Source organism: Brassica napus, chromosome A7, assembly GCF_020379485.1.
Source record: "Brassica napus cultivar Da-Ae chromosome A7, Da-Ae, whole genome shotgun sequence".
In the NCBI taxonomy this organism is placed as follows: domain Eukaryota; kingdom Viridiplantae; phylum Streptophyta; class Magnoliopsida; order Brassicales; family Brassicaceae; genus Brassica; species Brassica napus.
The window spans coordinates 5,596,557-5,668,645 of NC_063440.1; the positions used below are offsets into that span (position 1 = coordinate 5,596,557).

General features: G+C 41.5%; 3 protein-coding genes and 1 non-coding gene across 4 annotated transcripts; 2 read left to right on the forward strand and 2 right to left on the reverse strand.

Moving 5' to 3' along the window:
- Positions 1 to 10,971: 10,971 nt before the first annotated feature.
- On the reverse strand, positions 10,972 to 11,805 carry LOC106405396. The gene has a single exon (XM_013845956.3). The coding sequence runs from the start codon at positions 11,684 to 11,686 to the stop codon at positions 11,102 to 11,104; it is 585 nt and encodes a 194-aa protein (XP_013701410.1). The 5' UTR covers positions 11,687 to 11,805; the 3' UTR covers positions 10,972 to 11,101.
- Positions 11,806 to 23,978: 12,173 nt separating this feature from the next.
- On the forward strand, positions 23,979 to 24,533 carry LOC125576098. Its single transcript, XM_048735455.1, has one exon. The coding sequence runs from the start codon at positions 23,979 to 23,981 to the stop codon at positions 24,531 to 24,533; it is 555 nt and encodes a 184-aa protein (XP_048591412.1).
- Positions 24,534 to 25,791: 1,258 nt separating this feature from the next.
- On the forward strand, positions 25,792 to 27,607 carry LOC125576099. Its single transcript, XM_048735456.1, has 3 exons — positions 25,792 to 25,834; positions 25,904 to 26,835; positions 27,056 to 27,607. The coding sequence occupies exons 1-3, from the start codon at positions 25,792 to 25,794 to the stop codon at positions 27,605 to 27,607; spliced, it is 1,527 nt and encodes a 508-aa protein (XP_048591413.1).
- Positions 27,608 to 45,811: 18,204 nt separating this feature from the next.
- LOC125576782 lies at positions 45,812 to 45,917 on the reverse strand. Its single transcript, XR_007315208.1, has one exon. It is a non-coding gene; the product is annotated as a small nucleolar RNA R71 (small nucleolar RNA).
- Between the last annotated feature and the right edge of the window lie 26,172 nt (positions 45,918 to 72,089).

Here is a 72,089-nt window from a genome sequence, read left to right on the forward strand (position 1 = left end):
TTTCTAAATGAATGATTATGCAAACATTGATTACGGTTTTCTAACACCTGATGAATTTGGTATTTTCAGGGACCCAGATGGCAACGCACGTGCAATGGATGGAAGGATTTTACAAGTGTCCAGAGAGGACATAGCAGACATCCTTCAAGTAGCCAATGGACCTGACAACCTATTCTCACAGCAACGTGGCACTCCAGACGTCATTCAAACAGATCCTAACAACCACGCAGGAGTCGCCACAACAGAGATCAACCCAGATCTATCACGCCAACCAAAAGGGCAAGCATCGATCGACGGTACAACGGAGACATCGATCGACAGGGTAACACCAACGTCGATCGATAGGGATGAACCGACGTCGATCGACAGACGGTATGAATGTGGGAACCGCGCTTTCGACATGTACGGAGCCAGAAAGTTCACTTGGGAACAAAGGGACGAGTATGGAGTCTACAGAGATGAGCGTGGACACGCACGAGGCGTAGCTGGTGAGATGATACCTGTCACAAAGGACAACATCAGGAAAATACTGGAAAGAGCATCTCTTTTTGAGGAGAGCCACATCTGTCTTCCAGAACATGCCACTTCCTTCACACTCACAAGACTGGCACCAGAACTCTACACCAAAGAAGAAATCGATGAGATGGTGTTTGGTATTTGTGGAGCTCAGGAGAAACTGGGAGAGGAGCTCAAAACATTGGTAGAAGATACACATCAGCCTTTGGATAGAGGCTACAATGAGCTTTTCAGATGTATGGCAGAAATGAGGACAGAAATTGAGAGTTTACGTCAGCAACTTGAGAAGGAAGCTACGACTTCAGCATCGATCGACGCACCCCGTGCAACATCGATCGACGCCAGTCTTCCTACAGCTCAGATCCCTGCAGAACCGCAATGTTCAACACAACACAGGGATGAATGGGAAGTCTCATACATCGACACAAGGATAAACGACGTTTACTGCCCTCTCAACAACAACATGGACTGGCTAAGCACTAAAATCGAGCTACTACAGCAAGATCTGGACACCATTCGCAAGAAGGACCAACAACCAGCCACATCGATCGACATGTGTACCTTCACATCGCTCGACGCCAAAGTCTCAGCCATGAATGAGAGGCTGAGGACTTACGAGGATATGCATGACCGCTTTATATCACCAGTCATGATAGATTTAAACAAATTGTCTAGTCAATTACTTCATGCCCAAAAGGATATTGAGAACATTACTAATCAAAGTTTTTTGCAGGCAAAATCAGCATCGATCGACAGGCTACGAGGGCCTTGGATCGATGGCAAGAAACCTGTGGAGTTACTTCCTTACACAGCAGCAGAGGTTGACAAGATCACATCCAAGATCTACACTGCTCTAGACACCATGGAGGAACGACTTGACAAACGCTGCGATGACATCTACTTTCCATTCGACAACAAAATCAGTGGACTAGACAACCACGCAGAATGGCTACAGAAAGAAGTCAAAGCCATTCAGAGGCAACTGGCAGCTCAACATCAGATATCAGCATCGATCGACAGGACGCTAGCGAAATCGATCGATGGCAACTCGCCGAGATCGACCAACGAACACATAATCGCATCGATCGACGCCGAGTCTACACCAATCGGCGAGCAGCTGATACACAAGACGGTAGAGTCAATGCAAAAGGAACTGACAGATCTTTCAGCATACGCCTATGACAACATAGGCTGGCACCAGGTCAGCATTGACAACATTCAAGAAAGGCTACAGAACATCTCCAAAGTACTTGAGAAGATGAATGACAAATGGATAAGAAATGATGAGGCCACAAGAAGTTTCATTGCATCTTGGTCCAGAATGCGCAGAGATGACGTGGATGCTTGCTTTCCAACAAGCAGCTGCTTCTCCACCCAATAGCCAATCACTACCACAATCAAGCTAAATGACTATAACCAAGCGCTGAGTGGGAGGCAACCCACTATTAGGTATTTTACTTTGGTTTTATTAGCTAGCATTTAATTTCTTTCGTTTTATTTCTTTCAGATTTAGGAGACCCAAGTAGGAGGACCTGAATATCGACCGACAACGAGACGTCGACATTGTTCGACACATGCAACCACACGACGATCGATGTAATACTTACACATCGATCGATATCTAATCCGGTCAGATGTATCTTCCCTACTTGTTACATTTCGTACATCATAAACTATTCATCATAACTCCTGCTGAGTTACACTGGGACAGTGTAATTTAAGTCTGGGGGGAGATTTACTGATATAATTTATTTTATTCTTATGTAAAAAGGAATTTCAAATAAATTATGCTTAGCTATTGAAAATAAGGACTATAATCCTATATTGATTTAAACATGAATATCTAACCAATCTTTAGCACCATTTTAGATTTACTGATTGCAGATAGCACTAAAGATGCTAAAGCGGATCAACCTATCAACTACACACTTACCTTGAACCGTATGAAGTAACCAAAGCTGATTTCCAACACTAAACCTGACATAACCGCTTGTCTTGGGGCTTGGTATACATGGGATCGGATTCTTCATACAGGTCTGGAAGGTAACGCCTGGTTTAGATTATTTATCGCATTTCTCTCTCTAAATTTTGACCCTAGATTAGTTAGTGAGTATATAAAAAAAAATATATATATATATATATAAATAAGATCTATTGTTTAATTAGGATGAGTCTGAACAGGACTTGGTGGCTAAAACCATTAAGGTTTGATTCATAAAGACTCAAATAAAAGAGTTCGAAACCGGACTTGGAGGCGGCAATCTTCAAGGCTCGCTTTCGCAAAGAACTCTTGGATATATGTCAAAAAGAAGTGAACATAACTTGGTGGCAACCACCATTAAGTTTTGATTCATGGAAGCCTGTCCAATCTTGGTCACTGATCCTGCAATGGAAGCAGACTTTGACTCAAGAGAGAAATTTAGAGAGAGAGAAACTACGTACTAACTTTTACCTGCAGCTCCAGATACCTGTCTGAAATCCTTGCATCCTGTGATCGATACTCCCAAGGTAAAGCATTCACTTTATATTTATGCTAAGAAATGAAACCAGTAGAGGGGATGTCAGACGTGAATTGATGAGTTGTGTTATGTTAGAAATGGTTGCTAAGCTAGGATATTGCATAGTGTGCTTTTGTGATTAGGACTTTTTAAATGTGGTTGCAAAATTGTTGAGGAAAGATTTCTATGTTTTAAAATCTTAAATCCCTAAATATTTTCAAACCTCTTTCAGAGAGACTGCCCGTATGTTTTGCTTGAGGACAAGCAAAAGGGTAAGTCTGGGGGAGTTGATATACCTTGGATTTGACCCATTTTTATCCATGGTATATAAGTATTTTACTATATATATATATCTATGTTTTCTACGCTTCTAGGTATGTTTTCAGGTTCAGGTGCATTTCGGAGTAAAGCTATGACTTTGGAGCATTTGGAGCTTAAAAGACTTTTCACCCGAGCTGACCACTTAGAGGTCGACGAGAGGAAGAATAATCGATCGATGCGCATCAGTGCTGACGATCGATATCAGGAAATGCCTCGACAGATGAAGATTAATATCGATCGATGTACACAAGTACCGTCGATCGATGTCGAGACACCAGACGCGACATTTTGGATTCAGCAGACTTAAAAACCAAGGCCAAGCCAAATTACCAAAATGCCCTGACGAGTTTTTAACCTAGTAGAATATATACTGCCTAGTGTTTTGACGGCAGGAAAACAGAGCTTTTTCTAGACCTAGTTTTGTTACAAGTTTCATTTGGGAGAGAAGATCACTTGTGATTGGAACTCCTTGTTTCTATTTCTTTTCATCTATTCTATGAGTTTCTATTTATCTATTGATATGAATTGCTTTGCTATGTCTGAGTAGTTCAACTGTTAGATCCAGGGTTCAGATAGGTTTGTGGGATTAGCCCCAAACTATAGATCTGCCTTGTTGTGATATTCATGATAGATTTGTATTCATTGCTTGTTTTAGCCTTGCTAACTAGAACTTGATCATAGGATTGCATATTCAAGCACCCTTGTTATCCCATCCTGACATCTATCTATCATATTAGGATTGCTAGAGAGGGCTAACCGCCAATTTAGAATCTTAGTAGGGCATTTCATACTCACGCATAGGCCTAGCTAGAACCCGTCGATCGATGTCCTCAACTGACAATCGATCGATGTTGGCAAAGGTGTATCGGTCGACGTCTTAATAGACTATCGATCGACACTCTCTTGTGTCTGCATACTAACCGGTGAGACACGATATCTAGTCTGTTAACCAGTGGTACATGCGACAGCTGATCACTGAGTTAAGAGAATGAGCTCTAATATATCATGCATGCAACAGTTAGGCATCTATAGGTATTATAATCTCCAACACCTGAATAGTGGCCCTGCATCTAATATCATTTCCAACCAAGTTACATTTATATTTACTCGCTTGTTACTATTGCTATTCCATTTAAACATTTACAACCTTTAGAATTAATAAACACTAGATTTAATTGTTCCCTAGCTCCTTGTGGATTTGATCCCTAAGTACTACATCTGGACCTCTTTTGATGAGAGTAACACTCCTTAGGGTAATTTGAGTGGTATCAAATTTGGCGCCGTTGCCTGGGAGCTTTGATCGCCATTAGATTTAGTTTTATTAATTCTTTTTCTTTTCTTTACCCCCTTTCTAATAATCTTTTTGTTGTCTTTTCAGGTGCATGCCCAGCGGTACCAGAAGCAACAAGGAGAAAGACTTGCTGTTCTCAGACGATCCTGCTCATTTGGAGCGCACCATCCGTAGAGGTCAACGTTCCACATCGCTCGACGCTTACGACACACTTAGAAGACATCAGTTCAACCTTGAGAGTCTTGGTGAAAGATTGTGGAGGATGGAAAACACAACTGCAACAATGAAAGAAAAATGGCGTAGAGGGGATGAAGCAATGAGAGACTTCACTGGTACATGGTTCAACAAGCGCAAAGAAGAGATGGATACTTGTTTTCCAACAAGTCCCAGTGCTCAAAATTACTAGCCCAGTCACCTCTAAAGTCAAGCTAAATGACTATAACAAAGCGCTGAGTGGGAGGCAACCCACAATTAGGTAATATTTATTTAGTTTTTATTGATATACTATTTATGATGGTTTTTAATTACTGTAGGTCATAAAAAAACAAAAAAAAAGAGATCCAACTAGACGATTTGCCGTGAATATCGACCGACGAGAAGCTGTCGACATCGATCGACATTGCCTAACCTGCCGCGGCCAATATCAACATCCTTACATCAGTCGACATCCATTCCGGTCTGGTATATCGTTCTTACTTTTTACATTGAGTCCTTATGATTTAGTAATCACAATAACTTCGACTGAATTTACATTGGGATAGTGTAATTTAAGTATGGGGGGGAAGTTTATTGATAGTAATTTATTTATGAGTCTTACTAAAACATTTTTCAAACACTTTTATTGAGTCAAGAAGGGGATAATGAAATAATAGATTTTTGCTTATTATCTTACCACTCTTTAGCACCATTCTAGACTTACTAATTGCAGATAGTACTAAAGATACTAAAGTAGATCAACCTGTCAACTATTCACACTTGCTGAGATTGTTTGAAGGAACCAAAGCTGACCTCCAACACTAAACTTGAACAACTGCTTGTCTTGGGGCTTGGTATGCATGGGATCGGATTCTTCAAAAAAGTCTGGAAGGTAAAGCCTTGTGTAGATAGATTAATCACCCTTTCTCTCTCTATTTTTGAACTATAGATTAAAAAAATATTATTATTATATATATCTATTAGAGATTTATTAGGAAGGAATTCGAACATGACTTGGTGACTACAACCATTAAGGCTTGCTTCATAAGAATTCTATAGGTAAAGGATTAGAACAGGACTTGGTGGCTACAACCATTAAGGTTTGCTTCACAAATAATCCTAGGATATAGGTCAAAAAGATGTGAACAGGACTTGGTGGAAACCAACATTAAGACTTGATTCATAGAAGCCTGTCCAATCTTAGTCAATGATCTTGCTAATATAAACAGATTTTGACTAAGAGAGAAAATTAGTAGAGAGAGAGGATAGGAACTAGTGTTTACCTGAAAGTCCAGATACTTGTTTGAAAGTATTTGCATTGTGTGATCGATACCCCCAAAGTAAAACCTACACTTTTATTTATGCTAAGAAATGAGGTTGGTAGAGGGGAATGTCAGACAAGATTTGCTAAGTTGTTGGCTAGATGAATTTGGTTGCTAAGCTAGGATATGGTATAATGTGCTTTTGTGATTAGGACTTCTTAGATGTGGATTGCAATATTGTAGACGTGATGAGTTTTAAATCATGTGAGTCTCTGCTGTTTTAAATCTCTTTTAGAGGGACTGCCTGTTTCTTTTGCTTGAGGACAAGCAAAAGGGTAAGTCTGGGGGAGTTGATAGACTATGGATTTGACCCATTTTCCTCCATAGTTTATAGGTGTTTTTACTAATAATTATTATATTATAGAGTCAATTTATTATATTTATAAGATCAGGAGTAATTTGGAGATAACTGATGCTTTTGGAGCATTTTGGAGATATTTGGAGCATCGGTTGATATTGAAGATGAATAATCGATCGATGACCATCGAGCTCGACCATCGGTTGATATTGAAGATGAATAATCGATCGATGTTCATATCTTGACATCGACCGACAGCGAAGCGCGCAGAAAGCCCGTTTGGTCACAGCCGACTTGAAGCCCAAGTCTTCACCAGTTTACAAGATTACCCCTGACGAGTTTAAACTTAATTATATAAGCTTTGCCACCAAGTTAGAGGCAAATTGTGCTTTCTTGTTTTATTATTTTCCCAGCAAGGTTTTCTAGGATTTTGATAGATTGGAGAGAATATCCAAAGTTATAATTTGTGATTGGAACTCCATTAATATCTATTTACTATTCTAATGAAGTTTTCTTACCTAACTGATTTTATGAATTGCTTAGTGATGTCTGAGTAGTTCAATTGTTAGATTTTAGGGTTTAACTAGGTTAGGAGTGATTAGCCCCAACTATAGATTTCTGAGTTATGGTAATTGTCATTAGGATTGTTCATTAATGCATGTCTCTAGATTAGCTACCTATAACTTCCCCTAGGATTGATAGATAAAAGCGAGAGCTTCATTCTCATCCTGAAAACATTCTAACTGAGCTAAGTTTCTTGCTATGAGTAAGGCGACAGCTGATCTAGTGAGCTTAGTAAGCTATTATTCAACCCGCGCATAAAGCTTAACTAGAAGCGTGTCGATCGATATCATTATTGAATAATCGATCGACGGAGTGAAAGGATCGATCGATATCCCTATAGGATCATCGATCGACACTTTCTAATTGATCGACATACGATAGTTGAGATCATTAGATCTAGTTAATAGACAGGTCCAAACATGCGAAAGCTGATAGACTTGTTGACTAAGTAGTTGAGCTTTATATTATCATGGATGCAACTCATTAGGCATCTGATAGGATTATAATCCCAAGTTTCCTGAATAAAAACCCTAAGTCTAGCTATTTCCTTTTAAGCACCAAAACTTTACCAATCAATTGCGCAAACACTTGCTTGATAAAAACTGCAATTTACATTTACACCATTAAACATCATGCTTAACAAATCATATTAGATTTCTTAGGTTCCCTAGCTTCTTGTGAATTCGATCCCTAAGTACTACAACTCGACCTCTTATTTGAAAGAGTATAAATCACTCTTTAGGGTAATTTAAGTTGTATCAGAATGCGTTCTTTACTTCAATCTAGCATGTAAAGATATCCTTGTGGTAACTGCTTGAGCCAGTGCAAATCATCTCCAACTTGTAGTACTTGAAGAGCATGCAAAGAAGATAGTCCTCAGGGACTCTATTGCCTTTAATGATAGAAACCAAATCCTCAAACCGCTGTATATGGTCCATAGGATGTTCATGTTGGCATAGTATTGATCTGGAGGGTTGTAGCCACCCAACATTTTGGGTCGAGCAACTTGCACATTATCATCACCCACAACCTGAGCATCGACTGTAATGGTATCAACATCAAGATCAGGGATTACAGCCCCATGATCATCTAACCTCTGACATGCTGCATTATGCAGATGACCCTCCTGGTCATGTCTCCATTCTCGTCTTGCATCAGAACAAAAGTCGCAACCTTGTCTCGCGGACAGATGTCGATCGTCGGTGGCTCACAAGTGTCGGTCGACGGATCTGAGTTGTTGTTGATCGATATGGTGCGTCTCTCTTTTCGGATCGTGCGTTCTAAGTGTGCGGGATCTGAGAATAGCAGCGATTTTTTCTTGTTGCTTCTGCAACTGTTGGGCATGCACCTGAAAGAAATCAAGAAAAAAAATTATGAGAAAAACCAGTAACAATAAAACCTAGACTAAATCTAACTAATAAGATCTAATGGCGATCGAAGCTCCCCGGCAACGACACCAAATTTGACATTACTCGAATTACCCCAAAGAGTGACGTGTACTCTCTCAAATAAGAGGTTCAGTAGTAGCACTTAGGAACCGAATCCACAAGGAGCTAAGCCACACAATAGATCCTCATCTGTTTATGATTAAGTTAGGCAAACAGAGTAATTAATAAAGAGCAAAGGTGAACAAGGTAGTTGTACAGTTGATTCATTGATTGGTTGAGGTTGTAAACAGTTATGAGAAATATCTAGATTTAGGGTTTCAGGAAATCATGATTATAGTGATATAGATACTAAGGTTTTCAATCCTAGAACTCGAATTCTATTTGCAAAGTATTCCAGCTTCCTCTTGCGAATAAATCCTATTGACTAAGTCCAATATCTTAGTTGTCGCTTGTTGATCTGGTTCCAACGTCGATTGATTCTATGAGATTAGGGTCAATCGATGTTTACCTAGGCAGGCTTTAGCGAGCTGTTCGATAGGTTCACTAGTATTAACTAAATCAGTCGTCGCTTGTTTCTAGAAATCCTAGCTCAAGGAAAATTAATTCACGTAAAAGACCATGCCGTCGAGTGCGCCTTATTATCCTAAGTTCACGGTTCTAGTTAGCTACTCTCAAACACAAGCATTACAAGCAATTCCTTGAAAGAAATCTTTATCACCTTAGTGTATCTATATTTTGGACTAATCCCTCATAACCTTACTCTAAACCCTAAATCTAACAAAGGTAACTATTCAGACACAGCAAAGCAGAACATAGCAAAAATTTGAATAGAATGCATAAATACAATAAGGAAGAAAATCTGGAGTTCCAATACAAAGCTCTGAGGGAGTCTTGGATCTTCTCTCCAAACTACTAAAAACCCTAAATATGTTGGGATGTGAAAAAAATGAAGTATGAAAGCGTGTGTTGCCAAGAACAATGGCAGAGCACGTAAATATTAGGTAAAGTCAGCCAATGGTGTTTTTGTAATTGATGTGGAACTTGGACCATAAGTCGGCTGGAAACCAAGTCGGGCCTTGCATGCTTCGTCGATTGATATTTGACTCTGAATGTCGACTTTAGACTAGTTCGATGGACAGCTACAAGTTTTTTCTAGCTTTATCCCAAAATGCCGGAAAATTACCACATATCTCCAAAACATTTTGGACCTGTAAATACTCTAAAAAGACTCCAAAACATAATAAATATCCTAAAACATCTATATACCATGGCCAAAAAATGGTAAAATCCATGGGTTATCAAGGGGGTCTCATGTTCAACTGTTAAAGCTGAATATAAGACCGTGAGGAAGCTCACAAATTAGTTCACTTGGCTCAAGGATCTTCTCAAGAACTTAGGCATTGAGTCAGCAAACCTAATCACATTGGATTGTTATAATAAGCAACCATCCCCAATGCATCTAATTTGGTGTTCCATGAGAAGAAAAACACATTGAAGTGAAAAATTATAAGAGGCAGATATGGTTCAACAAAAAGTGGATTTTGTTATACAAGAAGTTCATATCAGCTAGCTGACATCTTTACCGAGGAAACAAGTTCAAAGGTATGTGAGAAATAGATCTATCTCATCCCGTATCTTTTAAGCCATAGAGTATATACTCTTTTTCCTTTAGTATAGTTTTGTCCTATGAGATTTTCTGTACGTCAGTTTTTAATGAGCTGGATCTTCATGGATCCATATTTAACCTTCATGTCTCTATGGTTAAGTTTGAGCGGGAGGTTTAGACCTATTAACAAAACAAAAAAAACCCTTGAAGAAACGAAGATTAACCGTTCATGTCCATACACGAGTATGTTTTGGTCCACAAAAATGTTTCGCCAGTTTCTATGTGTTGACTATAAGTGTCCTAGTTTTCTAAAAGGACTCCTAGCTGTTGAAAAGAAGAAAGAGCTGTTCGTGACTAAGACAACAAGAGTCACATATCTCCCTAATGATTTAAATTCTAGGGAAGACAATTAGGACATGCCACTCAAACCCATTTGTCCTTTAAATAGCATGTAACCTGAAATCTATTTGAATTAAGGAAATATTATCCTCTCTTCTAATATTTCTCTTAGTCTCTCACATGTCTACTCTCTCTTCTCTCTTGACCGGTTTCATCCTTCACCTATGTTCTCCATTCTTCTTCACTATGATCCGCAAATTTTAACAACAGGGACTATAGTGGACTGTTATGGCCGACCTTCTTGATGAATAGAACGATTTTTATGAGCAATTTGGAACATTTACGAGAACATATATATTAGAACAGAGACTTTTAAAATGTTTTTTTAAAGCCAAAACCTTGTTTTATTAATTGAAATCATATGTTACATGAGTTTGCAAAGAATATATGGACAAGAATGATAAAGATTGCACTACAATGGAGATTTAACTGCATTTTGGCTTCGAATGGTGACAGACCACGCCGCTCCGCACTGCCAAAATAGTAATAAAAATATCTACATATATTTATGTATTTATACCCGCACCGTAATTGTTTTGCAGTTGTTCTGCCTTTTACCATTTAGACCCTCTGTTTAAAAAAAATGTTTATTAACCGCAGTGCGATGTCTTTCAAATTTATTGATATATACATTTTTAACAACAACAAAAGAAACTATCTTTTACACAATTATATATTTGAATCAAAGTTGGAGATTTGGACTCTACAACAAGTCTGCCACACTCATAGCATATGTAATATGATTATACACATCTCTGTTGGCGGAGAAAATCGGAGATCTTGCATCGTCTGGATCAACAGACAAAACCATATGACAATAATCAGCTGCGTCACGTGCGAGGCTAAGCTCATCATCGGTCTCATCCAGATCTCCTTTCTCCATCGACCACTCTGCCTTCTTTAGCCCTTCAGCGACAGAATCTTTATAGTTTTCCGCACAACTCTTGAAACATGGTTTCTTTGGAGAACCGATTAGAATCATTGTGCGCTCTGCCTTCTCCATTGCCAAAGACAGAGACACCTTAGCCAACTCAAAGGCAGTTGATGCTGAGGCTGTGTGCCGATTAAAGGTTAGGGATTCTATACATTCTTGTTCTTGGGACGAGATAGATGCAGTACCTTTGCAAGCCTTCGATATCAACAAGGACGGAAATGGGCATGTCGTTCCTTTCATTAGTATCTGGCTAGAAATCATGGATTTTGCGGTTGCAGATGACCATCGCGACAGGAGAAGAAAGGCTACAATATTGATCGTTATGTATGCATAAGAGGAGTAAAAACAAACCATCGTATGTTAACAATGCTTTTCTTTGTTGTTAATGGTTTAATAAGAATACTAGCTTAGAGAATCTAAATATATTGACTTTTGATGTAACCAGAGTTTCCTATGTTTCCGTTAACAATTAGCCGTGAATATTCCACTGTCCATTTTCACACATTTAAGAAAGAAATGCTATTTGTGGCATTGGATTCAATGATCTAGGATAAAAACTGCGTACACCAATTAAAAAAAAATATTTTGTGGAAAAAAAAAGAATAATAAGATTACATGTACATGTAGATTGAAAACTATAAACCAATAATAGTATGACTAAGATATATTATTAATTTAGAATGTTATTAGCTTACCTAAAAATTCTCTTTTAACATATACTAGATGATAAATATAGTCAAAATCTTAGATAATAAAACAAAAACGCTAGCCGCTCAAGAGATGGCGACAGAGATGGCGATATCCAGATCTAGTTGATCTCGACGTCGATCCAGTCCCAACGCGCCCTCGATAGCTTCCTCTCCGGCACAAGGGAGACTACCCCACACTCCTTGTGGCCTTCTTGGATTCGCAGCAACGGAGGAGAAAGATCACTGACGTAGTCCCCAAGACACTGATTCTGTTCTCTGATCGTTTTTTGTAAATACACTCTATGGTGTATTTTATTGATCTCTGCAGTCCAATCATCGTTCTCTCCGTGGCGTGATCTCAAATCTCAGTCTTTGCTGAGATCTCAAGCTGTGATATTCTATCTCTCAGTCTTTGCTGAGTTTTCGTCCAACACCGTAGCGACGGTAGGTAATACTCCATATCGTCATATGGGGTCGTCATTTCGTAACAAGTCGGCTCATCATGCGGACATCAAAGGCAAGGGAATTCTTTATGAAGACGATGATGCGCCAATCAAGTTGGTAGATCGAGATGATTCATTTGCTATTAAAGAATTTGGCTTGACCTTAATCAGAAAGGTCTTAAACCCGAAGAAACAGAACGTTGAGAAGCTACTGCAGACGATGCCTTCACAATGGGGTCTGGCAGAGAGAATCACGGCCAACGATCTAGGGAATGGGAAGTTTTTGTTCAACTTCACAAATGAGGAGGATCTTTACTATGTTATGGCAAAGGGGCCGTTTCATTATAACTTTTGTATGATCGTTTTGGTCCGGTGGGAGCCTATCGTTCATGACGACTACCCGTGGATCATTCCGTTTTGGGTCCAGTTGATCGGGTTTCCTCTCCACCTGTGGACAGACACGAATCTAAAGAATATAGGACGCAGAATTGGTCATATTGATACTATTGAGCTCACGGAAGGACGTATGCTTATTGATGTTGACTCACGATGTCCTTTAAAGTTCTCCCGGAAGGTTGAATATGAAGGTGATGAGGTCACGAGTGAGATTAAGTATGATAAGCTATTTAAACACTGCACCACTTGTGGTATGCTCTCAAATGAGAAAGCGCATTGCCCCTACATCGAGACCGGACAATCCTCAGTCGAGCACTCAGATGTATTCACACGTATGCAGTTACCGGCGTGTCAAAGTGTCTGTGATAGTCAAGGTAAGGACCGTAACAATCATCAGTCTTCGCTGATGAAAAGAGAGATGTATTCTCGCAACTATCGTGAGGTTGAGACAAGGCCAGACCTGCGTAATAGATTACGTGAGAGTCACAATAACTATCCTCGGTCATGGGAGAATGATCGACGTGCTGGAAGTCATGCTGAGAGGATTATTAGGTGAAGGGATGAGTACAAGATGAGTGATAGGTATGGTGGTGGACGTGCACGGCCGGGGCCTTATGATCGCAAAGAAGGACAGTCATTGTAGAAACCCGTTAAAAAAATGATTAGGTCGAAGAATGGATTGTGAGTGAAGCATGAGTTGAGATAAGCTGCTCTACCATTGTTAGAAATGTCTTAGATTGATCAGACGGCAGTTTTGGAAGAATCACATTTTTTTGAAGCACGACGGTTTAGAAGCTCGACGTTTTTGAAGATTGACGTTTCTTCATCGCGAAGTTTTCTCGGGATATCTTCGTATCAGTAAAATATTATTCTGAAGACATTATAAGTCGGAAGCAGGACGGGAATTAAGCAGGATGGGAAGCAAGCACGACGGGATTGAAGCACGACGGGAAAACCCGAAGTTGGGCGAAAACCCTAATTTCGGTATTCCGAAATTCTTTGAGGAAGCCGGAGGCTCGGGAAATATTTTTAAAGGATATCAGACATCATCTGTAGTTTAATAAAAATATTCAGAGAATCAGAATGGGAGCGGAAAAATATTCGGGATTGATCGCGGGTCAGAAATTCACAAGAAGGGTCGAAATCGCGCAAAGGAACCGAGAAGCTCGAGGTGGCTTGATCTAAGGGATAAGAACGTGGTGGCAACTGTCTAACCAGCTTAGTGTCAAGAGAAGCTCGAGGTGTCGTCGTGCATGGAAGCTGCACAGCAGCTTGACATGTAGAAGCACGAGGTGGATCGGCCGAGCACGAGGTGTCTCCGCGCATGCAACCAAAGCATGCTTATCGACATGTGTGAGGATGTGTGGCGCCTTGCATGAGCTCCAGTCATGCAGCCTGACATCTGGGAGGAGTGGTGGCGTCCTGCATGTATCCTGGACATGCAGCCAGCCATGTGGAGCACGAGGTGTCGCCGTGCATGCGTCCGGAGCCATGCTGAGCGACACACGGGCTGCCACCAACCTGAAGCTGATTGGCTGGTGTCTCCTATAAATACCCCACGACCCCTGCTCATTTCTTCAAATCCAGACCTGTGAAAATCAAGTTAAAAACGTGAGAGAAAAGTAGAAAAAGAAAGCAAGTGATTCCGAGCTATTTCGATAGTTTTAGAGAGTTTTCGAGATCAGTTCTCTATTGATTTCGAGTCAGCGCCTTGGGAAGGTTCTGTCCAACTGAAGATCAATCAAGGGAAGATCAGTTCAGATGGGAAGTCAACGTGGCTAGGGAAAGAGAGATAAAGAAAGTGGTCGATCTAGAGTATGGTCGATTCTGAAGACCGATACTCCACCAAAAAGGCCAGTTCCGTCCAATCGATGATTCTATACGATTGTGACGCGGAAGCTCTGTCCATATCTATCCGTCTAGGCCAGTCATATTCTGTGATGGTCAAGTGGAGGTGCCTTCCGGAGTTAGTTCAGTTCCACGGTTTCAGATCAGTCGAAGTTATGCTCGATACTCCGCCGAGAAGTCCGAAGAACTGTCCAGAATCTAGAGGAGGTTCTGTCCGAGTCCAGATCAGCCTGTCGAGGCCTGTCAGCTTCTTCATGGTGAAGCCAAGGTTGTGTCCAAGACAAGATCAGTCCAGTCCAGTCAAGTCAAGTCGTCCATTGTGTTTTGGCCAAGTCGTCTCCGATCAACCAGCTGCTTATCGGCAAAGAACACTGTGAGTTATGATCAATTGATTGCTGACTTGTTTTCATGCAGGTTCCCGTTACTTGGAAGTTGGATCATGGCAGGAGGCCAAGTCTAACTGAGTAACGGTTTGATTAGTTAATAGTAGAGTATTAGTTGCTTGAGTTGATAGCATGCTTAGTTTTTGCTTGGGAATCATAGTAGCATGCTAATGGTTAGGTTGATTGGTTAGTTAGCGAATGTTGAATGCTTGCTTGTTAATTAATGCTTGTTGATTGAGGTTAGTCAGCTCTTGGTAAGGGAGTGACTAACTGGTTGAGTTTTTTAGTGATGATATTGTTGTTAGTGTTGTAGAGTTAGAGTGTGATGCCATATAGCTTGTGTGTAACCCACCATGCTAGGCATGTTTGCGGTGGATTAGTGTTTCCTCGACCTCGTACCCAGTGGGTTTAAGGAAACCCCTTATTCGCTGGATCGAGAGCACTCAGAGAGACGGGGTCATGGCCTATGGCTGAGTGGTTACACGGACGGGGTAGTGACTGGCAGTGACCCGACTGTACTGGGGCTGTCTCGTGGTGACCCGACCGTACTGTGGGCCGCGATCGTCGTGTAACAACCGGCAGTGGCCCGACTGTACTGGGGCTGTCGCGCGGTGACCCGACTGTACTATGGGCCGCGTTCGGTTGAAAGTTCCTTCTTCTGGCCTTTGTGGTAGGGAGATAGGATATTGCCGAGGATAGAGGAGGAACACTAAGTCACAAAGGGCCCTAGTTATAGTGTAGATATTGTAGAGGGTTGTTGAACCCTAGATTGAGTTGAGTTTGAGTTTAAGTGGTTAGCTAGTCATTAGCGGTTATGATTTCATATCGTTAGTTATCTAGCTATTATTATCCGCTGCGTATTTCAGATATTGCTTGTTGTTATGGAATTGTGCTATTAGGTGAACCTCTCACTTTAGATTGTTTGGGGTGGGATAGCGAGAGGTTGTATTTGTTACATGGGGATCATAATTCACTGAGTAACATTAGGTTACTCATCCAACTCCGTTGTCCTTTTTGCAGGTCGCTTTAGGTAAGGGTGATCGGATAGCTTGGTGCTGGACATTAGGACCGCCGGTGTAGATTTTCATGCCTTTTGTAAACGGTATTGAGTTATTTGTTTTGTTGGCTCGATTTGGCATTAGGCCGGGCCCAGTCTCGAATTATTCAATGTATGAATATTTCTTGAATCAATAAAAGTAATCGTTTTATATGCGCTTCATGAGTACTCTGATATTTGACTAGTCCGGTCTAACACAACGTTAGGTCGTAGTACGGGTTGAAAAGCCTTAGGCCACGATTTAACGGAAAACGCTAACTCTAGGTACGGGTTGCAAAGCCTTATGCCTTGACGCAGCGGGACGAGTTAGTGGATGAACTGGTCTAGGTCGTGGAGTAAAGTTTGTGACTCTGACAGGATTGTCCCTAGCCCGTCACGTAGCGCTTCCGGACCATGGTGTTGGGTTGGACGGTCAGTCATGTTCTTGTTTGATTGTTGGCTGGCCGGTTGGCCTTTCATCTCTAACCCTTGGTGTGGGGGTCGTCCGTCGGTCATGTTCTTGTTTGATTGTTGGCCGGTGGGTCGACCTATGCTTAGGACGGTTCGGGGGTGTTACAGAGGTGGTATCAGAGCATGGTTTCGTCCATGCTTCTGGAACTCATGATTTAATCGGTTTTAAATATTTTTCGAGTCAAATTGAGTCACAAAAGGCATTAGGGAAACCGGTCACGTCCAGCGATAGGATTTGTGGTTATAGGAATTAGGATTGAGATAGTAGAATCTAGAATTGCTAGGCTGCTTGGTTAGAACTGTTAAGTTGTTGGTTAGCATTGCTAGGTTGTTTGGTTAGCATTGCTAGGTTGTTGTTAGTAGACTATTGGGATTAGTTGTCTACTAACTTGCATGTGAGGTGTTCTTTTGAGTTGCAGCGAGTAAGTGTGTTTGTTGATCGGAACTTTAAGGGATGAAACCTTAAAGTGGAGGGAGTTCGAGGCCAAACCCAAACCCGAAGCAAAGAGAGGAGAGACAGGTTCAGAAGGACTGGACAGTGGTATGGACTGGACAGATGGGAGGAAACAAGACTTCGTTTGGGAAGGACTTCATCAGTATTTGGGAAGACGAAGATCAAGAAAGGATTCGAGGAATCTGGACAAGATAGTATCATGGGCAATGAAGGTGTTATGGCAGAATAAGAGAAAGAGGACGACTCAGTCAAGAGATATGAAGACGAGTGTGGAGACCTTGAAAAGGACACTCAAGGAACAATTGTGGACAGAGTAAAGAGGTTATGGAGACGCTTGGAGAATGTTGTGAAGACGACCAATTTCCCAACTAAGAATTCGAGGACGAATTCTATTAAGGGGGGGAGAATGTAGAAACCCGTTAAAAAAATGATTAGGTCGAAGAATGGATTGTGAGTGAAGCATGAGTTGAGATAAGCTGCTCTACCATTGTTAGAAATGTCTTAGATTGATCAGACGGCAGTTTTGGAAGAATCACATTTTTGAAGCACGACGGTTTAGAAGCTCGACGTTTTTGAAGATTGACGTTTCTTCATCGCGAAGTTTTCTCGGAATATCTTCGTATCAGTAAAATATTATTCTGAAGACATTATAAGTCGGAAGCAGGACGGGAATTAAGCAGGACGGGAAGCAAGCACGACGGGATTGAAGCACGACGGGAAAACCCGAAGTTGGGCGAAAACCCTAATTTCGGTATTCCAAAATTCTTTGAGGAAGCCGGAGGCTCGGGAAATATTTTTAAAGGATATCAGACATCATCTGTAGTTTAATAAAAATATTCAGAGAATCAGAATGGGAGCGGAAAAATATTCGGGATTGATCGCGGGTCAGAAATTCACAAGAAGGGTCGAAATCGCGCAAAGGAACCGAGAAGCTCGAGGTGGCTTGATCTAAGGGATAAGAACGTGGTGGCAACTGTCTAACCAGCTTAGTGTCAAGAGAAGCTCGAGGTGTCGTCGTGCATGGAAGCTGCACAGCAGCTTGACATGTAGAAGCACGAGGTGGATCGGCCAAGCACGAGGTGTCTCCGCGCATGCAACCAAAGCATGCTGATCGACATATGTGAGGATGTGTGGCGCCTTGCATGAGCTCCAGTCATGCAGCCTGACATCTGGAAGGAGTGGTGGCGTCCTGCATGTATCCTGGACATGCAGCCAGCCATGTGGAGCACGAGGTGTCGCCGTGCATGCGTCCGGAGCCATGCTGAACGACACACGGGCTGCCACCAACCTGAAGCTGATTGGCTGGTGTCTCCTATAAATACCCCACGACCCCTGCTCTTTTCTTCAAATCCAGACCTGTGAAAATCAAGTTAAAAATGTGAGAGAAAAGTAGAAAAAGAAAGCAAGTGATTCCGAGCTATTTCGATAGTTTTAGAGAGTTTTCGAGATCAGTTCTCTATTGATTTCGAGTCAGCGCCTTGGGAAGGTTCTGTCCAACTGAAGATCAATCAAGGGAAGATCAGTTCAGATGGGAAGTCAACGTGGCTAGGGAAAGAGAGATAAAGAAAGTGGTCGATCTAGAGTATGGTCGATTCTGAAGACCGATACTCCACCAAGAAGGCCAGTTCCGTCCAATCGATGATTCTATACGATTGTGACGCGGAAGCTCTGTCCATATCTATCCGTCCAGGCCAGTCATATTCTGTGATGGTCAAGTGGAGATGCCTTCCGGAGTTAGTTCAGTTCCACGGTTTCAGATCAGTCGAAGTTATGCTCGATACTCCGCCGAGAAGTCCGAAGAACTGTCCAGAATCTAGAGGAGGTTCTGTCCGAGTCCAGATCAGCCTGTCGAGGCCTGTCAGCTTCTTCATGGTGAAGCCAAGGTTGTGTCCAAGACAAGATCAGTCCAGTCCAGTCAAGTCAAGTCGTCCATTGTGTTTTGGCCAAGTCCTCTCCGATCAACCAGCTGCTTATCGGCAAAGAACACTGTGAGTTATGATCAATTGATTGCTGACTTGTTTTCATGCAGGTTCCCGTTACTTGGAAGTTGGATCATGGCAGGAGGCCAAGTCTAACTGAGTAACGGTTTGATTAGTTAATAGTAGAGTATTAGTTGCTTGAGTTGATAGCATGCTTAGTTTTTGCTTGGGAATCATAGTAGCATGCTAATGGTTAGGTTGATTGGTTAGTTAGCGAATGTTGAATGCTTGCTTGTTAATTAATGCTTGTTGATTGAGGTTAGTCAGCTCTTGGTAAGGGAGTGACTAACTGGTTGAGTTGTTTAGTGATGATATTGTTGTTAGTGTTGTAGAGTTAGAGTGTGATGCCATATAGCTTGTGTGTAACCCACCATGCTAGGCATGTTTGAGGTGGATTAGTGTTTCCTCGACCTCGTACCCAGTGGGTTTAAGGAAACCCCTTATTCGCTGGATCGAGAGCACTCAGAGAGACGGGGTCATGGCCTATGGCTGAGTGGTTACACGGACGGGGTAGTGACTGGCAGTGACCCGACTGTACTGGGGCTGTCTCGTGGTGACCCGACCGTACTGTGGGCCGCGATCGTCGTGTAACAACCGGCAGTGGCCCGACTGTACTGGGGCTGTCGCGCGGTGACCCGACTGTACTGTGGGCCGCGTTCGGTTGAAAGTTCCTTCTTCTGGCCTTTGTGGTAGGGAGATAGGATATTGCCGAGGATAGAGGAGGAACACTAAGTCACAAAGGGCCCTAGTTATAGTGTAGATACTGTAGAGGGTTGTTGAACCCTAGATTGAGTTGAGTTTGAGTTTAAGTGGTTAGCTAGTCATTAGCGGTTATGATTTCATATCGTTAGTTATCTAGCTATTATTATCCGCTGCGTATTTCAGATATTGCTTGTTGTTATGGAATTGTGCTATTAGGTGAACCTCTCACTTTAGATTGTTTGGGGTGGGATAGCGAGAGGTTGTATTTGTTAGATGGGGATCATAATTCACTGAGTAACATTAGGTTACTCATCCAACTCCGTTGTCCTTTTTGCAGGTCGCTTTAGGTAAGGGTGATCGGATAGCTTGGTGCTGGACATTAGGACCGCCGGTGTAGATTTTCATGCCTTTTGTAAACGGTATTGAGTTATTTGTTTTGTTGGCTCGATTTGGCATTAGGCCGGGCCCAGTCTCGAATTATTCAATGTATGAATATTTCTTGAATCAATAAAAGTAATCGTTTTATATGCGCTTCATGAGTACTCTGATATTTGACTAGTCCGGTCTAACACAACGTTAGGTCGTAGTACGGGTTGAAAAGCCTTAGGCCTCGATTTAACGGAAAACGCTAACTCTAGGTACGGGTTGCAAAGCCTTATGCCTTGACGCAGCGGGACGAGTTAGTGGATGAACTGGTCTAGGTCGTGGAGTAAAGTTTGTGACTCTGACAGGATTGTCCCTAGCCCGTCACGTAGCGCTTCCGGACCATGGTGTTGGGTTGGACGGTCAGTCATGTTCTTGTTTGATTGTTGGCTGGCCGGTTGGCCTTTCATCTCCAACCCTTGGTGTGGGTCGTCCGTCGGTCATGTTCTTGTTTGATTGTTGGCCGGTGGGTCGACCTATGCTTAGGACGGTTCGGGGGTGTTACAGTCATGGCGAGATAAATCAAAACCAGTTAACATAACTAATGTGGAACAGAACAATGAGATTGTTCCATATGAACATCTCTCCAGCGCGGGACCTTTGGCTCCTTTGAGCATTGGTGATGATCTGTTGAGCAGTAAGGAAAACAAAGAGATATCAACTGGTACTAGGAAGCTGGCAAGTGCCATTGTCACTCCGTCAAGATTGGGATCTACAGATAACGTGACGGTTCGGAGTAGGGCTGTTGATGTGGCGGATGGAAGGACTCTTACGTTCTCTCCACAAGCGAAGGAACCCATAGATGATCATATTATTGGAGCTTTAAGTGATATGGAGCTTGTGGATCAACAGGGTAGCGGAATGATGGATACTGATGTTATTGAAGATGATCTCTTGGGTATTGAACTTATGGAGATGGAAGGAGATGATCCATTGAAAGTTGATCGTGTTAATGCTGACTTCACAAAGGTGATGGGTTCAATTTATGAGAAAAGGACGGTGAAGCATAATAAGCTTGGCGTCAGGAGAGGTGTCCTGTTGGGTAGCTCAAGCCGGAAGTTCGAGATCCTCCGTCGGGGTTCTCCAAGCAAACGCACGGCTCGTTCTGGTTCACTTGTATCAGAGAGACCTGAGAAGTCGAGATGATACCGGTCAGGTTCAAAAAAGGAATCAAATGGTTCTAAAGGTGATGGTTCCAAACGTGATGGTTCGATGAGTTCCAAAAACTCATCACACCGATATCAATGAGGACACTCAGTTGGAACTGTCGAGGGATTGGAAACGACCTCACAGTTCGACGCCTTACGGAGACGTGTCAGAAGCATCGCCCATGACTTGTGTTTCTTTCTGAGACGAAGAATAGGAGGCTGCTGTTGCAAGACATTCAGACCGACTTAGACTTTGATCACTTGTTTACCGTTGAGCCACTTGGCCTTAGCGGAGGTCTAGCTATTTTATTTATGAATGAATTCCAAGTTAATGTTTAATTTTCAAATAACAGAATGATTGACATTGAGGCAGTCATTGATGGAATAAAAGTTTTCATGACGTTTGTTTATGGAGACCATGTATTAGAACGTAGGGAACAAGTATGGGAACGTCTTACGCGTTTCTCGATAACACGAAATGTACCTTGGTTCATGATAGGTGATTTTAACGAAATAACGGATCACAGTGAGAAAGAGGGAGGACGAAAGCGATCTGATAGATCCTTCTTGCCTTTCAAGCAGATGCTAAGCCACTGCGGAATGCTGGAATTTCCATTTACTGGTAATAAGCTTTCATGGGTGGGGAAAAAATCAAGAGGAACAACTGTTAGATGCAGATTGGATAGAGCGGTGGGTAATGAGGATTGGCATGAAAAGTTTCCTCACACCGCAACTAAGTACCTTAGGCTGTGGGGATCGGATCATCGTCCGATCCTTGCAGATATTCTCACAAAGCCAGTCAGGAAAAAGAAAAAAATTTAAATTTGATAAGCGGTGGCTGGATAATGAGGAACTAAGGAATGTCATTCTGGAAGGTTGGAAGTCAGAGGATCTGCCTCCCAAAGCGAATATAATGGATCATATTGCTAGCTGTAGAAAAGCGTTGAGTCAATGGAGGAGACAAAACAATGTGAATTCGGCAAAGCTAGTCGAGGAGCTCAAGGAGAAGGTGGAGGGACTGTATTTGAATGATGATGCTACTACAGAGGAGAAATATAAACGTCTGTCTAGTATATATTCACCAGCTCGGTCTAAAAATCATCTAAGTTTAGAAGAACAAAACAAATTACTTATTTCACCAGTTTTGATAATATCTGAATCCGAACGGGTAATATCCGAACCCGAATGGATATTCGAAGATGGTTAACATAAGTATACTTAACCCTATATTTTTAGTTTACTTCTCTAATTTTACTCAAAATATTTATATTAATGATCTTTATTGCTCAAAATTAGATAATAAACATATAATTTTGGACAAAATCATTTGCTACTCACTTAAAATACATATCAAGCTATTGTTTTTTGCATTAACAAAAGTTGCATTTAAAATTTCAAAACAACAGGTAAATTAGTATCTTTCTGTTTTTAAAGTTTTATCTCCAAATCTTTTAATAGTTTAATCTTTTAAAAATGAGAAAACTGGTTAAGTTAAATATATTCTAAATACAAAAAATTAAAAAAAATGAATAATTTATTTATTTTTTCTTCAAAATTTAAATATCCAAACCTGACCAAAATATCCGAACCCAACTCGAAGTGTACAAATACCCGAACGTGTTCTACACCTTTATACTGAAATATATGATACGAACCCGAACGTGTATCCGAGCGCCCTCCCCTACGATATATGATCATTTGTATCTTGTTTGAACAAAAAAAAGTTAAACCATTGATCACAAAATTTTCAATATGAGACTTTTACATTTTAGTATTTTATAGTCGTTTTTAAACATTCAAAATGTAACATATAAGAAAAAATCTAAATTTTTTATTATATGCTTAATGTGATTGTTTAATTTTCGTTTAATAGTATAAAATTAAATAAAAAGGAGAGAGGTTGAAAAATTGTTATCAAATATGTATTATTCATAATCATTAATTGTCATGTATATGTTAACCATATTAGGTAATTCCGTGTTTGGAGAGACAACTGGCTCTCTTCGTCACAACAGCGCTGTCCTATAGGGCCCCCAAAACGAGAAGACCAGAACCTGCTGGTCGCTGATCTCATCCTCCCAAATGCAGCAGGGTGGAATACAGAGAAGATAAAGCTCCTTGTACCTCAGTATGAGGTGGACATTAGGAAACTTGTCCCAAGTGAGAACTCTATGCCTGATGAGCTGGTCTGGTTACTAGAGAAATCAGGAACCTACACTACAAAATCGGGTTATGCTGTGGCAAAACTGAACGTTGAAGGCAAGCAGGATGGTTTTGACTGGAGGAACTATGTTTGGAATGTTGCTTGCTCCCCAAAGATCCGACAGTTCTTCTGGAAACTAAAGCATGAAGCCTTGGCTGTAGGAGAGTCTCTCATTAAGAGGGGAATGCAAGTGGAAGGAAAATGTAAAAGATGTGGGGAGATAGAATCGAGTGCACATGTCATGTTCTTATGCCCCTTTGCAAGGGGAGTATGGGCCTGCTGCCCTTCCTTATTTACTCCTCACATCGCAGCGAACCAGTCAATTGATGAAAGCTTGAGTCATGTTCTCGGATGATCAATCTTCCTCCGACTGGGCTTCAAGTTCCTCTCTATCCATGGGTGTTGTGGGCATTGTGGACCAGTAGAAACCAATTATGCTTTGAAGACAAGTCTTTCTCGGAAACAGAGGTTATGGGCAAGGCCATCAGGAGTGCCTTGGAATGGCAAAACTCCCAGGCTAGCAAAATCCCCTCTGCTTCGTCTAAAGACTGTCCTACAAAGAAAGCTCCACCGCAATCTCAGGGTATGGAAAACGCCTTCTCCTGCTATTCAGATGCTGCTTGGAATAGTAATTCTTGTGCAGGAGGTTTGGGCTGGATCTGCTATAAACCGGATGGAACAAAGTTGCTTCAGGGCTCTTCGGCGCACCAAATTATTGCCTCTGTACTGGTTGCGGAAGCCCTATCTCTAAACGCAGCCATTAAAGCAGCTATCGCACATGGTGCAAAAGACTTGGTCTGTTTCTCAGACTCAAAAAGTCTAATCTCTCTGATCACAGGAAACATGTCTGTGATCTCACTTCAAGGGATCCTCCATGACATCGGCGTGTTGAGCCGGTCCCTATCATCTATCTCGTTTAAGTTCGTTAGTAGGAATGGTAATGTTGATGCTGATAGTCTAGCTAAATCAGCTCTGTTTTCTGTTTCAAATTCCCCCTCTGGGATTGTGAACGATGTTCCTAGTTAAATGAATGAAGTTGCAAGGTTTGACCAAAAAAAAAAATTAGGTAATTCCGTAGGTTTTATTTAAGGAAAGAACAAATATTCTTTTGTACACCACTAATTAATTTGATAGTTAGTTTAATAAAAAAACATAATATATGTTTGTAAGGACCAACTTATTTTTCTAAAAATTCTAAAAATCATTCTCATAATAACATGTGGCTACGAAAAGAATTATTTCATACGTGGCTATGAAAAGAAATATTTTAATAAAATAAAAAGAATAATTTCATATATTATTATGTATCTATTAAATTTTATATTTTAATAAAATAAAAAGAATTATTTCATGAGAAAAGGACTAGGATAGCACCAAAGCAAGTTTTTGTTCCCAAACTAGCACTCAAGGCTCAAAGTCACAAAAATAGGTTTCATTAAAAAGGTAAATATACACTTCTACCCCTTGGGTTAATTAATCCAAACCTTAGGGTTTAGAGTTACGGGGTGGAGTTTTAGAATCAGGGTTTAAAATTTTCTAAAATAAAAAATAAATACTAAAAAATTAAAAAAAAACAGTTTCAAAAAGTATTTTTGAATTATAAAAATAAAATTTGAAAAAACAATAAAAAAGAAATTTTGAAAAAAAAAATTTCAAAAAAACAAAATTATAAAAAATTTCGAATCTGAAAACATATAATCTGAAACTATAAAAATTTATTTTTTTCATTTTTTATTTTTATTTTATTTGTTTTTATTTATTTTTGTTTGTTTATTTAATTTTAAACTCAAGGTATTAGGGATATTTTACCCTTTAATGAATGTCATTTTTGTGACTTTCTCTTTCTAGTGTCATTTTTGAGATAAAAACTCAAAAGATGCTATTATTGACAATTGCCCTAATTTCATATGTTATTATATATTGATTAAATTTTAGAGTTATTTTCACTCTAAGGCAGTTTCCATGTTTCTATGTCATAAAAAGGCACTTCCCGCTACTGGGGCAGTTTCCATGTGAAAAGACTCAACTTGCCCTTAGCAAGACCTAACCGGCTTGTCCCTTTTCTCGTTTCTTAGTTTGGTTGTTTGAATTTCAAAATTTAAAATCCGTGTGATGGCTCCACAGGCGAAAGAAAACCCAGTTTCTATTAATATAAATCTCAAAGACGGATTTGTAAGGATAATTATTCACTTTCATCTTTGCTTTTATAGAGACCAGAAGGAGAAAACGAAGAGGCGATAACGGGGGTAAAAATCGACGGCGAGGTGCAGCGACGATAAACGAGATGTCTCGATGGCGGAATCTGCGTGGTAAAGAGATTGCCGAAGGTTAGTAAAACACATTCCCCCCCCTCTTAGTTTGATTTAGTTTTCTTGTGTATTTGGGCCTGAATATAGTTGTCTCTTATTTTGATTGGAGCAGCGGAGGTAGAGGTGTACCGGCTAGGCTACCGGAGACGTTATTTGCGATGGATCGCTACCCATGCGAGAGAATCAACATGTACTCGACTATAGATTATCTACTGTGCGTTAGAGACGCACTAAACGGCACCGAGGAGATGGCGATGTTGTTGAGGTCTTGCTTTGGAAGCCTTTTTAGGTTGCCGGTCAGGAGGTTGCTGATGGGGAAAGTGATAGACGGGATGCTGACTAGGCAGGTGTTAACGAAGAAGAAATATGAGTTGTGGCCGGTTTTTGGTGGAAACCCCTTTAGATTTTCTTTGGTGGAGTTTGGGGAGGTGACTGGGTTGCCCTGTGGCGAGTTCGAAGAGGGTTATAGCATCGACTACGAATTGCTGGCAACGGAGGAGAACTACATGTACTGGGAAAGGTTGATTGGTCCTGACCGGGATGTGACAATCGAAGAGCTTGCAGCGATGGTTGTAGGCGACACGGTGATGTCGGCCTCGCGCAAGTTGAGGTTGTGTTTAATAATAATTGTTGACGGTGTGCTAGTGCCTACATCTCAAAAACAGAACCCGAGTCTGAAACATGTGAATCTTGTGAAGAATCTCAAGAAGTTCCTTGCTTTTCAGTGGGGAAGGAAGTCGTTTTCGTGGGCAATAAGGACGATGAACCCAGTTCCAAAAGTGATGGGTAAGTGCGAGGATCCAAATGGCAATTTTTGTAAGAAGCCGAGGCAGAAGAATATTAGGATTCTGGGTTTTCCGCTGGCGTTGCAGTTGGTGGCGTTTGAACTTATTCCCCAGTTGCTCAAACAAGCACGCGGTGATGATAGCACTACATTGCTTACTTTCCCGGGGCAGGTATTGCCACAGCATGCAGGGTTGACTGTGGTTGATTTGCGCAAAGCAGAGCATGATGTGGGGGTAAGGACTTTGTTTTATGTTTCTTGTTCTTAGATGTTTAGTAGTTATTGTACCCTGGTACAATAATATAGTGTACATGAAAAGGTTTATGTTCCCGTGTATTTGTATTATAGTTGTACACTAATACTTGTAGCGTGTACATAACAAAACCGTGCATGCGTAGTTGTACACATGGACATATAAAATACTAAACGGGTTTTATACGATTTCCCTTTTGCAGTTGGTTGTGCAGCCAATGATGGAGATCAGTGGTACGGATGACGAGCGATGGGCAGCCTGGGATGATGAAAAGTATGACAAAAAAAAGGACAATATGCTTGGGATGATAAAAAGTGGGCATGTGTTTAGCAAGGGTGATTGGGGCAGCGGCGATGGAGGGGATCCAATTTACAAGCACCGTGAGAAAGTGAATGCTAAGAAGCAGAAGGCCACAGCGCACGTTGGAGTTACTGAAGAACCAGTTTTAAAGCAGAGACATGTCAGTGGTTATTTCAGACGTGGAGCTATGGTGGATGCAGAGCAGTATAGGAGGATGGAGGCGGATGTCCAAGAACTGGTGTTAGAAGTTCAGCAGCTCAAAAACGTGGTGGAGAAACAAGGTAGGAAGTTCGAGAAATGGAAGACCTTTGTTAAGGGGAAGAGTGCAATAAAAAAACAAGGGAATATTAAGAGTAGGACCAAGAGAAGAACCGTAGAGGGAAGGAAAGGAACCGAACGACGTTCCCAAGACGAGGAGTCGGAGGACGACTGTGACACCCCCGATCGTAGATAACCGGAAATGACACAGTCGATGTTCCCTGATGGTCGACCCGAGGTTCTCGAAATAAATCCGATCACCTTAGACCAGCAACCAAAGAACAAAGACACTCCTATCGGATATTACTCTAGGCTTTTCAACCCAATAAAGCAATCTTCGAAAGTTAGTTCGTCCCGGACAAGGACTAATATCATATGAGAACTCGTGATTTATAAACATCTTTTATACATTATTTATTTTCTTTAAACATCTTACAAAGTGTTATAGTTTTATCCTATGGCCTATCGCCCAACAATGTTTTAACTAAATATACATCAAAAGGTACGTTGCAAGGACAACAAAATACTACCGCTGGTTGGCTGCTCTTTCCGTCCAAAAGAGTAAAGTGTCTCCCGCCTAAGGGTTACCTGCACACACGAATGAGTCATGAGCAACTAGTTTACTCAGTGAATCTAGAATCAAAACACAATCAATAATAAACCAAACAATTATCAAATGGATATACATGATCATGCAAGTACTAGTACTATACTCTAGTATATCATTCATCATTGTGAATTCTTATTTTAAACATCACTTCCACAACACTCGCCCGGTACTAAACTCATATAATACAATATATATACTAGACCCGAGAAACCACAAAGGCTAACCGAGACTAGTGAGTTAGCATCACCATCATTGTCGAATGTTCGGTATGAACAATCCGACACTGCATCGTCATGCAGTACACAGTTTTCAGGGAGCTACCCCATCATCGTGTCTTCATGACCTTGTTTCGTTCGCAGGACCAAGTCACGGTAATGCGGGGACATTAGTGATAGTGAATAGGGTCAACGATCTATTTCCCCACGAGAAATATCATATAGCATCAGATCCCCACTAAGCTATAACCTCGTGCTAAATCTCCATGAATCGATAGTTTTAAACCAATTTATCCCCGAATCAATAGTTCAAAACTTAATTATCCATAGACATTGGTTTTTATCGGTTTATTTTTAACCAAACATTTTAAACCAACTAAACCAAAACAAAAGCCTATTAAGTTAAACAAAAGAAAATTTTGGTCATCCTCTTCACGAGACATCTTCTCCCTCTTCACCATAGCCATTAACCTACCATGGCAGAAAACTTATCATCTCTCATGATATTAAACTAAGTGTTTTGGAGATCGGTTTCTTTCTTCTCAACCACATTAACCATATACGATGTCTTTTCTCCGCCTCTAACCCATCCCACACTGCCTCGGAGCATCTCCACAATCTCACCACCTCCGCCATGTTCACCGTAAATCATTATCATCTATGCTTACACAGCAGCTGCATTTGACTCTCTCTCCGATTAGATCTTCAAATCTTGTCGCTCAGTTTCTCCATCTGTTCTCGAGCATCCAAAGACGAGAGCTTTTCTAAAGCAAGTTCGGTCTCCCCTGTTTCTTCATTGTTAAAGAGCTCAAGTGTTGTTCATCATCATCACCTTCCGGCTGATTGCTGTTCATCATCATCAACTTACATTGGATTGTTGGAGCCTAAAATGTTTGGATTTTGAGAGACAGATTCATTACTTGACTGAGTTCATTGTTAATTTGATATAGAAAAGGTTGGTGTATATATTGATAACGCTGCTTGTTACGTTGTTGAAGAATATCATTTTTTAATTAATTGAGTTTTTTTATTGGTTTAGTTGCTTTAGGATGTTTGGTTAGGAGTTTGGTTAAAGAGTAAACCAATTAAAATCATCGTGTATGGGTAATTCAATTTTGAACTATTGTTTCGGGGATAAATAGATTTAGAATTTTCAATTTATGGAGATTTAACATGAGGTCATAGTTTGGTGGGGATTTGATGCTATATCATAGTTCTCGTGGAGAAATAGATCGTCAACCCTAGTGAATATAACAAGAGTTCACATGATTTTACTTCCATAATCATTCCAAAATTAATCCATAAATAATCCTATCATAATTAACTCCTAAATAATCCTAGATTAATCCATAATTAATCTCATATTAATTTTTAATTAATCCAAGATTAGTAGTTAATTAATCATGATTTATCTTTAATTAATTTCAGATTAAATCTTAATTAAACCAAGATTAATCCTTAATTAAACCAAGATTAATCCTTAATTAAACCAAGATCAATCCTTAATTAAACCATGATTAATCCTTAATTAAACCAAGATTAATCCTTAATTAAACCATGATTAATCCTTAATTAAACTATGATTAATCCTTAATTAAACCAAGATTAATCCTTAATTAAACCATGATTATTTCATAGTTAAGATTAGTACTTGTTCACAAGTACTAAAATGAGGATTAACCTTACTTTAAGATTTTGATTACTCTTATGTATAGTTCACAATAAGTAAACATAACACCACTCTTATAAACTTGAGAGACTTTACTAACTTAATCAATCTCAACATCTATCTAGACTCACCTAAGAGATTAGTCTTGGAACTGGTTGGATACCTAAGGCCTTAATCCACCTCTGACCTGAAACAGAAGTGAATGACTACAAGATCAGTTTGATTCATGCTTTAACACCTTAGATCAGATCAGTTCAAGCTTGGTTCCATTCAAACTATACCAGTTCAGCTTGGTTCTAGTCAGTCTACCAAAGTTCAGGACAAGATCAGACTGAGTTTAAATTGGTTTAATCAAAGCCAGATCAGAACATCATAGCTGGTGGTTCTAAGAGGTTGATTCAAACCGAAATTACTCAAAATCTGAACTATATCACCACTTAGAGAACTGATCCGACCAAGTTCTTATGTAAACATCAACTAGCTCTGATCAAGACATGACTGAGGTAAGAGACCAAAGCTTACCAAGATGAACCAAAGGACTAGATGGCCTCAGCTGATCCTCTTCTCCAAGATTAGATTGTGACTGAACTGATCAAAGAGAAAGATCAAGGCCTGATCATGATCTGAACTGAACTAGGTCTAGGGTTTTATTTAAGAATCTCACCTTCTGATCTTTCTCACAGCAACTGACTGAGCTAGGGCTGAAGATCAAATCACCAACAATTTTTTTCTTGATTTAATTTTCTGATTTTCTCACTGACTTTCTCTTCTTCTTTCTCTCTTTCTCTCTGAAAATTTTGTGGATTTTTCTGAGGTTTCAGAACGTGGTAAAGCAGCTGGAGGAGAGGTTTATATATTTCAGATGGTCTTTGGATGAGTGTCCAGCTGAGGGACCAAAGAAGGGTAAGAGGAGACAGCTAGCAAGCTGCTTCAACATCTGCACCATGCTGTCTTTTCCTTCCCATGAAGTAGTTTTCAACCAATCATAATAATCAAGAGAGGAAGCAAGCACACAGGCAGCTTGTGATTGTCATGTGACATGTAGTGAAGAAGCTAGGTAAGCAGGCAGGTGCAAGTCATGTGATTAAAGATTGAGCAAGCAGGCTGGTGGAAGACATAACTTAGTTCTAAAATTATTTCTCAAGTTGGTCAATAATTTTAAATAATTTTTCAACCAAATATTCCTTGTCTTTGGCTCTCGTCTTGTTCTCGGAAAATCTCTTCCAGTTTAATAAAAATTCGACCAAAATATTTAAGACTCGACCAAACTATCAAGTGAAGGTCTTTCAACCACAAGACAGTCCCTTCGAGACATTAATCTACCGGGTCGATTTTTATTTTTATTAATTCTTGTCGAACCAAATAAAACTAGTTGAGTGGGATTTTTCTCGACCAAAAATTTATTGGCTCATGAGGGTTATCACAATGACTGTGACACCTCCGATCGTAGATGACCGGAAATGACACGGTCGATGTTCCTCGATTGTCGATCTGAGGTTCTCAGAATACTTCCGATCGCCTTAGACCAACAACCAAAGAACACCAACGCTCCTATCGGATATAACTCTAGGCTTTTCAACCCGACAAAGCAATACCCGATAGTTAGTTTGTCCGAACAAGGACTAATATCATATGAAACACGTACTTTAAAAAAAAACATTCTTTGTATATATCAATCAAAATCATCTTACAAAATTTGTTATAAATTAACCTCGAGGTTTTCGGTCAATAAATCTTGTAAATAAGAAATATCAAAACGTCTTTGCAAGGATAATAAAACTACCGCTGGCTAATGATGTTCCTTCCCGTCCTAGAGTTAGGTTTCCCACCTATTGGTTACCTGCATCTCAAATGAGTCATGAGTAACTAGTTTACTCAGTGAGCCTAGTCCCGCACCCCAACATATATTAATAATTTCTCAAGCAATCAACTTCATTTGTATGCAGTGGAAATATATTCCATATCTGGATATTTATATATAAGGAATATTCTTCCATCATTGTGAATCTAATCATATACCTCACTTCCTATTTCCGTCTCTCATATCATTCATATAATCATATATATATATATATATATATATATATATATACCAGACTCGAGAAACCACAAAGGCTAAACGAGTCTAGCGAGTTAGCATCACCATCATTGCCATCAGATATTCAAAAATTGAACATCTAACACTGCATGCAGTTACACGGCCTCCAGGGTGCGACCCCATCATCGTGTCTTCGTGACCTTGTTCCATATCGCAGGACCAATTCACGGAAATCATCATTCATACGGGAATATTTTGGAAGACAGGTTTATAATAGGACTTCACATGATTAATACTTCCATACTTAATTATATTTAATACTATACATATGTATTAGTACTTGAGAACAAGTATTAAGGTTTGGAATAAACCTCTATGATCATTCATAAATATTTAATAAGTGTTTACACTAAGTAAACACCTTACCAATTCAATATTGATCAAGAGACAAAGCCTATCAATCATCTACAATCAGTACGTTCAATCAAGAAATATTCATTCACTACTCATCAATCATCTATCTAGACTCACCTTTGATTCCATGAGATTGGCTAGGGAAGACTAGACTCGAGCTCAACTAATAACACTCCATTTCACTCCGACTTCCTCAAGCTTTAAGATGAACTTGGTTGATATAAACTTCAATCTGAACACACGTCTAACCGATAAAATCCAAGGCTAAAGAACTTGGGTGATTCTAAACTCTTGGACACCAAACGTTCAGCTCTTAACCATATCAGAACACACTGATTAAAGTCACAGGATGGTGAGAAAGGTTCGTCCATGCTCAATTCTCTTCTCTGAATTTTTTTCTGAATTTTTCAACTAGTTTTTCTCATAGATTTTTCTCTCTTCTTTCTCTCTTTCTCTCTGAATCTTTCTCTGGTTTTTCTTGCAGTAACAGGACGTCCAAAGGAGAGAAGAAGGTATTTTATATCATAAGGAGTTGCTTCAGATGAGGGTTTGCTCCCACAAAAGACAAAGCTGAGGTTAGACAGCTGGTGACATGCTTCAGCACACCAAGCAGCACAAGCAGCTGAACATTTCCCTTCCATGAAGAAAGATACAAGCAGCTGAAGCAAACAGCTTGTGACCAGCATGTGATTTCTAATGATCAAGCAGGTAAGCAAGTAGATACATGTCATGTGACCTAATTACTGAGGAAGCAAGTAGGCTAGAAGGTGCAAGACATGTGACTGTTCAGAAATAATTTTAAGAGTTTTGTCGATATTTTTCGGACTGTTTCGACTAAATATTTTTCATCATTCGAATCTCGTCCTGCTCTGAATAAACTCGCCCAGCATGAATAAAAATCGACAATAATAATTAACAGTCGACCTGAACCATCAAGAGATGGTTTTTCGACCAAAAGACAGCCCGTCGAGAGATTAATTCACCGTGTCGATTTTTATTTAAATTCTGATCGATCAATCTTCAAACTGATCTTAAAGAATTTTTTCGACCAAAATTCTATCTGCTCGTGAGGGTTATTACAACGACGATGACAGTGTGAAGGATGATGTTCCAGCTTTTAGCGCTGGTGGCACGCAGGGCGAAGGGGACGTGAGAACACCTGAACAAAGTTCTCGGTCAATATCGGAGGATAGGCCGGATTTGTTAGTTAGATTGCCACCGAGAGACGGTGTGCCTTTGCAAAGGGTTGAACCAGGGTCTGGGGACAAAGTTGTATATCGTGCCGTGCACAGTCAAACTTTCTTTGTGCACAGTGAGGAAGAGGTTCGTTACGCGCCTTTGTGAAAATAAAACGTAGAGGATTATCTAGGGACTCAGGTGATTGAGATGCTGTGCAGGGTAGCAGCGTTGGTGGTGGGAGCCGGGACCAAGGAGGATCGGGTGACGGACTGGACGCGAGTGTAAGTTATTTGTAACATATTTTTTAGGTTTCTATTCAATGAGGGGATTTAATTTGATGTCCTTAAATGCATTTTTCAGGCAATGGCCGATTTAGATGCTCTAGTGTTGGCTGCTTCAGGAGATATGGCTGGTGGCAGGCAATCAGAGGTACGAAAGATATTGCTTTGGCTGGATGCTCTAGTTATAGCAATGTTATTGATGGTGGTTCACTATTTTATTAGGGGACCCCTCCCGAGGTTGCTGATGTTGCTCCCCTTAGGGGAGGTGAGGAAACTAGGGTGGGAACAGAAGCTGAGAAGAAGGTATGTTTTGACTTTTTATCAGACTCTTTGAGTGTACACATGTATTAAGTAATTTTTTGGTGTATAGGAATGCAAAGAAACAGATATATGTACACGTGGACCGTATAGTAACCTTTTTTTTTATTTTTCTGCGCAGGAGGAGAACCCCGATGGCGCTGAGGCAATGGGTGAGCAACCGAGTGTGACTGAGGCTGGGAGAAAGCAGGTACCATTGTGTGGCAAAATAATCTTGGCATACTGATGTGTATGCTCCCGTGGCCTCTATAGCTGAGTAACATTGATGTATTTGTTTCTGCAGGAGGGGCAGAGTGGTGGGACCGATGGTTGTGTAGCGACGTGTTTGAAAACGAGAGAGAGGTTTAGTTTTGTGATCAAAAATCTTGGTCTGCACAACTCATTCATGATTGTTGGTGCTTTAGCCGTACTAACGGTCTTGAGATTGATGTTGTTCAGGATTTTCTTGAGAACCTTGGGACCGTCGCTGGGCTGATGTTGTTCAGGATTTTCTTGAGAACCTTGGGACAGTCGCTGGGCTGGGTGAGGCTAATAAGGTGGTGATAGAGACAGAGGAGAAGGTATTTTTGCTCTTATTCCGTAAATTGTAAGGTGGTGCAAGCCTATTTTGAGTGTACACATGTACTATATACTTTGTGTGTACACATGTGCTATATACTTTGTGTGTACACATGAGCTATGTATGTTTTTGTGTACACATGTACTATATAGTGAGTGTTCTTTTATTTTTTGCGCAGGCGGAGAAGCCTGAGGGAGCTGGGGAAAAGGGTGAGCAACTGAGTGTGGATTAGGAAGGCATGTCTGAGGTACCATTCTGTGGCAAAGTTATCTTGGCAGACTGTCATATGCGAGCGTGGGCTCTATAGCTGAAATAGTTTGATGTTTTTTTTTATCCAGGAGGCCAAGAGTGGTTGGACTGATGGATTGGGTGATCAAGGTGGTGACGTTACTGAAAGCGAGAGACATGTATAGGTCGTACGGGGTCTGCGTGACGTATTAGACATGTTGGGGTGTTTAGGTCGTACTAACCGTTTTTTGATATTTATGGTGTTTAGGATGTTCTTGAGAATGTTGGGGCAGTGGTTGGGCTGGGTTAGCATAATAAGGTGGTAATAGAGAAGGTAATTGTGCTTGCTTTGCGTCGATTTTATCGTCCATGTGTACACAGATAATTGTGGAAAGATATTCAATCGAATAAGTGAGTGGTCCACGTGTACGTTATAGTTTAATGGTGTTGTTTGTCGGCTATGAGCAGGAGGGTAAAGCTGAAGAAATGGGTGAGGAACTTAGGGTGGAAAACGAGAACGATGAAAGCGATAGCCAGGTTTAGTTTTGTGTCCACCAACCGTAGGATAGTTGTACACTTTTTTGAGTACACGTGCAGGTAAGTGAATCTCGCTTTTTGGTTGATGGCAGGTGGGTGATTCGGAGGATGCAGAGATAACAGGGGTGGGTCCTAAAACGGTTGTTTTGGATGTAAGTGATACATCTGATGGGGGCCGGGCTGCAAGGCACGAGCCAGTTGAACAGGAAGGGGAGCTGGCGGCAGTGTTGCTGGCAAAGGATCAGTACATTACACCGGGTATTGTCCCAACGGCTGAAGATTGCGATTACGCCTACTTCGAACGAGTGCTGCTTGCCAACCTTAAAGTGTAAGCGTTGAATATATATTTTAATTTGTGGTTACATATAAAGACAATTGGTAGTGGTGTGTTACTTGCAGGATGCATACTAGTGCGGGTGGATATGATCTGGACAACGAGTTTTTCATAAATCTGGCGACACCTTGCAAATGGGTTAGTAGCACGGTATGTATTTTCTCCTGGGCTTTGTGTTTAGTTATACTATGAACTCTGGTTCTTGGTTTTATTCGTGTACATAATGTTTGCCTTGATTAGCATATGGATGTGCTGGCCGACTACGTTGGAAGATTGCATGCGGAGGACTTAAGAGGAAACCGGGCGATGTTGGTTGCACCATGGTTTTCAGCACACTTGGAAGTGAAGGAGAGGTCTTTCAAAGCGGCTAGACGCAAAACCCGCATAGCAACTGATTTGAAGCTAACGAAGTTCCTTACAAGGGAGGGGAAGAAGTGGGGTGTTGACGTGGACATGCTGTACGCCCCTATGATTTGGGGGGGCCGGGGGGGAGATCATTGGGTGGGGCTTTGCATAAGGCTGGCGACGTGGGATATATTGGTATTTGATCCGAGCCCCCGTCTGAAGACTGAGGACGAAGTAGCTTCGATGATGGAACCTGTTCGGGCAATCCTGCCTTACCTTGCGAAGAAGCATGCTGTAGGGGAGCATCAGCTAGCGCCGTTCCATGTTGAGAGGGTAGTTGGTTTGTATGAAAACCGGCGGCTAGTTAATTGCAAGCATTAAGAACAATTATGAATGAAGACAATCAATGGTTTCACTTATCTATGTTTAACTCACATATCTAACACCCTAACACCCTAGACTAAGCAAGTTGACTACTCAGCCATGAACAGAGAAAACACAGAGACAAAGACTAAATAAAACATGAGTAGATAAAATAGAATAAGGGTTCAGGGGGTTTCTTCTCTATGGTGAGAGAGATGGAGCCTTCTCCCATTACAAAGTATCAAATCACAAATCTCTAAAAGCTCAAGTCTGGTTCCTTGTCTCAAAAACAGCGTAGAAGGTAAAAAGAAAGAGAAGATTATGATATATCAAAGCCACAGGCGGATGGGAGAGAAAATAGAGGGATTAGGGCAAATTCCAAAATAGGTTGTAGTTTCCTTAAAAATCTCTGCTGCTGGAACAGACACTCGGGTTGTTCCGCTCTATCCAGAACAGTCACTCGGGTTGCTCCATCAGTGTCTTGAGGTTGCGAGCTTTCTGAGGGATGTTGTCGGGGTCTTCCTTGAACATTTGTTCAAGCATCTCATCTCCGTAAGAAAGAGTTTCTTCGTGAAGGGAATATCGGTTTATTTTGGGGACTCTTGGGGAAGAGGGGAAAGTACTAGGAGAATGTAGGGAGTTACTGGCATCAACAGGATGGTGGGTTGGGAAATCGTGTAGGAGGTCATCATCTCCAAAAAAGGGAGAATGAAGGGATTTTGGGGGAGGCTGTAGAAGGGGGTCGAAACTGGTTGAGGTTGTGTTTTATAGGTTGATTTGGTGTGGTAAAGGGTAAGGGATTCTCATCCACTTGACTAGCTGGCTGGGTGCCGGCTTTGGCTTGGAAAGTGAAAAACAAATTCATTCCCAGGTGAGCATCCAGGTGGAGAAAGAAATAACAAAGAGCCTCGTCGTTTGTCATTATAACTGGCGGTGTTGTTAGTCTGGTGAAAAGCTCTTTTGTGTTAGGAGGCCAATAATTCAATACAGGGAGAGGCGCGGTCTCCGTTGAAGTAAAGAACTCCGTCATAACGTTGCATTCTAACTCTGACAATGTCATCCCAGGGCGTACAAGGACAATCCTGGACATTTTGTCCTTATCGATGGCGAAGTTCCAACAACCGTCGCCGGAAGACCAGGCGCCAGGTATAACCATGCGGTGAGTCGACATGGTGAACCCTGCAAAAGTGAAAAATTACTTAATCTAACAGTTAACATGGATTAATTTGTTAATTAAAAGTTATAAAACTAACCACAAGTTTAGCCGAAGATAATTGTGGCCAAATAGATACAAACGTGTTGATTGCGGTGACTGTTCTTTCTGAAAAAAAAATAGAAAGAAAACGAGGAAGATGAAGACGTTGGGAAGTAGATAAAATCTGGACCGCACAAATAAAAAGTCAAATTGTTAATCTAAGGGTTGAAAATTTTGACAGATATCTGTCTTGTCATATATGGCAGTAACATTATGGGACGTCGGATGGAGAGGGAGATGTGCGGTGGTGAGCGGTTCCCGCCCTTATACTTGTTGGGTCTTTCTCAATAGTAGTTACGGATGAACTGCATTAGTTGAACAAGTGGAGAACAGGGAGCTCGTTAGAAGAAACTGCCACAGTAGCTGAAAGTGTCCCAAAGTGTTATTAGAAACTTGTAAACTGCCTTAGAATGTAATTTTCTCTAAATTTTATATTTATATATTGATTTTGTTGTAAATGAGATATGTGTCACAAAATATATCATGTTATGGAACAAAAATGGCTCTGGCGAAGAAATGGGCAAAACTATCTAGGGGGTGACCGCGATGAAGATCGACATGAGATCTCCGGTTACGGCTGAGATCAGAGTGAGTTGGGTTCGACTTGAGAAATATGAGAAGAGGGGATCCAGTATTTGTTGTTTTTGGATGGTTTGGGCTCGAGATCTCGAGGCTCTCTTTTGGGAAATAGTGAAGGATTTGCAGTCACGTAAGAACTTCCAGTGCTTGGAGGGTCCTATGGAAACAATCTACGGGATATACGGAATATGGGTTGGTAGAGAGGTTGAGAATGGAAGAGGAAAAAACTACTGAGTTTTTATGGGATCTCAATAACTCGAAGAACTTTGTGATTTGGATACGAGGGATAAGCGGTGTTTTGCGGATAGCGATTTCGATAGAGGAGTCCATATATTTTCTTCAGGTAAAACTGTGGAAAGGATTAGAGGAAATGAGTATTTTGAGGGGGGATGACAGGATTCGTGGCCCATTCAAAGATTGGAAGATCTATTGTGGCAAAAAAGTTTTGTTACAGGGTAGGACTTGCATTATGAATGAGAGACCAATGATTCTCTCTGCGGTAAAGATTAGACAAATGAATGACAATTTCTAGAATCCACATGTAAGGCAAGCTGATCATGGTCCTATTTTTACAATTTATATTGTTCTGGATAATGTTTTGTCACGTATGATACACATGGATTGCAATATTGATTTAGTTATGTTATGGGGAGGGTTGATGTTTGAACCGAAACTGTCGATAAACTAGTAAAGAGAAAGAACGAGTTCTCGTCGGTGGGTCAGGACAAAGACGTGTTTTATTAGATCAATGAGTCGAAATAGTGTTACAAAAGGGGAAGAAAGTAGAGGAAATAGTCCGGCGATGGCTAGTTCGTCGGACCGTACAAGTCGGTGAGATGTAAGATATAAAACCCTTGGCCGAAAATAAGTGTAGTGATTTGCGGATCCCCCTCCTTGTTGCCTTTCCTCCTCCTTTTATAGACAAATGCTCGTTGACCTAATGCACTCTGTCTCGATGGGCCTCTTCGAGTAGTTGGACCGAGGTGTCGGGCCGCTGAGTCAAGTCGTCGAGCCGACGACGTTCAGTTAGTTGTCTCGGCGACCAAAAGTAGTCTAAAGCCGAGCCGATCGCCGGCTCGCAAGTCGACGAGCCGACTTTCTTTGTTGTGATCATGTGTTTGGATAATTGTCTTGTGGGCCTTCTGGGAAGGCTAGGCCCATACCCAACAGTTGAGAATCAAATAATTCTTCTCTGTTTGGGGTTTATTGAAGAATTTACATTATTTCGGCTTTTTCTTGGCTTATTAGCAAGCTTTTGATGTTTTTTCAATCTTCTTATAAGCTATGGAATAAAATTGGCTCTTTTTGGGTTCTGGATCAGATCATTATTAGTTGTCATAAGAATTTAATATATTTGGAAGGACTTAATCAGTCATGACTTGAATGATACATTTTTTGGACTGGTGGAGAAAATCGGTTGAGTTACATTTACTTTTGGATTTGGCTTCAATTGGATCTAACGATGTCAGTAGATCAGGTTATTGGTTTGGCCTCATCAAGCCAACCAACGTCTCGATGTAAGCTATGGGATATGAACACCATCATTATGGTGTTTTATTTAGCATAATGTGGAACCAGTGGGGTTACATGTTAAAGGAGGTTCGGAGTAGAGCTTACTAAGGTTAAAATTTTGGGGTATGATGGCTTTGCTGAGGAGACGTTTTGTAAATTCTCAGGGGATATCAGTTTGAAGCAGACGTCCGAGCATGCTAAGGCTTATGGTAATTTTTTCAGAGGTTTAATAAGCTCTATGAACATTTATTTTTATCTTTCTGTTTAAGTTTATTGGGACATTTTTATTATTTTTGCTTTGGTCTTTGGTAAGATCTTATTATAAGATCATGAATTGGAATAAAATTTGCTGTTTGGGTTTATGGTGTTGGTGTTGGTATTTTTTAGTTTCACGACTTCATATCAAAGTGGTCAGATGTTTGGATTTTATTTTTTGGCGGTTTGAGGTGATTAGTTCTGCAATGGTATCATGGTCTTTACTCGGTGGAAGTCATTTAATTTTGTTCCTGGTATCAGCTCTTGGAAAGGTACTGTGTTTGGTCTCATTAAACCAAATGCAGACAAGCACACAATTGCCCCTTTGTCTAGGGTATGAAGACAATGGAGGAAGAGTAGAGAAACAAGCCTTGTGGTCCCATTTGGCTTCATGAATATTGATTCATCTATCATTTTTCTTGCATTTTGGTCATCTTTTTGCATCATTTTCGGAGCTAGGAAGCTACATGGTTATATGTTGGACATAATTTGGTTCATGATAATGGCAAAAAAGACTATCGCGTGGGACATGCTGTTTTTTGTTACTAAAAATCACAACAATCTTGACCGAAACTTGAATCAATATATTAGCTTAAAAGGTTATGTATTGTGTATGGGCTTGGCTACATTTGAGCAAGGTAATCACAAAGGACAGGGATGGTTTATTTTTGGTTCTCATTGTTGTGGGAACCGAAATTTGCACTGTCGATTTCCGTTAAATTAGGAAAGTAGGAGAACCCTAGTTTCCCAGAGGTCCCAGATATCTGCTAATACCACACGCAAAGCAATCAGAACACGAGATAACAACGACAAAGTGTAAAAATCGTAAAAAGAGAGCAAAGAAAAGTCTTATTCCGAATTTGCGTATGAGCGTGTTTACAACAAGGTATAAGCCTGGGCTCGAGAGCTGTCGGCGAGATTCATAGTTCTAGCAACCCAAAGACGGCTAAACCTAATTGAGTCGCAGCTCGAAATAACAAAAACGGAAAGTTGCCTAATTGCTCTAAGTGCTAAGTTTGCTTTGAAAAGTGCCTCTCCCCATGCCTCTCGCCTAGGACTCCTAATATACTCGCTCCAAGGTCGGTTTACGCTTTTACTCTTCTGCCCTTAAGCCGTCATAGCTTAAAATGGAGATATTATATTTTTTCCGATCTTTGTAATTATCTTCAAAATTTTGTATTTATCCGCGGAAACTTGACATTTATCCTTCCTTGCGCGCCAAGCGTAAACCGTCCTATGGTTTACGGGCTTTTGGTTAAGAAATCGTAAGATGGGCCTCGAGTCGTGTCTTAGGTCCCTTTGGGCTGTCTTCCGACTCGAAATATTTATTACGACTTCTTTCGATAAAGAACAAACTTTCCGCGGTTTTTACCGCAAAGTTTGATTGATGACTTAGAATGGCGGAAAACATGAACTGAGTTCGCTACGGTCTTCGGGAGATAGCATCGAAGGATAGACGAGAATGCATGGACTGGTGTCGTATCGACGTTTCGGAGGAGCTCGGTCGCTACGTAGCGACCAAACGGAAAGCACGCTCGGTCGCTACGTAGCGACCGAGCTTGGCTCGAGCTCGGTCGCTACGTAGCGACTGAGCGGGACGCGTGCTCGGTCGCTACGTAGCGACTGAGTGGGACGCGTGCTCGGTCGCTACGTGGCTCGAGCTCGGTCGCTATGTAGTGACCGAGCAGTACGCGTGCTCGGTCGCTACGTAGCGACCGAGCTTTGGCTCGAGCTCGGTCGCTACGTAGCGACCGAGCTGTGTGCATGCTTTGTCGCCGCTTATCGATTGAGCTTGTCTTGTCCGCGGTCTGATTGCCATACTCGAGCTTGTCCGCGGCCGATTTGGATACATGTTCGTTGCCTTCGAACAGTCGGTATTTAGTGGTTCGATTGAGATTTGAACAAGATTTTACCGCAAGACTCTTCGTAAAGACGTTCATGCTGATTTTTACGGACTTTCAGACATTGATTCCGTCGTGACCGATTTTGACCCCAACAGTTAGCCCCCCAGCTCGTTAGAACCATGAGCTTCTAGCGTGAGGTTCTAGCGAGTGGCTTGGCAAGTTAGGCAACTAAGGTGAGTTAGGCGGAATTAATAGTTGAAAAGGTCCGTGGTAAGTGGTCTTCTCGCTCTTCTAAAAGTAGAACGCGATAAGATTGGGGCTGCGCCTTATGACGGCTGCCTACGTACCTTTGTTGAAGGGATCAAGCCTTTCGTAGTTCGTCTTGGAGTTTAGGTTCTTATGACTAGTTTTCAAGCGAGACCTTTATGGTCTAGTTTATATGTAGAAGTTATCAGGCGTGTTGATGCCGATGAGATTTTATATGGGTGTAGAGGGAAGACTACGAGTTGTCATCTTGTAATCTAACTCTGTGTGAACTGCTATATCCGTGATCTGTTTCGGGATTTCTGAAGATGCTCGAATATTGGCCAAGAGACAAATTTTGGGATCTCGTATCAGGGTGTTTGATACTATGCCTAGAGATGTTAAAGACCAATGTGCTGGGTTTAGGGCAAGACCTAGGTTTACTCCTGGTTTTAGAGGGTGCGATGACTAATTCGACTTACGTATCCCGTTTCAGTTTCATCCTGATTTCATACCGATTTAAAGTCCGCGATAGGTTTTCGGCTTATATGACTTGTATGGTTTGAACGAGCATCTCTCCAAGGACAATTTTTAAGCCTCCTGGAAGTGCTGACCAAAAATTTTGGGTTTCTTTTATAGCGCTATTATCCTTGTGTCGGATGTACGAGAGTCATCTCTACGAGATGGCTAGGTCTGTTTAGGACGTTAAGAGTTTGTTGTGATCAGCAACAAACTTATCGGTAAAAATTACCGTTTTGAGTCTTCGCGAAGAATATTTTTTGAGAATATGTTAGTGCGTATGACTGTCTGGTCTTCCATGAAGGTGTTTATATCGAGGAAGGAAATTTCGTGAAAGAACTATTCTTCAGGCGTCTGCGACGTCTCGCGATGCTGAAGATTTGTTATTCTTTCGTATGCCATGTTTCGTGCTTGAAATGTTCGCGGGCTTGAAGATACTTCGCGATGTTGCAAGGGTTTAGTCTTAGCCCTGCGTTTGAGAAATATTCTGGTTTGACAACGAATGTTCGCAGCCAAAGTTGTTGATCCTGTTTGGATGCTAATAAATTGATTTGCGATCGAGGAATTAGGACTGAGGTGTCGCGTAAATTTTTCCATGGGAAGAAGCGTTTTCCTTCATAGTACTTTGTGATGTGTTAGCCTTCCAAGGTCTATTTCATGTATTTTTTAGGATGTTTCGTATAGCTCTAGAAGTTTTTTTTTACGATTTTTTCCTTATATGCCGCGTATTATGGGAAAACGTTGCGGGCTTAGACTGAATTGTGGAGCGTATTGAACTTGGTCAATTTTTGAAAAGTTTAGATTTTTCGTTAACCGTTTGGTTGTTAGGACTGAGTTTCTTTACGAAGAATTTATCATATGATTTCCGACTGTGGGCTATACGATAATTGTTCTCTTAATAGTCACACGACGTTTTTTTAAACAAATCGTATATTGTCGTTTAGTTGTTAAGTGATGGAGCGATGGTTTCTTAAATAGTTTGGCTTGGTGATATACCTTGGATTTGACCGGTTTTCATCCATGGTATATAGGTGTTTTACTATATATATATATATATCTATGTTTTCTACTCTTCTAGGTATGTTTTCAGGTTCAGGTGCATTTCGGAGTAAAGCTATGACTTTGGAGCATTTTGGAGCTTAAAAGACATTTTACCCGAGCTGACCATGTAGAGGTCGACGAGAGGAAGAACAATCGATCGATGCACATCCAGTGCTGTCGATCGACACCATGAAATGCCTCGACAAATGAAGATTAATATCGATCGATGTACACAAATACCATCGATCGATGTCGAGACATTGGACACGCGACATTTTGGATCCAGCGGACTTGAAGCCCAAGTCCATGCCAAATTATGAAAATGCCCTGACGAGTTTTTAACCTAGTAGATTATATACTGCCTGAGTGTTTTGACGGCAGAGAGAGCTTTTTGTTACAGTTTTATTTTGAGAGAGTTTTGGAGAGAAGATCACTTGTGATTGGAACTCCTTGTTTTCATTACTTCATTGTTATGAATTGCTTTGCTATGTCTGAGTAATTCATTTATTAGATCCAGGGTTCAGATAGGTTTGTGGGATTAGCTCCAAACTATAGATCTGCCTTGTTGTGATATTCATGATAGATTTGTATTAATTGCTTGTTTTATCCTTGCTAACTAGAACATGATTATAGGATTGCATACTCAAGCACCCTTGTTATCCCATCCTGATATTCTATCTATCATATTAGGACTGCTAGAGAGGGCTAACCGCCAATTTAGTATCTTAATAGGGCATATCATACTCGCGCATAGGCCTGGCTTGAACCTGTCGATCGATGTCCTCAACTGACTATCGGTCGACTTAGGCAAAGGTGTATTGGTCGACGTCCCAATAGGACCGTCGATCGACACTCTTTCGTTGTCAACATACTAACCTTTGAGACACGAGATCTAGCCTGTTAACCAGTGAAACATGCAACAGCTGATCACTGAGTTAAGCGGTTAAGCTCTAACATATCATACATGCAACAAATAGGCATCTATAGATATCATAATCTCCAACACCTGAATAGTGGCCCTACATCTAATATCATTTCCAATCAAGTTACATTTACTATTTGCTTCGCTTGTTACTATTGCTATTTCATTTAAACATTTACAACTCTTAGAATTAATAAACACTAGATTTAATTGTTCCCTAGCTCCTTGTGGATTCGATCCTTAAGTACTACATATGAACCTCTTTTGATGAGAGTAACACTCCTTAGGGTAATTTGAGTGGTATAAAATTTGGCGCCATTGCCGGGGAGCTTTGTTCGCCATTAGATTTAGTTTTATTGATTCTTATTTTCTTCTCTACCCCCTTTCTAACATAATCTTTTTCTTGTTTTTTCAGGTGCATGCCCAGCGGTACCAGAAGCAACAAGGAGAAAGACTTGCTGTTCTCAGACGATCCTGCTCACTTGGAACGCACCATCCATAGAGGTCAATGTTCCACATCGCTCGATGCAACAACTTCGTCGCCGATCGATACTCACAACCAACCGTCGACCGACACCAGACCTTCATCGTCGATCGATCCTAATCGTTCGACAACGATCGATATTACACCGCGTACGTCGATCGATACCGTGTCGTCAAAAATGGTAAACATTATTATTCTAACACAGGACGAGAACGGGAACCTGTATGACCAGGACGGTCATCTGCGTAATGCAAAAGGTCAGAAAATAGACGCTCAGGGGACTGTAATCCCTGATGCTGATACTACAGGAGCTGCTCAACCTGTAGACCAAATGAGTTTTATTCCAACAGATCAGCTATTCGACTTCCGGAGATCCAGAAGCAGAATTTCGAGCTGAAGCCTCAATACTACACTCTCGTGTCGCAGATACCCTACTCTGGGTTACCGCACGAGCATCCTATGGACCATCTAGAACGGTTCGAGGATTTAATCGCTGCTATTCGGATGGAAGGAGTCCCCGAAGATTACCTGCTGTGCAAGCTCTTCAGATACACGCTAAATGGAGAAGCGATGCACTGGCTTAGGATCCTTAACATCCTGGGCCGACATCAAGAATGCTTTCTTACGAAAATTCTTCGATGAGGCGCGCGCTGAAGAACTTCGGAACAAAATTCCCACATTCTCGCAGGAAGCTGGAGAGTCCTTCAAAGATGCGTGGATTAGATTTAGGTTCTTCCAGCGAGACTGTCCACACCACGGATTTAACGAAGTGTAGCTGCTAAGCACTTTCTTCCGAGGTATCGCCTTACAGTATCAAATGGCTCTTGATACGGCAAGTGAAGGAAACTTCACTACTCGGAATCCGTTAGAAGCTGTGAGACTTATCGAAAACCTTGCTAACAGCAGCAACACAAAAAACACTGACTCTGAACGGAAGAAGTCTGTAGCCTCTATCGGGAAGGAACAGATGGACGAAGTAAGAGCTAAGTTAGATGTGGTGCACGAGCTTCTTAGGAAGCAAGTCTGTTTAGCTGAAGGAGAAGTAGTAGATACGGAACGAGAAGAAAATGTGAACTACATCGGAGGTACCGGATTCCAGAAATTTGGAAACCAGGGCGGAAACATAAACTTCTTTGGAAATGGTCAAAGAAGGAACCAGAGTTCACAGTTCCAAAAACCCTTCAACAACAGCAAAAGCTACTCGAACTCCTACTACCAGAATCCACCACCCTAGACTCCGGAAAGCAAGATCGAAGAAATGCTTGATCGAGTACTGTTGGGACAAGAACAAATCACTGTGGATTTCAACGGTAAAATAGACTTCGCCTACAACAATCTGAACACCAAAATCGAGACCTTAGGGACTCAGGTGAGAAAACTTGAAACGCAAGTGATTCAGACTGGCGAGACTATAAAGAGGCAAGAAGCTTTCGCTAGAGAGGCAGGAGCTGAAAAAGGAAAACACCACGTAAATGCCATCATAGATGATGATTTCTGGCAAGTGGTGAGACATAAAAAAGCTTGAGGAAGGAGACTTCGAAATCGAAAGCTCCATGAGTCTCGGCGGATCCCAATGGTGTCGACCGATGTCGATGAACTCGCATCGATCGACAGACCATGACGAATATCGATGGACGGATTACTCCAGTCATCGATCGAGTCGTCCGCTAAATCGACTGAATGCAATGCAGTTCGAATTCTAACTCATGAGGAATTCACAGCCAAGCATCCTCACCCACCCTCCCCTTTCTATGATAAGATCGATCGATCGGCCGAGCCAACCATCGATCGACAGAGTGAGTCCGACGTCGATTGTCACAACACACCTCCCATCGATCGACATGCACCTTTGAAATACCGAGTGCGAATTCCCTCAATCGATAATGACTATATCAACGCACTCAAACCACCACCGAAACCATTAGCTAACCCACCGAACCAAAACCCAACCCTTTAAATAGTTCACCAGAACCAGTTCAAGAAGATCAAGAAACTGAAGGGAGAAGGTTAAGGAAAAGAAAGGAGAAAATTCCTAAGAACCTTAAGAGGGAAGCTAACGATAAGGAGATGGATGGTTTCACTAAGAGAGTCCTCATAATCCCAATCAAAAAAGCTTTTGATGAAGCTTACTTCACACACCGGTTGTGGATGTTCTTCAGAGAAACAAAGGTAACTGAGGAGGACATTAGGAGAATGTTTCATCAAGTCAGAGAGAAGATGAAACACAGGATCACATTGACGAAGAAGAGTGATCCTCGGAAGTTTGCAATACCATGCGTAGTCAAAGGTGTTGAATTTCCCCATTCTATGTGTGACACAGGAGCATCAGTTAGTATCCTCCCTAGGATCATGGCAGACCAGCTTGGTTTGACCATCGAACCTTCAACAGAATCCTTCACCTTCGTGGATCTTTCAGAAAAACGATCAGGAGTTATCATAAGAGATCTGGAGGTACAGATTGGTAATGCCCTAGTCCCGGTAGATTTTCATGTCCTAGACATCGAGCTTAACTGGAACTCTTCACTTCTGCTTGGAAGATCTTTCCTAGCTACAGTAGGAGCTGTATGTGACATGAACAAAAACAAATTGTGTCTGACGCTGATAGACCCCAACATCCACTACGACCCTATCCAACTTAAGAGAAAGGTTATTAATTATGTGGATTACGGGAATGAACTTGACTTCATTGGCGCATGCCATTGTGGAGCAGAATACGAATCAGAGTACTCGGAATCGATCGACACCCCCACTTTTCCATCGGTCAATTCCAATGAGTCAACAGTGACCGATGACCGCAACAACACGTTTCTCGAAGTTGATCAACCGGTTGACCATTTCGCTTCACCTAATCATTGTTACCCACACTTTGCCTTCCACCCTCCAAGCAAGAGAGGACGTGATGATTATTCCATAGGCAGTTAGGCAGACAGTGGTTTCCATGAAAGTTTTGCAGTTGACACTGTAATTACTTCACCTAACGAGGAGCATACAGAGGAATACGATGAGGATTATTGGAAAAAACGTGCAATAGAAATATCTTTGCAGGATGAAAGATTTGAAACGCATAAGTTCACCAACACGTTCCCAACATCGCTCGACGAAGTGCACTCCACATCGGTCGATACCCACCCTCGTCCAGCAAAACAACCGCTCACATCGATCGACACCCATACATGAACATCGATCGATATTCGCGCCGCAGCGAAAATCCAGAAGTAGGAGAATATTCCTTCTCCAACTAGGTTTATAGATACCTATTTAAAATGTTTTGCACCCCTGAAACCACCTCCACACACCAGAGCAGACACAGAAGCAGAAAAGATGAACACTCTTCCATCTACATCAACAGGAAAATCCATGTTGAGCAATCATCTCAAGAACACAAGTTCTGCAGAAACTATTCTGCCCTCGATCGATGCATCTGTATCAACATCGATCGATACTACTCTTAAACCTAATCTTTCTATTTCTAAATTGAATGATAATGCAAACATTGATTACGGTTTTCTAACTCCTGATGAATTTGGTATTTTCAGGGACCCAGATGGCAACGCACGTGCAATAAATGGAAGGATCTTACAAGTGTCCAGAGAGGACATAGCAGATATCCTTCAAGTGGCCAATGGACCTGACAACCTATTCTCACAGCAACGTGGCACTCCAGACGTCATTAAAACCAATCCTAACAAACACGTAGGAGTTGCCGCAACAGAAATCAATCCAGATCTATCATGCCAACCAAAAGGCCACGCATCAATCGACGGGACAACTCAGACAACGTTTGACAGAATAACACCAACGTCGATCGGTAAGGATGACCCGGCGTCGATCGACAGACGTTATGAATTTGGATACCGCGCTTTTGACATATATGGAGCCAGAAAGTTCACTTGGGAACGAAGGGACGAGTATGGAGTCTACAGAGATGAGTGTGGACACGCATGAGGCGTAGCTGGTGAGATGATACCTGTCACAAAGGACGACATCAGGAAATTACTGGAAAGAGCATCTCTTTTTGAAGAGTGCCACATCTGTCTTCCAAAACACGCCACTTCCTTCACACTCACAAGACTGGCACCAGAACTTGATATCACTCAAATTACCCTAAAGAGTGTTACTCTCATCAAAAGAGGTTCAGATGTAGTACTTAGGGATCAAATCCACAGAGACTCTAGGATTACTCAACAGACTTAAATAATTAGAAATGAAGATAAACTAAAAGGTTTTAATAGTTTTAAAAGCAGTAAATGATAAATCGAAAACAATAGTGAAACGATAGATTGAATTGAAGTGGTTTCAAGAATGGGAAAGCAGCTAGATTCAGGTAAATCTCAGGTATCAAATGCATGCACTTAGTTTAGACTAAAGGGTTTGATGGTTTTTGAACTAAACAATGATTTAACCGGATAGGTTATCTTCGCTAGATCTCGGATCTCAACTGTCGTATTTTAATCTCGAGAGAGTGTCGATCGATGTGACTTGATGTACATCGACCAATACACCTTTGTAACGATCGACCGACAGAACGATAGTTGCATCGATCGATGGTTATTCTAGCGAGCTTTGCGAATGAGTTTAACTTGTTCTCTAACCTTCTCAGACCAACTGTCGTTGCGCCTGAGTTAGTTAGATCACGCAAGTGGGTTCAGGTATTGAGGGGAAACGGTTAGTTGGGCTCAATTAATCCTAAGATCTAAAATGAAGGTGATCAATCTCAATTTTAGCATTAAGTTCACAAGCAATGAAAGAACAATCATAACACCTTTTTAAAAGTCATATTAGCAGTACATAATTTCAACCATGGTGAGAAACCTAAATCTAACAATTGGTTTACTCAAACATATTCATGAGAGACAAAGTCATGATGGCATGAAATAAACTCAAATGAAACATAGAACACAAATAGATAGCGTATTAGAAATAAATAAGTTCAAGATCTTCTCTGTTTTGCAGTCTCAGATCTATCTCTCCAATCCTAAGCTCTTCTAATGGTAGCCAAAATGCTCCTTCTACAAACTAGGTCTTTTTGCAAGTGTCTCCTAAAATGATACAAAACCCTAGTACATATAGCCTAACAGGCGGCTAGGGACTTAAGTTGCAAATAATAGATCTTCCGGGAAATGGAATCTTTTAATTCCCGATCTCATTCGTGTGACTGGGCATCGATCGATGCACATGTATGTTTGTCATTCGATGGTAAGTGATTATGATCGACCGATGTTTCTCTTCAAGCGTTGATCGATTTTCCTTACGTAAAAGCATTCCAAAATGTCCCAAAAGTATCATTTCCTTCCATCAGGTGAATAAACCTGTAATTGCTTTGAAAAGACTCTAAAACATGATTAATGCATCTTAAAACCTTTATATACTTTTATATACCATGTATAAAAACTGAGGAGGACATTAGGAGAATGTTTCATCAAGTCAGAGAGAAGATGAAACACATGATCACATTGACGAAGAAGAGTGATCCTGGGAAGTTTGCAATACCATGCGTAGTCAAGGGTGTTGAATTTCCCCATTCTATGTGTGACACAGGAGCATCAGTTAGTATCCTCCCTAGGATCATGGCAGACCAGCTTGGTTTGACCATCGAACCTTCAACAGAATCCTTCACCTTCGTGGATCTTTCAGAATAACGATCAGGAGGTATCATAAGAGATCTGGAGGTACAGATTGGTAATGCCCTTGTCCCAGTAGATTTTCATGTCCTAGACATCGAGCTTAAGTGGAGCTCTTCACTTCTGCTTGGAAGATCTTTCCTAGCTACAGTAGGAGCTGTATGTGACATGAACAAAAACAAATTGTGTCTGACGCTGATAGACCCCAACATCCACTACGACCCTATCCAACCTAAGAGAAAGGTTATTAATTCTGTGGATTACGGGAAAGAACTTGGCTTCATTGGCGTATGCCATTGTGGAGCAGAGTACGAATCAGAGTACTCGGAATCGATCGACACCCCCACTTTTCCATCGGTCGATTCCAATGAGTCAACAGTGACCGATGACCGCAACAACACGTTGCTCGAAGTTGATCAGCCGGTTGACCATTTCGCTTCACCTAATCATTGTTACCCACACTTTGCCTTCCAACCTCCAAGCAAGAGAGGACGTGATGATTATTCCATAGGCAGTTGGGCAGACAGTGGTTTCCATGAAAGTTTTGCAGTTGACACTGTAATTACTTCACCTAACGAGGAGCATACAAAGGAATACAATGAGGATTATTAGAAGGAACGTGCAATAGAAATGTCTTTGCAGGATGAAAGATTTGAAACGCATAAGTTCACCAACACGTTCCCAACATCGCTCGACGAAGTGCACTCCACATCGGTCGATACCAATCCTCGTCCAGCAAAACAACCGCTCACATCGATCGACACCCATACAGGAACATCGATCGATATTCGCGCCGCAGCGAAAATCCAGAAGCAGGAGAATATTCCTTCTCCAACTAGGTTTATAGATACCTATTTAAAATGTTTTGCACCCCTGAAACCACCTCCACACACCAGAGCAGACACAGAAGCAGAAAAGATGAACACTCTTCCATCTACATCAACAGGAAAATCCATGTTGAGCAATCATCTCAAGAACACAAGTTCTGCAGAAACTATTCTGCCCTCGATCGATGCATCTGTATCAACATCGATCGATACTACTCTTAAACCTAATCTTTATATTTCTAAATTGAATGATAATGCAAACATTGATTACGGTTTTCTAACTCCTGATGAATTTGGTATTTTCAGGGACCCAGATGGCAACGCACGTGCAATAGATGGAAGGATCTTACAAGTGTCCAGAGAGGACATAGCAGATATCCTTCAAGTGGCCAATGGACCTGACAACCTATTCTCACAGCAACGTGGCACTCCAGACGTCATTCAAACCAATCCTAACAAACACGTAGGAGTCGCCGCAACAGAAATCAATCCAGATCTATCATGCCAACCAAAAGGCCACGCATCGATCGACGGGACAACTCAGACAACGATCGATAGAATAACACCAACGTCGATCGGTAAGGATGACCCGACGTCGATCGACAGACGTTATGAATTTGTATACCGCGCTTTTGACATGTATGGAGCCAGAAAGTTCACTTGGGAACGAAGGGACGAGTATGGAGTCTACAGAAATGAGTGTGGACACGCACGAGGCGTAGCTGGTGAGATGATACCTGTCACAAAGGACGACATCAGGAAATTACTGGAAAGAGCATCTCTTTTTGAAGAGGGCCACATCTGTCTTCCAAAACACGCCACTTCCTTCACACTCACAAGACTGGCACCAGAACTTGATATCACTCAAATTACCCTAAAGAGTGTTACTCTCATCAAAAGAGGTTCAGATGTAGTACTTAGGGATCAAATCCACAAAGACTCTAGGATTACTCAACAGACTTAAATAATTAGAAATGAAGATAAACTAAAAGGTTTTAATAGTTTTAAATGCAGTAAATGATAAATCGAAAACAATAGTGAAACGATAGATTGAATTGAAGTGGTTTCAAGAATGGGAAAGCAGCTAGATTCAGGTAAATCTCAGGTATCAAATGCATGCACTTAGTTTAGACTAAAGGGTTTGATGGTTTTTGAACTAAACAATGATTTAACCGGATAGGTTATCTTCGCTAGATCTCGGATCTCAACTGTCGTATTTTAATCTCGAGAGAGTGTCGATCGATGTGACTTGATGTACATCGACCGATACACCTTTTTAACGATCGATCGACAGAACGATAGTTGCATCGATCGATGGTTATTCTAGCGAGCTTTGCGAACGAGTTTAACTTGTTCTCTAATCTTCTCAGACCAACTGTCGTTGCGCCTGAGTTAGTTAGATCACGCAAATGGGTTCAGGTATTGAGGGGAAACGGTTAGTTGGACTCAATTAATCCTAAGATTTAAAATGAAGGTGATCAATCTCAATTTTAGCATTAAGTTCACAAGCAATGAAAGAACAATCATAACACCTTTTTAAAGTCATATTAGCAGTACATAATTTCAACCATGGTGAGAAACCTAAATCTAACAATTGGTTTACTCAAACATATTCATGAGAGACAAAGTCATGATGGCATGAAATAAACTCAAATGAAACATAGAACACAAATAGATAGAGTATTAGAAATAAATAAGTTCAAGATCTTCTCTGTTTTGCAGTCTCAGATCTATCTCTCCAATCTTAAGCTCTTCTAATGGTAGCCAAAATGCTCCTTCTACAAACTAGGTCTTTTTGCAAGTGTCTCCTAAAATGATACAAAACCCTAGTACATATAGCCTAACAGGCGGCTAGGGACTTAAGTTGCAAATAATAGATCTTCTGGGAAATGAAATCTTTTAATTCGCGATCTCATTCGTGTGACTGGGCATCGATCGATGCACATGTATGTGTCAATCGATGGTAAGTGATTATGATCGACCGATGTTTCTCTTCAAGCGTCAATCGATTTTTCTTACGTAAAAGCATTCCAAAATGTCCCAAAAGTTTCATTTCCTTCCATCAAATGAATAAACCTGTAATTGCTTTGAAAAGACTCTAAAACATGATTAATGCATCTTAAAACCTTTATATACCTTTATATACCATGTACAAAAACTGAGGAGGACATTAGGAGAATGTTTCATCAAGTCAGAGAGAAGATGAAACACATGATCACATTGACGAAGAAGAGTGATCCTGGGAAGTTTGCAATACCATGTGTAGTCAAGGGTGTTGAATTTCTCCATTCTATGTGTGACACAGGAGCATCAGTTAGTATCCTCCCTAGGATCATGGCAGACCAGCTTGGTTTGACCATCGAACCTTCAACAGAATCCTTCACCCTCGTGGATCTTTCAGAAAAACGATCAGGAGGTATCATAAGAGATCTGGAGGTACAGATTGGTAATGCCCTTGTCCCGGTAGATTTTCATGTCCTAGACATCGAGCTTAACTGGAACTCTTCACTTGTGCTTGGAAGATCTTTCCTAGCTACAGTAGGAGCTGTATGTGACATGAACAAAAACAAATTGTGTCTGACGCTGATAGACCCCAACATCCACTACGACCCTATCCAACCTAAGAGAAAGGTTATTAATTCTGTGGATTAGGGGAACGAACTTGGCTTCATTGGCGCATGCCATTGTGGAGCAGAGTACGAATCAGAGTACTCGGAATCGATCGACACCCCCACTTTTCCATCGGTCGATTCCAATGAGTCAACAGTGACCGATGACCGCAACAACACGTTGCTCAAAGTTGATCAGCCGGTTGACCATTTCGCTTCACCTAATCATTGTTACCCACACTTTGCCTTCCAACCTCCAAGCAAGAGAGGACGTGATGATTATTCCATAGGCAGTTGGGCAGACAGTGGTTTTCATGAAAGTTTTGCAGTTGACACTATAATTACTTAACCTAAAGAGGAGAATACAAAGGAATACGATGAGGATTATTGGAAGGAACGTGCAATAGAAATGTCTTTGCAGGATGAAAGATTTGAAACGCATAAGTTCACCAACACATTCCCAACATCGCTCGACGAAGTGCACTCCACATCGGTCGATACCCACCCTCGTCCAGCAAAACAACCGCTCACATCGATCAACACCCATACAGGAACATCGATCGATATTCGCGCCGCAGCGAAAATCCAGAAGCAGGAGAATATTCCTTATCCAACTAGGTTTATAGATACCTATTTGAAATGTTTTGCACCCCTGAAACCACCTCCACACACCAGAGCAGACACAGAAGCAGAAAAGATGAACACTCTTCCATCTACATCAACAGGAAAATCCATGTTGAGCAATCATCTCAAGAACACAAGTTCTGCAGAAACTATTTTGCCCTCGATCGATGCATCTGTATCAACATCGATCGATACTACTCTTAAACCTAATCTTTCTATTTCTAAATTGAATTATAATGCAAACATTGCTTACGGTTTTCTAACTCCTGATGAATTTGGTATTTTCAGGGACCCAGATGGCAACGCACGTGCACTAGATGGAAGGATCTTACAAGTGTCCAGAGAGGACATAGCAGATATCCTTCAAGTGGCCAATGGACCTGACAACCTATTCTCACAGCAACGTGGCACTCCAGACGTCATTCAAACCAATCCTAACAAACACGTAGGAGTCGCCGCAACAGAAATCAATCCAGATCTATCATGCCAACCAAAAGGCCACGCATTGATCGACGGGACAACTCAGACAACGATCGATAGAATAACTCCAACGTCGTTCGGTAAGGATGACCCGACGTCGATCGACAGACGTTATGAATTTGGATACCGCGCTTTTGACATGTATGGAGCCAGAAAGTTCACTTGGGAACGAAGGGACGAGTATGGAGTCTACAGAGATGAGTGTGGATACGCACGAGGCGTAGCTGGTGAGATGATACCTGTCACAAAGGACGACATCAGGAAATTACTGGAAAGAGCATCTCTTTTTGAAGAGGGCCACATCTGTCTTCCAAAACACGCCACTTCCTTCACACTCACAAGACTGGCACCAGAACTTGATATCACTCAAATTACCCTAAAGAGTGTTACTCTCATCAAAAGAGGTTCAGATGTAGTACTTAGGGATCAAATCCACAGAGACTCTAGGATTACTCAACAGACTTAAATAATTAGAAATGAAGATAAACTAAAAGGTTTTAATAGTTTTAAAAGCAGTAAATGATAAATCGAAAACAATAGTGAAACGATAGATCGAATTGAAGTGGTTTCAAGAATGGGAAAGCAGCTAGATTCAGGTAAATCTCAGGTATGAAATACATGCACTTAGTTTAGACTAAAGGGTTTGATGGTTTTTGAACTAAACAATGATTTAACCGGATAGGTTATCTTCGCTAGATCTCGGATCTCAACTGTCGTATTTTAATCTCGAGAGAGTGTCGATCGATGTGACTTGATGTACATCGACCGATACACCTTTGTAACGATCGACCGACATAACGATAGTTGCATCGATCGATGGTTATTCTAGCGAGCTTTGCGAACGAGTTTAACTTGTTCTCTAACCTTCTCAGACCAACTGTCGTTGCGCCTGAGTTAGTTAGATCACGCAAGTGGGTTCAGGTATTGAGGGGAAACGGTTAGTTGGACTCAATTAATCCTAAGATCTAAAATGAAGGTGATCAAACTCAATTTTAGCGTTAAGTTCACAAGCAATGAAAGAACAATCAAAACACCTTTTTAAAAGTCATATTAGCAGTACAAAATTTCAACCATGGTGAGAAAACTAAATCTAACAATTGGTTTACTCAAACATATTCATGAGAGACAAAGTCATGATGGCATGAAATAAACTCAAATGAAACATAGAACACAAATAGATAGAGTATTAGAAATAAATAAGTTCAAGATCTTCTCTGTTTTGCAGTCTCAGATCTATCTCTCCAATCCTAAGCAATGGTAGCCAAAATGTTCCTTCTACAAACTAGGTCTTTTTGCAAGTGTCTCCTAAAATGATACAAAACCCTAGTACATATAGCCTAACAGGCGGCTAGGGACTTAAGTTGCAAATAATAGATCTTCTGGGAAATGAAATCTTTTAATTTGCGATCTCATTCGTGTGACTGGGCATCGATCGATGCACATGTATGTTTGTCGATCGATGGTAAGTGATTATGATCGATCGATGTTGCTCTTCAAGCGTCGATCGATTTTCTTTACGTAAAAGCATTCCAAAATGTCCCAAAAGTATCATTTCCTTCCATCAGGTGAATAAACCTGTAATTGCTTTGAAAAGACTCTAAAACATGATTAATGCATCTTAAAACCTTTATATACCATGTATAAAAACAGGTGAAAATCATGGTATATCAACTCCCCCAGACTTATTTTTTGACTTGTCCTCAAGTCAAATCAACGGACAGTCTCTCTGGAAGAGGGTTGAAAACATCAGGGACTCACATATTTGAAACATTGAAATTATCACCTCTATAATATTGCATTCCACATCTAAAAGTTCCTTCTTACAAAAATACATTATGCAATATCCTAGCTTAGCAACCAAAGTCATCTAGCCAACAATCTTAACTAATCTTATTATCAATCTCCTCAACCAACCTCATTTCTCAATGTAAAAAGTGTAAGCTTTACCTTGGGAATATCGATCATAGGATGCAAGGATTTCAGACAAGTATCTGGAACTACAAGTAAAAGTTAGTTCCTAATTCCTCTCTCTCTAATTTCTCTCTTGAGTCAAAGTCTGCTTCCATTGCAGGATCAGTGACCAAGATTGGACAGGCTTCCATGAATCAAAACTTAATGGCGGTTGACACCAAGCTCTGTTCACTTCTTTTTGACCTATATCCAAGAGTTCTTTGCGAAAGCGAGCCTTGAAGATTGCCGCCTCCAAGTCCCGTTTCGACTTCTTTTATTGAAGTCTTTTATGAATCAAGCCTTAATGGTTTTAGCCACCAAGTCCTGTTCAGACTCATCCTAAGTAACAATAGATCAAAAAATTTTATTTTATTTAAATAGAAATATTAATTACCAACTAATCTAGGGTCGAAATTAGAGATAGGAATGTGATATATAATTCTACACAAGGCTTTACCTTCCAGACTTGTCTGAAGAATCTGATCCCATGTATACCAAACCCCAAGACAAGCAGTGAAGTCAGGTTAGTGTTGGAGGTTAGCTTTGGTTCTTTCTAACAAGCTAGCAAGTGTGCATAGTTGTCTGGTTGATCCACTTTAGCATCTATCGTATTATCTTCAATCAGTAAGTCTAGAATGGTGCTAGAAAGTGGTTAGACATTCAAGTAGAAATCATTAGTTCATAATTCTCTTCTTGACTCAATAAAATTATTTTTGAAAAGATTTTTGACAAAAACTCAAGAAAGTGGTGTTAGTAACTACCTCCCCCAGACTTAAATTGCACCGTCTCGGTGCAAAGTGCCCAAGGGTAGGTTAAAAGCAAGTTAGATGTTTGAGAATGTAAGAGTAAAAATGAAGTACCCATCCGTACTACACATCGATCGATGTAATCCTCTCCATATCGATCGATGTTAATCGCCGAGAATCGATCGATGTAATCCACTCCATATCGATCGATGGCGAAGCACAGAGATTTTGCATGTGCTTGGAGTCGAACTTTAAGTTCCTGTCTAATGTTAGCTCTGTTAGACAACCAAACATAAGAAATAATAAGGATTCTCAGACATAAAATATAAGTTTAAGAACATATATCCTACAAGTTCAGAAAATAAAAAGACAAGTTCATAATAGGAAGATAAGAGATAGAGATATGAGGACTAGTCGGTGTCCTCGTCAGTCGCCTCATCGTCCTCCGGGGAAGGGTCCCTGTGTGCTGCTGCTGGTGCTGGTGCCTGCGCTCCTGTAGCTCTCCTACTCCGACAAGACACTCTAGCTCAGATGGCCTGAAGAGCGTCCACCACGAACCTCTGAAAGTCTCCCTCGTCGTGCATGGGGATGTCCGGTATGTTCGGGAAGTCGGGGAGAGGCGGTGCCTGTGCGTCTTGAGCTCTGGTACGGCGAATGCTGGGAGGTCGGCGTGACATGTTCTGGGGGTTGCGGAGGAATGTGTCGTCTGGCATGCATCGAAGCTGCTCCACGCTGTTCCCGAAATCAGTGATCCTCCTATCCGGTAGGGGTAGAAGGCGATGCTCATCGCGGATCCTGAAACGCCAGAGTTTCCCTTCCTCGAGCCGTAGCGAGTGCACCAGGTGCTGCTCGTCGAGGAAGGCATGGTCGCGGTCGGCAGAGTGAGGGTCGAGGCGGATGCCGAGGTACTGGAAAATCGGGGTCAGAAGACTCCCAACTGTCTCCTTCTTCTTACCCTTGATGTTGAAAGGCTTCTTCTTCAACTCCACCAAGTGCACGGCAAAGACAGCTCCGAGGTTCGGCGGCTTACTTCGCCGTCCTCGTCCAACTCAACCAAATCCACCACGCCATTCACTGCATAGAAAAGTAGTGTGAGCTCCTTTATCCTGACCTTGTTGGGCTCCATCTTGCAGACCAGTGTGTTTGCAAGGAGCCGTAGGAAGTAGCGAAGTGCAGGATGGCGGATGTCTGATAGCACGTCCCTGTTTGTGTCCCATACTCTTGTGCCGACGATGTCTCAGAATCTCTCGAGGTGTGGGAAAAGTGGGACCGTGTAGGAGGCGACGCTCTCATCGAAACCGTAGATGCGGCAGAGCTCGGTGATAGTGATCCTGTAGCGTGTCCCTCTGGCGAAGAAGGTCAAAGTACCATCTTCTGCTACCCTCGCTGATGAAGTCCTGTAGGTGACTGATACCACTCAAATTACCCTAAGGAGTGTTACTCTCATCAAAAGAGGTTCAGATGTAGTACTTAGGGATCGAATCCACAAGGAGCTAGGGAACAATTAAATCAAGTGTTTATTAATTCTAAGGGTTGTAAATGTCTAAATGAAATAGCAATAGTAACAAGCGAGTAAATAATAAATGTAACTTGGTTGGAAATGATATTAGATGCAGGGCCACTATTCAGTTGTTGGAGATTATAATACCTATAGATGCCTAACTGTTGCATGCATGATATATTAGACCTCAATCGCTTAACTCAGTGATCAGCTGTCGCATGTATCACTGGTTAACAGACTAGATCTCGTGTCCCAACGGTTAGTATGTCGACAACGAGAGAGTGTCGATCGATGGTCTATTAAGACGTCGACCGATACACCTTTGCCAACGTCGATCGATTGTCAGCCAGGCCTATGCGCGAGTATGAAATGCCCTACTAAGATACTATATTGGCGGTTAGCCCTCTCTAGCAGTCTTAGTATGATAGATAGATGTCAGGATGGGATAACAAGGGTGCTTGAGTATGCAATCCTATGATCAAGTTCTAGTTAGCAAGGCTAAAACAAGCAATGAATACAAATCTATCATGAATATCACAACAAGGCAGATCTATAGTTTGGGGCTAATCCCACAAACCTATCTGAACCCTGGATCTAATAATTGAACTACTCAGACATAGCAAAGCGAATATAAACTCATAGTATAGATGAAAAGAAATGAAAACAAGGAGTTCCAATCACAAGTGATCTTCTCTCCCCAAATGAAACTTGTAACAAAACTAGGTCTAGAAAAGCTCCACTGCCGTCAAAACACTTAGGCAGTATATATTCTACTAGGTTAAAAACTCGTCAGGGCATTTTGGTAATTTGGCTTGGCCTTGGGTTTTAAGTCTGTTGAATCCAAAATGTCGCGTGTCTGGTGTCTCGACATCGATCGATGGTACTTGTGTACATCGATCGATATTAATCTTCATACGTCGAGGCATTTCCTGATATCGATCGTCAGCACTGATGCGCATCGATCGATTGTTCTTCCTCTCGTCGACCTCTACGTGGTCAGCTTGGGTGAAATGTCCTTTAAGCTCCAAAATGCTCCAAAGTCATAGCTTTACTCCGAAATGCACCTGAACCTGAAAACATACCTAGAAGATTAGAAAACATAGATATATATATATATATATATATAGTAAAATACTTATATACCATGGATAAAAATGGGTCAAATCCAAGGTATATCAACTCCCCCAGACTTACCCTTTTGCTTGTCCTCAAGCAAAACATACATGCAGTCTCTCTGAAAGAGGTTTGAAAATATTGGGGACTTAAGATTTTAAAGCATAGAAATCTTTCCTCAACAATTTTGCAACCACATTTAAAAAGTCCTAATCACAAAAGCACACTATGCAATATCCTAGCTTAGCAACCATTTCTAACATAACACAACTCATCAATTCACGTCTGACATCCCCTCTACTGATTTCATTTCTTAGCATAAATATAAAGTGAATGCTTTACCTTGGGAGTATCGATCACAGGATGCAAGGATTTCAGACAGGTATCTGAAGCTGCAGGTAAAAGTTAGTTCCTAGTTTCTCTCTCTCTAAATTTCTCTCTTGAGTCAAAGTCTGCTTCCATTGCAGGATCAGTAACCAAGATTGGACAGGCTTCCATGAATCAAAACTTAATGGTGGTTGCCACCAAGTTCTGTTCACTTCTTTTTGACCTATATCCAAGAGTTCTTTGCGAAAGCGAGCCTTGAAGATTGCCGCCTCCAAGTCCCATTTCGAACTCTTTTATTGGAGTCTTTATGAATCAAGCCTTAATGGTTTTAGCCACCAAGTCCTGTTCAGACTCATCCTAATTTGAGGCAAAGGTGGTATGTTGACGGGATCGCGCGCATGGAATTCAACAACGGCGTACCCATCATAACGTTATAAGACGCAAGGCGGTCTACGACAAAAAAATCTGTGACTTTCGTCATGGTCCCAGCTTTGACCGCGAGAAAAATTGATCCGAAAGCTATGGTGGCTTCTCCCGAGAGCCCCACTAGCGGGCTAGGATTTTCGACGATCTCGGATGGATCGATCTTCATTTTCTCGAGAGTATCATAGAGATGATATGAACCGAACTTCCAATATCGATTAATATCCTAGCGATATTGATGTCATGAATCGTTAACTCGATAACAAGGAGATCGTTGTGAGGTTTGGCCTGATTGGCCGTTGCTCCCCCCTTGAATGAGATTACGTTCGCGCAGATCGAGTTTCGCATATTGTTTCTGATCGTTGAGTGGTTTTTGCAGGTTAGATTGATCCGTACCCCCGCCCCTTCTAGCGCCAAACTGTGGGAACCAAAATTCGCACTACCGATTTCCATTTAAATTAGGAAAGTAGGAGAACCCTAGTTTCCCAGAGGTCCCGGATATCTGCTAATACTACACGCCAAGCAATCAGAACACGAAACGAGAACAATAATAAAATAAGAAATAAAAAAAGAGAGCAATATAGTTCTTATTTCGAATCTGCGTTTGAGCGTTTGCAACAAGGTAAGTGCCTGGGCTACGAGAGCTGACGGCGAGATTCCTAGTTCTAAAAACCTTAAGACGGCCAAAACCTAATTGAGTCGCAGCTCGAATAACAAAAACGGAAAATTGCCTAAAATCTCTCTAAGTGCTAAGTTTGCTGTGAAAAAGTTCTCCCCTTCTGCCTTCTGCCTAGGACTCCTTATATACTCGCTCCTAGGTCGGTTTACACTTTTCCTCTTCTGCCCTTAAGCCGTCATAGCTTAAAAATGGAGATATTCCGTTTTTCCCGATCTTCGTGATTATCTTCGGAAACTTCAGATTTATCCGCGGAAACTTGACATTTAACATTTTCTTACAAACCAAGCATAAACCGTCATACGGCTTATGGGCTTTTGGTTAAGAAATTGTAAGTGGGCTTCGAGCTGTGTTTTAGGCCTCCTTGGGCCGTCTTTGACTTGAAATGTTTATTACGGTTTCTTCGATAAAAACAAACTTCCCGCGGTTTTTATCGTAAAAGTTTGATTGATGACTCCGAGTGACGAAAAACATGAAATGGTTTAGCTATGGTTTTTGGGAGATAGCATTAAAGAGTAGACGAGAATGCATGGATTCGTGTCGTATCAATGTTTTAAAAGAGCTCGGTCGCTACGTAGCGACCGAGCCGTGCGCGTGCTAGCTTGGACTGAGCTCGGTCGCTACGTAGCGACAGAGCCGTGTGCGTGCTCGGTCGCTGCGTAGCAACCGAGCTTTGTCTGAGCTAGGTCGCTACGTAATGACCAGCTCGTGTGTGGGTCGCTCGCTACGCGGCGACCTTGTTTGAATCTTTCTCCGATGTTTCGTGAAAGTGTTTTCTCCGCATGATTCTTTGTAAAAACAAATCTTTTTCGAAGATTTACTTTTCGTAAAAACGTTCTTGCTTATTTTTTTACGGACATTTGAATGTTAACTTCGACGTAACTGTTTTTTACCCCAAAAAAGAGAACCTAGTACCATTAACCAAACGAGCGCCAGCCTCCAAATATGTTCCTACGCATCAAGCATTCAGGCCTCTTCTTCGGAAATAACCAAAGCCCCAGGCTCCGCCGTCTTCAAGACGCCATAAGAAGCCCATAGCTTCTCCATCTTCGACAAGAAATAAGCGGTTCAAAAAATAGCGCCAGACCTCGGTCTGGTATAAGGGAACCGGTCCTCCCCGAATTCAGAGTGCGGTTCCGGCCTGAGTGGAACTCGGGATCGTCGTTTTACTGGAGCGGTGTCCTGCCTAAGGGAAGCCTGCTGAGAATGAGAAACTCCAATTTACTTGAGTGCACATGTTATTCCCCGAGTTCGATGATGAAATCGAGCAATAACGGCCAAACTGTTGGGGAAAAGTACTCAGGTATTGAATTTCTCCAGACCCCAGGCAGGACACCGGCCTCTTGGTCCCCGCTAAGAGGCACCCCGGGTCCCCACTACGAAGTAGAACCTTCCATATTTTCGAATATGGAATAGTTTAACCTACTCCAACCGACTAAGGCCTGCCTTAAGCGACTATATAAAGGGAACCTAAACCCTAAAGCAAGGGATCGACACTTCAAGACTTAGAGGCTAGAGCTAGACGGCTAGAATTAGGGTTCTTACTCAAATCATTGTTATCCTAGTTTGTCTACTCAATAAAATGTATCTTCAAGTCTTTAACTCTACTGTATCTCTAAAAATCAATACAAATACCAGCCTTGTCAATTGTTCTGTGGTACTCACAAAGATCCTACAAAAAAAATCCCCTAACAATTAGAGCTCCAGGATCCACCATCTTCAAGGCACCGCTAAAAGCCCCGAGCTTCTTCATCTTCAACAAGAAATCAGCGGTTCGAGAAGATAGCGCCAGACCCCGGTCTATTACAAGGGAACTGGTCTTCCCCTGGGTTCAGAGTATGGCTCCAGCCTGAGAGGAACCCGGGATAGCAGGATTACTGGAGCGATATCCTACCTAGGGGAAGCCTGCTGAGAATGAGCAACTCCGGTTGACTTAAGTGCACAGGTTATTCCCTGCGTTCGATGATGAAATCGAGCAATATATATGGGGCAAACTGTGGGGGAAAAATACTCGGGTATTGAATTCCTCCAGACCCCAGGCTGGACACTGGCCTCTGGGTCCCCGCTAAGAGACATCCCTGGTCCCCACTTGGAAGCACACCGGGTCCGGTCCCAGGGACCACCCCCTTCCTCCAGAAAAAGGAAAACTTCTGATAAGGAGAACCTTCCATATTTCCGAATATGTAAGAGTTTAACCTACTCCAACCGACTAAAGCCGACCTAAAGCGAATATATAAGGGGAGCCTAAACCCTAGAGCAAGGGATCGAGACTTCAAGATTTATAGATTAAGGATAGGCTGCTAGAACTAGGGTTCTTACTCAATACATTGTAGTTCAAGCTTGTTATATCTAATAAAACATCTCTTCAAGTCTATTTCTCTCTAAATCTATATGAATACCACCCTTGTCCATCATTCTGCTCACAAAGATCCTACACAAAAATCCCCTAACATTATGTAATATGCTCCCTGCCTGAGAGTAAGCGCGTAAGCTCCTCAGGCAGTACTTTGCATTATATGTAATATGCTCCCAGCCTTAGAGTAAGCGCGTAAGCTCCTCAGACAGTACTTTGCATTATATGTAATATGCTCCCTGCCTGATAGTAAGCGCGTAAGCTCCTCAGGCAGTACTGTGCATTATACCTAATATGCTCCCTGCCTGAGAGTGAGCGTGTAGGCTCCTCAGGCAGTACTTTGCATTATATGTAATATGCTCTGTCTCCTGCATGAGAGTAGGCTCTCGAGCTATCATGCAGGAGTACTATATTTGACCGCATACTATGGCTTGTGCTAGCCCATTCCTGCCTTTGTCAAATATTTTCCATGCGCCATATGTGTGGGTTCTCCACTTATCCGCAAGATCATAGGATCTAGTAATCCCTTTCATTGGTCTTTAGTAGTCAGAATCTGGGTTAGATCCTTTCGCGTGAAAAAAACTCTCTTCTGTATGATCTTTTCCAAGTTTTCCCGGAGGCAGGGATGTAAGCATGGGTCGGAGCCTGAGCTTCTACTTGCGGGTATCTGGAGACCGGGGTCCTGCCCGGAAGCTGGAGCAATATCTTCCAAAATTATTTACTCCCAATAGTTTTTCCCTTATCTTTCGATTTCATAGGTGAAGTAGGGAGATAACCTTTGCACTTTGGTCAACCGGAGTCGTTCCATCTCAGCATGCTTATCATGGACAGGACATTTCTTCTGTAATGCCCCTTTTCCGAGTTCTTCTTAGGTATGGGCCATGTTTGAACCTAGAGAAGAGTCATTTTTCCAGACGATAGACCAGGGTCTTGATAAATATTCCCAGGTTCTGGATCTGTTCGAAGGTGATTTTGCAGGATTCGGGACCTTGATCTTGTGTTTCAGTGGACAAATTATCACAACTCAACAATCTATAGTTGGGGCTAATCCCTCCTAACCTATTTAAACCCTAAAATCTAACAATGGAACTACTCAGACATGGCTATGCAATTCATAACAGCAGTTAAGTATAAAACCTTCATTAGAATAGTAAATAGATATTAATGGAGTTCCAATCACAAATTATAACTTTGGATCTCCTCTCCATCTATCAAAATCCTAAAAACCTTTGCTGTGAAAATAATAAAACTAGAAAAGGACACTTTGCCTCTAACATGGCAGCAAAGCTTATATAATTAGGGTAAAACTCGTCAGGGGTAAACTTGTAAAATGGTGAAGACTTGGGCTTCAAGTCAGCTGTGACCAAACGGGCTTTCTGCGCGCTTCGCTGTCGATCGATACACTGATGTGAGTATCGATCGATTATTCCTCTCTAATATCAACCGATGGTCAAGCTCGATGGTCATCTCAGGTGCTTGCTCCAAATATCTCCAAAATGCTCCAAAATCATCACTTATCTCCAAAACACTCCTGATCTTAATAATATAATAAATAGACTCTATAATATAATAATTATTAGTAAAAACACCTATAAACTATGGATGAAAATGGGACAAATCCATAGTCTATCAGCTGTTCCGACGCTCGGGAATTGTTCGTTTGATGGTTTGATTGATCCCTTGTGAAGAACTTGTCGTGTAATAATTGTTAGAACACGAAGTTTTGGTTTTTTGCATTCTTATTTTATTTTTAGAAAGGTTTCTCGAGATCTTTTCGACACTGATTTGGTCCTTACCGAATTTGATCCCGACATTGATAATGTACTGGAGCCTATGCTAGTTGATCAGACTTCTGAGAGGAGAACCTTGAGGAGAAGAAAGGAAAAGGTCCCTAAGCATCTCAAAAGAGGAGTCAGTGTAAAGGAGATGGATAGCTTCACGAAGAGAGTTTTCAGGATTCCCTTAGACAAGCCATTTGAGGAGGCTTACTTTACCCACAGGTTGTGGATGTTCTTCAGGGAGACGAAGGAAACTGAGCAAGACATGCATCAGATCTTCTATCAAATTAGAGAAAAGATGAAGCAGAGGATTACAATGAAGAAGAAGAGTGATCATGGGAAGTTTGCAGTGCCATGTTTAGTTAATGGCATTAAGTTTCCATGCGCTGTGTTACACAGGTTCATCAGTCAGCATACTACCCAAGGTAATGGCAGACCATCTGGGTCTGAAGATCGAGCCTTTGGAGGATTCATTCACTTTTGTGGACCATTCTACGAAGAACTCATTAGGAATCATCAGAGATCTTGAGGTACAGATTGGCAATGCACTAGTTCTAGTTGACTTCCATGTCCTGGAAAACAAGCAGAACAAGAATCATTCTCTACTACTTGGGAGAGTTTTCATGGCCACTGTAGGACCATTTTGCAACATGCAGACCAATCAGTTGTATCTAAAACTGATAAATCATGATGTCTACTACTATGCAGTCAGAGTTGTGAAGGCACAGAGGTCCAACGCTGGAATTAACACCGGATATCTAACACTCATGAACAAGAAGTCCTCTGTCATCCATGGTCCACAAAAGTGAATGAATCCGGTGTTAGATATCCGGTGTTAACTCCAGTGTTGGACCTCTGTGCCTTCACAATTCTGACTGGATAGTAGTAGACATCATGATTTATCAGTGTTAGATACAACTGATTGGTCTGCATGTTGCAAACTGGTCCTACAGTGGCCATGAAGGCTCTCCCAAGTAGTAGAGAATGATTCTTGTTCTGCTTGTTTTCCAGGACATGGAAGTCAACTGGAACTAGTGCATTGCCAATCTGCACCTCAAGATCTCTGATGATTCCTATTGAGTTCTCGTAGAATGGTCCACAAAAGTGAATAAATCCTCCGAAGGCTCGATCTTCAGACCCAGATGGTCTGCCGTTACCTTGGGTAGTACGCTGACTGATGAACCTGTGTAACACAGCGCATGGAAACTTAATGCCATTAACTAAACATGGCACTGCAAACTTCTCAGGATCACTCTTCTTCTTCATTGTAATCCTCTGCTTCATCTTCTCTCTGATCTGATAGAAGATCCGATGAATGTCTTGCTCAATTTCCTTGGTCTCCCTGAAGAACATCCACAACTTGTGGGTAAAATTAAAATAAGCCTCCTCAAATGGCTTGTCTAAGGGAATCCTGAGAACTCTCTTCGTGAGGCTATCCATCTCCTATTCACTGACTCCTCTTTTGAGATGCTTAGGGACCTTTTCCTTTCTTTTCCTCAAGGTTCTCCTCTCAGAAGTCTGATCAACTAGCATAGGCTCCAGTGCATCATCAATGTTGGGGTCAAAATAGGTAAGGACCAAATCAATGTCGAAAATATCTCTAGAAACCTTTTTAAAAATAAAATAAGAATGCGAAAAACCAAATCTTCGTGTTCATACAATTATTACACGACAAGTTCTTCACAAGGGATCAATCAAACCATCAAACGAACAATTCCCGAGCGTCGGAACAGCCGAACCAACACCGTCCGAACATCAAAGAAGTTGGATTAACCGAAGGCCAACTCGCCCAACGGCGAGTTGGATCAGTCTTGCCCAGCTTCGCTTTCATCGAGTTGGATCAATCCAGTACCATACGTTCCCGTCTCCGGAACTCCGTCCTTCGGGTGTGGGAACCGAAATTCGCATTGTCGATTTACGTCAAAATAAGGAAAGTCAAGAAACCCTAACTTTCCCAGAGGTCCCATATTCTCTGCGAGAGCCAACGACAAGTGAACAAATAAATGCGAAAAATATGTAAAGACAATAAACAAGTTTAGAAAAAGTTGATCTTTATTTCGAATCCGCGTAAGAGCGTTGCGATCATTACAAAAGATGATAAAAGCTTTGGCCGCAAGAGCTGTCAGCGAGTTACATAGTTCTAGCACCCTAAAAACGTAAACCTAGTTGAGTCGCAGCTCGATAACAAGAGACGAAAAAGACACGGAAAAAGGTTTTGATTTGATTTCAAACTGAACCTTATGAAAGGCTGCCTACGTGATAGACCATGGATTTGACCCGCTTTCACCCATGTTTTATAGGTGTTTTTACTACTAATTATTATATTATAGAGTCTATTTATTATATTTATAAGATCAGGAGTTATTTGGAGCATTTTGGAGATATTTGGAGCAAGCACCCGAGATGACCATCAAGCTCGACCATCGGTCAAAATTGAGGAACAAATATCGATCGATGTTCACATCAGAATATCGATCGACAGCGAAGCGCGCAGAAAGCCCGTTTGGTCACAGCCGACGTGAAGCCCAACTCTTCACTAATTTACAAGATTACCCCTGATGAGTTTTAACCTAATTATATAAGTTTTGCCACAATGTTAGAGACAAAAGGGGGTGCTTTCTTGTGTTTCTAGTTTTACTATTATCAGTAAAGGGTTTTTAGGATTTTGATAGATTGGAGAGAAGATTCAAAGTTATATCTGTGATTGGAACTCCATTAATATCTATATACTATTCTAATGAAGTTTTCTTACCTAATTGATGTTATGAATTGCTTGGTCAGGTCTGAGTAGTTTCATTGTTAGATTTTAGGTTTTAAATAGGTTATGAGGGATTAGCCCCAACTATAGATTGCTGAGTTGTGATAATAATCATTAGGATTGTCATTAATGCCTGATTCTAGATTAGCTACCTAGAACTTGCCCTAGGATTGTTAGATAAAAGCGATAGTTTCATTCTCATCCTGAAACTATTCTAATTGAGCTAAGTTTCTTGCTAAGAGTAATGCAAGAGCTGATCTAGTGAGCTTAGTGAGCATCATTCAACCCGCGCATAAAGCTTAACTAGAAGTGCGTCGATCGATATCCATACTGGATAGTCGATCGGTTGAGTGAAAGGTGTATCGATCGATATCCCTATAGGATAATCCATTGACACTTGCTATTGATCGAACACACTTGTTTAGGTCATTAGATCTAGTTAATAGACAAGTCCAAAAACGCGAGAGCTGATTGACTTGTTGCTTAGTAGTTGAGCTCTACATTATCATGCATGCAACTGATTAGGCATCTGTAGGATTATAATTTCAAGTTTCCTGAATAAAAACCTTAAGTTTAGCTATTTCCTTTTAACCACCAAAACCTCAACCAATCAATCGAGCAATTACTTGTTCAACTGCAAATTTACATTTTAATCATTAAACCATCCAGCTTAACAAAATCCATTAGATTTATTAGGTTCTCTAGCTCCTTGTGGATTCAATCCCTAAGTACTACAATTGAATCTCTTATTTGAGAGAGTAAATTCACTCTTTAGGGTAATTTGAGTGATATCAAATTTGGCGCCGTTGCCAGGGAGCTTTGATCGCCTATTAGATTTAATTTTGTTATGTTTCTGACATAAGTTTATTTCTTGGATTTTCAGGTACATGCCCAGCAGTACCAGAAGCAACAAGGAAACTCAACTGCTATTCTCACCAGATCCTGCAAGTTTGGAGCGTTCAATCCGCAAAGAAGCACGCTCCTCATCGATCGACAACAACACTTGTTTGTTGCTCGATTCTCGTCAACCACCATCGACCCAGGCACTAGTCCCTTCGACCGATACTCGCTCACCACTGTCGACCGATACTCGCTCACCACTGTCGACCGAAGACCCATCTCCCGTCGACCGACATCCTCCATCTGACATCGATCGATACTTCAATCCGGACATCGATCAATACTGAGCCGCGAGACATGGTTGCAACTTTGATTCTTGTACGTGATGAGAGAGGAGCCATGTATGACCAAGAATGTCATCTACGTAATGCAACATGTTAGAGGATTGACGCTCAGGCGGCTGCAATCCCTGGGCCCGATACTGATGCTACAAGATCTCTCTACCTGTAGATGAGGCCGCTCGACACAGAACATTGGCTGACTATAACCGTCCAGATCAGTTCTACACTAACAGATCAGCCATTCGACCTCCAACTATTCAGAGGGATTTCGAGTTGAAGCCGCAGTACTACACACTCGTGGGACAGACACCCTGGGAACCTAGCATCTAGCAGCAGCATCAAGAACACTGACTTTGAGAGGAAGAGATATGCCACCATCCTTGGGAATGATCAGATGGATGAAGTGAAGGCAAAGCTAGACAGTGTTCACAAGCTTCTCTGGAAGCAGGTCTGCTTGGTTGAAGATGTAGAGGCTGTAGACACAAAGGGTAGAGCAGAGGAAGCAGGTGTGAACTTCATCAGTCGAACTGGATTCCAAGGTTCTGGAAACCAAGGTGGAAACAGAACCTCCTATGAAAATAGTGGCAATTTCCACCAGAGCTCGCAGCACCAGAAACCCTACATCAACAACTACATCAACAACATGGGTTATGGAAGCTCCTACTACCAGAAGCCACCACCGCCAACTCAAGAGAGCAAGATTGAGGATATGCTTGATAGAGTTCTCGAGGGACAGCAGCGCATGACAGTGGACTTCAATGTGAAGATTGATTTTGTCTACACCAACCTGAACACAAAGTTTGATATTTTGAGCACTCATGTGAAGAAGCTGGAGATGCAGGTTGTTCAGACAGGAGAAGTTGTTAAGAGGCATGGGAGCCTTGACTAGAGGGATAGCAGATGATGTGATGAAGCACGGCGTGAATGCCATCACTGGGGATGATTTCTGGCAAATGGTGAAAGAATAGAAGCTGCAAGAAGGAGATTTCGAACTAGATAGTCTGATGAGTTTTGGAAGATCACATTGGTGTCGATCGACGCCAAGCCACAAACATCGGTCGTCAGAAGTCACCCAAAACCAATCAACATCCACTCCTGGACATCGGTCGACAACACCAATGGAGTCAATCGCATCTTGCAATGCCGTGAGGATAATGACTCACGAGGAGTTCACAGCAAAGCACCCACATCCGCCCAGCCCTGTCTACGTGAAAGTCGATCGACATTCTGACCCCATCATCGATCGACATCAGGAGACAGCCATCGATCGACACCAGCCAGCACCCATCGATCGACGAGCACCTATTACGTACCGAGTTCAGATGCTGAAGATAGATGTTGCACGTCTTAATGCACTAAGGCCCAAACCCAAACCTTCAGAAAACCCACCAGAGGCCGTCAGGACACCTTCAGATGATAGAGTAGATCCTATGGAAGTTGATAGGGTTCCTACGGGAAGAACCCTAAGGAAAAGAAAGGAAAAAGTGGAGAAACATCTGAAGAGGGGGGCTAATGAAAAGGAAAATGAAAGTTTCCGAAAAAGAGTCTTCAAGATTCCTCTGGATAAGACATTCGATGAGGCTTATTTTACCCACAAATTGTGGATGTTCTTCAGAGAAACCAGAGAGACAGAAGAAGACATTAGGTGAATGTTCTGTGCAGCTAGAGAACAGACGAGGAAGAGGGTTACATTAGAGAAGAAGAGTGATTCTGGGCAATTTGCAATACCATGCACAGTGAAGGGTATTAAATTTCCACATGCCTTGTGCGACACATGAGCATCAGTCAGCATCCTACCTAGGATCATAGCAGACCATATGGGTCTGCAGGTGAAGCCTTCCAAGGAATTATTCACTTTTGTGGATTGTTCTCAAAGAAACTCAAGAGGAATTGTGAGAGACCTAGAGGTGCAGATTGGTAATGCCCTAGTTCCAGTAGATTTTCAAATCTTGGACATCAATCTGAAC

What these genes read in the sequence shown, in the direction of transcription:
- LOC106405396 (XM_013845956.3), bottom strand. Translation starts at nt 11,686, where the DNA reads ATGGTTTGTTTTTACTCCTCTTATGCATACATAACGATCAATATTGTA.
- LOC125576098 (XM_048735455.1), top strand. Translation starts at nt 23,979, where the DNA reads ATGGGCAAGGCCATCAGGAGTGCCTTGGAATGGCAAAACTCCCAGGCT.
- LOC125576099 (XM_048735456.1), top strand. Translation starts at nt 25,792, where the DNA reads ATGTCTCGATGGCGGAATCTGCGTGGTAAAGAGATTGCCGAAG. An exon ending in TGGTAAAGAGATTGCCGAAG is followed by an intron (nt 25,835 to 25,903) that starts GTTAGTAAAACA and finishes GCCTGAATATAG; the next exon opens with TTGTCTCTTATTTTGATTGG. An exon ending in AAGCAGAGCATGATGTGGGG is followed by an intron (nt 26,836 to 27,055) that starts GTAAGGACTTTG and finishes TCCCTTTTGCAG; the next exon opens with TTGGTTGTGCAGCCAATGAT.